This window comes from Ochotona curzoniae, unplaced genomic scaffold (assembly GCF_017591425.1).
Source record: "Ochotona curzoniae isolate NIBS_2020 unplaced genomic scaffold, NIBS_Ocur_1.0 contig_2723, whole genome shotgun sequence".
Lineage (NCBI taxonomy): Eukaryota > Metazoa > Chordata > Mammalia > Lagomorpha > Ochotonidae > Ochotona > Ochotona curzoniae.
The window spans coordinates 21,369,075-21,441,163 of record NW_024465573.1 but is presented as its reverse complement, the minus strand read 5'-3'; the positions used below and the strand labels follow the sequence as shown (position 1 = coordinate 21,441,163).

The window sequence follows — 72,089 nt, the reverse complement described above, 5'->3', positions numbered from 1 at the left end:
ATAAATCTTTAAAAAAAATTTGGGAGTACCTGAGGATTGAATGAAAGTAATGCCTCAATATTAATTTTCTGAATCTAATGGCTATATTTTGGTTATATAGGAAAATGCCTGTATTACTGGAAAATGCACACACTGCCAACTTTCTCTCTACTATCTAAAGAACTAGAAAGTTCTTGATACCATACTGGGAACATTTCTGTAAACTTTAGATTACTCTAAGTTAGAAGAATAATAAATGAAAGAAGATGAAAAAGGTTTGTTATGTCTAGAAGTAGTTTAAGGCATATGAGGACCACGATAGTCAAATGGAAAAAAAGTTTTTTTGTCTTTTAAAGATGGTGAGAAACTCTTAACTCTCAAATTTTTCTAGGCAGAAAATGGCCTATAAAATTGGCGCATTCCTTATAGGAAGCTTCTCAAGGCAGTGTCTTGTGACTGAAGAGGAAAATAGGAAAGGAAACTGTTTTTTAAAAAAATGGCAAACCAAAAGAAAAACCTCCCAAGGCCAAGGTTAAGGAAATTGTGGGCAGAGAAAAGTGTTCAGGCTGAAAGCACACACAACGCCACCAGGGAGACTGAAGAGATCTCTGTGTCCTGTTCCACTCCTGTATGCAATGAGTTGGACACCTGCTGAGGCAGATAACCTGATTTTTCCATTTGGAAGTGTCCAACAAAGAGGAGTCTCATCTGCATATAAGATACGGACCATCTCACCTCACCAAGGACCTCTAATGATCAAAATAAAAAAATAATGGCAAGAAATTATAGCATTCAGTAAACAAAATGGGAAACCTGCATATTCCTGATACAAATTAAGAGGTTAATAACTGGAAAGTATAACAGCCAATGGCAAATACAACAATCCAAACATGACTTTTCATGATACTTTTTGATTGCAAGAGGAAAAAGCTTCACCAAAGTATGGTTTCACAAAAAAAAATTCTCTTACCAAAGGTTCCTGGAATTATAAAATCGTGGCGATTCAAGGGTGACAAGGGGATGGCAGAAGTGAAGTGTGTCACACTTTTGCAGAAGCAATGAAAAGTGCACTTGCTTTTTCCCCACTGTGGCGTCTGACATCAGGATGTGTGACCCAGAAATTACAGTTATAAGATGATAGATTTTCAGCCTAGGTCTTGAGAGTTAGCATGGAGTCGTAACCTAACAAAGCACACAAATTTAGTAAGAAGGTTGTGAGTTTTTAAAAATTATAACAGTAAGTTCCAAGGTTCATTGCATAGTATAACCTACACTGTTTAAATACTAACTCAAAGACAGGAAGCTAAGTGGTAGGAAGGTAGAGAATCTGAGTAATTAAGGAGTTCCAAGAGTAGAATTTCTATGGAACACTTACTACAATCTAGCAAAAAATAATAAAATACAGATTTCTCATTTTTACTTTTCAAAAATTTTTTTATTATTTTCCATGATACAATTTTAAAGACGTAGGCATTCTCCTCTTTCACTCCCCAATCCTCCCCACCATTTGCCTCCATATTAATACAGCAGTAAAATCCTTTACGAACAGAAGTTTAACACTCTGCATTCACATGGATCATATTCTAGGTATAGCCAAAGGAAGAAAATCTAGTATCATGCTATTGAGGTATATTAAGCTGTTTCACTGGGAGTCCTCCTTTTATTCAGGAGTAGAGATGTGTATTGCTAGGTATCTTCATTTCTTGATATGCTAATCTCCACTATAGAATTAATTTATGATAATAAATGTACATACTTGTTCCCCTATATATCTGCTTATTTTGTATTTTGCATGAATGTTGCCTTATATCAGAGGGGATATATAATATTTTTCCTTTTGGGATTGGCTTACTCACTGAGCATAGTTGAGATCATTTTGTTTCAAATGTTATTTTTTAATGGCTGAGTAGTATTCGATGGTGTAAATATACCGGAGTTTATGGATTTCCTGATAGAAACAACACCACCAATACAACAAGACTCAAAAAGAAACATAGGCCACAAACATGTACTCTTTTAATTCCTACCCCTTGAAATACTTAGATTCTTGCATCCTACTAATTCTTGGTGTTCAAATTCTATCTTCTTACCACTTCCGGCATTGGTAACAATCCTCAGATGGTTTGTCTTTCTGGATCAGATAGACCTGACTTCCTATAGTACCTAACTCCTGCAAGGTGTGCGAAGAGCTGTTTGCTTTTGATTTATTTAATATCCCAGACAGAAATCCTGACACAACTAGCAGAAATAAGGACACTACAATGTTGTCCATGAACATAACTGTTACTCTACCCTGGGATACTACTAAGTATCAAGGTTTCACTTCTGAAAGTAAAATATGGCTGTAAAAATTATACACTGAACTATGTACTAGAAGTCCACCACATTGAGATTTTGGTCCAAAGCCCAGTGGCCAACAGTTAAAATTGCTATTCAGGTAAAGCCAAGCCAAAGCTGAAAATAGCCTTCATAGGAAGAAGGTTGGAATGCCAAAGAAACTGTTACTTGTATGTAAACAAAATGCATACTTGTACAAATATGAAATCCATATTACCAAAATGTGCCTCATAGTTACAAGTTATCACAAATTTAGAAATGAAACCTTAAGCTTATCATCTTAAGGTAGGAGCAACAGTTGGTTAGCACAGTGAGCAGTTCCATGGTCACTTACACAGCACATCTGTAAAATTCAGTAACATTAAAGTTGGTGAAACAATAAGAAATTTAAAGACGTAATTTTTCTCTAAAGTTTTCTTCTTCTCTCCTACCCTAATAGACTTTATTATATCTAATTTCTGTAGTTTTCCTTCCTTGTAAAATTCACAGGTCACAAAATTGGCATTCATAAATCATACTTAGAAATTGCAAATAATTTCAAATATAAATATTTAATGAAAGAATCCTGAGTTAAATGGAATTACATAACTACTAGGGTAGGTGTTGTGGTGGATGGTTAAGCCTTCACTTGGGTCTCTGGAAAGTGCATCTTATTTTGAAATGTCAACCCAATTCCTGGCTCTTCTGCTGACAATCCACTTTCCCCTCTTATACAGCCTATGAGTCAGAAGATGATGGCTCAAGTTCTTAAAGCACTATCTCAGCATGAGTAGCCCAGGTGGGGCATTTGGAGAATGAGCCAGAGGATAGAAAATCTCTTTGTCTCTTTCTATGCTCTGCTTTTCACACAGGTGAAAATAACAATAAATGAAAATAAATAAAAACAGTTTTAAAGTATTTCATTTAATGTACACTGAATAATTTTGTAAGTATTGGAATGATGGCATAATAATATTTTTATTATTTTGCTTCATATTGTTATAAATACTTGCTGAGAAAATGATAACTTCCAGAAATTATTCAGTTAACAGTTTCTTTTAGTTTTGTGCTTTCATCTGTCATTATTTACTTAAAGTTTTTTTGTTTTGTACATGAAATGACCAATTTTCATAACAATCATTTAAGAATTGCATTGATGAATATGCTTTTACACACTTAACAGAGTGGAAATGTTCATGTGTTAAATATTATAAAGAGCTTTTCATCCTAAGCAACATCTAGAGAGCTCATGTATAAAAAGTAATAATGAATTTGAATAGCATGTAGTATTTGTGTGCCTTAAGGTGTTTCACTGATTAAACATCATTGTGAATCATTGGATAATGCCAGCATAACCGCACAAAGGTCAAAGTTACTAGAAGCTACGTGTTCAAGTATGTCTAGACCATGTTGATCTCCAAAGGTTAAGACTGGTGTAGCCAACTTTGAATGCCAATTCCTAAGATAGACTCAAAAATTGGTGTATTTCTAGTCTGTAGAAGAAATTTTAAAGATTAAATTATCTGGAATCAATAGAAAAAAGAAAGACAAACACCATGTTTACACTAGGCACTGCTTAATAAGGAAAGCAAATCTATACCCACTGAACAAATCAACTCATGTGTAAGATCAGATCAAGTGGGTGGGTGGGGGCCCACAAAGGTACAAGGAAACTAGGAAAGCAGAATTCAAGGACACTCAAGAAATAGTGGCGAAAATGTACCTTTTTCTAGCTTTGGTGAAGAAGATATTTGCTAACTAAGTGGAAATTTTAACTAAAACCTGTAACTAAAAAGTAGTTTAGACAGGAATGAAAACCAGGTGAGGAAAAAAAATCTCTTCCACTTCTCGTATTGATTCTCTTCTCAATTCTGCTAGTTATTGACTGTTCTGCCTTCAGGAAGGCACATAATGCACCTGAGTCCTTTTACCACCTGTACAAGGTTGGTAATAGTCTCTGCACTATTACATTTATAGAACGAAGCAATATTTTGTAAAATATAACACTCTACGCAAAATAGATTTTAAAGTGTCTTCTCAGGTAAATTCTTATTTACGTGTAAAGTTAATGACTCTTCATGTGTAAAGATTCAATAACTTCCTCTTGCCTTTTCAGTTTGTTTGATACTGTTTTGATGATTCTTAAATGTCGTACTATTAAAAATAGCAATAGATATTATTTTAAGTTTTACTTTTACACGAACTAAGTACAGAGTTAAGATTATTTTTAGCAGTCAACATAGTATGTGCAATCTACTGACATGATCAAATTCACAGATCTGCAAAGATTAATCTAGGTTTTGGTACATGATTACTTTGCTAAGATAATATTTGTAGTATAAAATACCAAGCCTTGCCTGATAACGTCTTAAAATCAATGTTGATTCATTTCCTTCTAAGTTTCTAAAATTAAAATGGTGACGATTTCCTTTAAAGTAGAAAATTAAAACTTTCTGTCTAAAATACTTTGCACTTAGATTGCTTAAATACTCATGACGAAGCCAGGACTTTTCCTACAACCAAAGCTGTGGCTCATTTGCATACCTCAAAGTTCTGAAAATTTGGTCTTTGTAGCTCTAAATACAATTAGCTGCACTCAGTTCAGTCAGGGTTGCAGGTCAGAAACAACAAAAGAATCCCGTGAGAACTGATTTTTTTCACATAAACATCCAAAATATTACTCACTAATCATGGGAGAATGAGTCATTCAAGAGAGACAATAAGACCAGAATAAGGGTTTTCTACTGCTATTCCACCATGAAAATTATGCATTTTGACAACTACCCACAGATGAAAATCTCTGAAGGAGTGGAGAATAAAACAGAGACACTCATTCTAGCACAACATTGAAGCCAAGATCACTGAATGGGCACATTAAAAATAGTAATAGTAGTTAGTTTCATTTTGTGCATGCTATCTCTTCTTCCCATAGAAGTACAATCTAGTGTGAAAACAGAGCTCTTAACCATGACTTCTGTGATATGGAAAGTGAGCTTCATGAGGGAGCACCCAGTGGCCCCAGTCCTGTGGAAAGCAGCTCAAGGGGTGAGCAGTTTGTTGCCTACATCCATAAGTATCCATGGGCTCTGCACCCATAAATTCAACCAACCATGAACTGAAAATTATTCAAAAGGACAACATGCCTTTACAGAATAATTTCAGACTTCTTTTTTTTTTTTTAAAGATTTATTTTTTTTATTATTTTTTCATTGGAAAGGCGGATATACAGAGAGAGGAGAGACAGAGAGGAAGATCTTCCGTCCGATGATTCACTCCCCAAGTGAGCGCAACGGGCCGATACTATGCCGATCCGAAGCCAGGAGCCTCTTCCGGGTCTCCCACGCGGGTGCAGGGTCCCAAAGCCTTGGGCCGTCCTCGACTGCTTTCCCAGGCCACAGGCAGGGAGCTGGAAGGGAAGCGGGGCTGCCGGGATTAGAACCGGCGCCCATATGGGATCCCGGGCGTGCTAGGCGAGGACCTTTAACCACTTGCGCCACCGCGCCGGGCCCCAGACTTCTTTTTAAATTTTTATTCCTGTAAACAATGTGATGTAATAATAGTCTACTTTGTATTTGGCATTATAGAAAATCTGGGGATGAGTAAAAGTGTTTGGGAGGATTTGCATGGGTTATATTCAAATATTAAGATACATTATGTAAGATTCTTGGTTATTCTACATTTTGACATCAATGCTATGGCCAGGGGTGGGGAGCAAGAACAAATTCCCTGTGCATGCCAAAGAATTTCAAATTCAGTTCTTGGCAATGGCTGAATGGTGAAAAGAGAATCCAATAACTTTATTTAACTGTTCCTTGTACTCCATCAGAAACCAACTCATAAACTGCTTGGTATATGTTACCTGAACATCCCTTTCAACTCACTCATGGTATCCCAAATGACCTCCCTTCACCAAACAGATTACCTCCTTATGACCTTGTGGACAGCAGGTGCATGCATCTCATTCAAACAGAAAGCTTGAGTCTAGACTGGCAAAGGCAACAAAAATTATCACTTAGGACACCACGTGGAAGAAAACAGGATGTCCAGCATACAGTCTCACTTTGTAGTATTGAAAAATGGCATACAGTCCTAATCTTAACAATTCTGCCTCAAGAAGAAGCAAGAAATACAGAATGTGCATTTATAGCAAAGGTGTAACAAAATCTTGGAAGACAGAGGTGTTTCTCTCCAAGCCAGTCAATAAAGACTAACAGATGACTGCTACTGTAATTATCTGAGGGAAAATAAAACAATAAGGGGCAGAGATAAAAAGGAAGGATAGGGAGAAGCAAGGTAGAAACAACATGCTTCTAAAGTCTATCATGAAAAATGAGAAATACAAAAAAGAAAAAAGTGAAATCTATTTATTTTATACAAAAAGTGAAATGACACAACTTTCTGTAAATGTAATAGCAGCAGTTTGAGATTTAAAGAAAAAATGGAAATGTGAAAAAAATGACATTATGAAAGGAGTATAGTAGTATTATACAAAACGTAAAAGAAATGAAGATCTATGAAGTAGTGGACAGAATAAAATTAGCTGTTTAAGGAATCTCAGTGAGCTACAATGGAACACAAGGAAACAACTCAATGAAGTGAAAAATAAATTAGTCAAACTAGAAGTTCAGCAGAGCTGGGACTCATAACAAAATATCAAATAGACATTCTAGAACTAAAGAACATAATGAATAAAATAGAAAATGAAAAAGAAACCAGCAGCAGTGGACGTGATCAAGAAAAAGAATCTGAACTCCACGTTGGATAATTAAAAATTATCCAGTTACAGGAAGAAAAACATGAAAATGACTAGTCAGAGGGCCCGGCGCGGTGGCGCAAGTGGTTAAAGGTCCTCGCCTTGCACGCCCGGGATCCCATATGGGTGCCGGTTCTAATCCCGGCAGCCCCGCTTCCCTTCCAGCTCCCTGCCTGTGGTCCGGGAAAGCAGTCCAGGACGGCCCAAAGCTTTGGGAACCTGCACCCGCATGTCCCAAGGCTTTGGGACTCTGCACCCGCGTGGGAGACCCGCAAGAGGCTCCTGGCTTCGGATCGGCATAGTATCGGCCCGTTGTGCTCACTTGGGGAGTGAATCATCGGATTGGAAGATCTTCCTCTCTGTCTCTCCTCTCTGTATATCCGCCTTTCCAATGAAAAAACAATAAAAATAAATCTTTAAAAAAAAAAAGAAAGAAAAAAAAAGAAAATGGCTAGTCAGAGAAGGGGAAAAACAGATGGTAAGTAGCAGACTATTGGGATTTATGAAACACTGTTAGGAGAGACCACATTTGCATTATACAGTTCCAGAAAAAGAGGAAAGGTCCATTGAGCTACTTAAAGAAATAACAGCTGAAGATATACTGAATACAATGAGAAATAAGGACATGAAAATATACAAAGCTCAAAGGAGTCTCCACTCTATGCACAGAGAACTTTACCAAAGAAATTGAATAAAATGGTCAAAAATCAAAAACATAAAGTGAATTTATAAAGCAGCAAGAGAAAAGAGGCTAGCTACATACAAAGGGGTTCTCCATTAACATAGCTGTGTTAAAGATTCCTTGGAGAAGGGAAGGGAAGGGCAGGGGGGAGGGAAGGGGGAAGGAGAGGGGCGAGGGGAGGGGGGAGGGGAGAGGATCTGGAAGAGAAGGGAGGGGAGGGGAAAGGGAGGGGAGGGGAAGGGAAGGAGAGGGGAAAGGAAGGGAAGGGGGAAGGGAGGGGAGAAGAGGGGAAGAGAGGGGAGGGGAAGGGAGAGGAGGGGAGGAGAAGGGAGGGAAGGGAGGGAAAGGGAGGGAAAGCAAAAGCAAGGGAAGAGGAGGGAAGGGAAAAGGAAGGAAAGGGGAGGGGAGGGAAGGGAGCGGAGGGAGGGGAGGGGAAGGGAAGAGGAAGAAAGGGGAGGGGAGGAGAAGAAAGGATAAAAAGAAAGGAGACACCATTAATGAATTATTAGAATTAACAAATTTAGAAAAGTGTAATGTGTAGAAACCAAATTATGAAAAAGAAATATCTTTTTGTACACCAACCACGGAATACTCCAATAAAAATAAGAAAATGATGGGAGACATGGGCAGGTATTTGGTATAGCGTTTAAGATGCTGCTTTGGAGGTGTGCCTCCTGTGTTAGGATACCTGAGTTCAAGTTTCAGCTCTCTTCCTTATTCCAGTTTCCTAATACAGCCCTGGACACAGAACAAATGGCTCAAGTGGTTGAGGTCCCTGCCACCCATGTGGGAGACCTGGGTTTAGTTCCTGACTGCTGATTTGGCCTGATCCAGTCCTGGGTGCTGTGGGTATTGAGCGAGTGAACCAGGAGATATATCTCTCTCTAGCCCTCTCTTTCTCTCTCTAACCAATGAGATATAAATGCTTTTGATTAAGAAAACAATTTTATTTTTTATGTCTTATCTAAAAATACTTTCAAATCTATTTTTATGAGCAAATAAAATATTTAGACACTGAGAAAGCAGTGATGAAAGAAATTAAAGTCAAGAAATGAATAGAAAAATATCTCATATTCATGAGTCAGAAGAATTAATTTATCTACCCTATCAAAAGTGACCTGCAGACTCATTGCAACCCTATCAAAATTCCAGTTGCATTTTTCAAAGAATAGAAAAGGCAACTATAAAATTCCTAAGGAACCCCAAAGATACTGAATAGCTAAAACATTCTAGAACATGAAGTACAGAACTGGAGACATGACAAATTATACAAAAGCTATAGTAAGTGAAATAGTATGGTGCAGACACAAAAACACATACACCAATAGAAAGGGAGAAAGTAGAGAAACAGTCCCTGGATATAAGGTCAATGGCATACGTTTTCAGTATAACCTTCAACAAAGGTGCTAAGAATACATGATAGATTCTGGACATTGGTTTGGCTGTCTTTTAAATGCTCTTATGTTAATGGTTCTCAGAATGTAGGGATGTAATCCATTTGTGGTGTTTACCAGCACGGGCTTTGGGAAGTGATTATGTTGTATTGAATTACTGGTTTGAGGCTCCCACGATTGGATCGTGGATCTCCTTTACACAGACATAGGTGATCCTTCTTGTCGTGTGACAGCCCATGCTGCCCTAGCACTCTGCCACCAAGGAGACTGTCAACAGATGTTAAATCAAGGAGTTCACATGATTTTTAGCTATGCACTTTCAAATGGCACCAAAACGAATCTCCTTTCTTCACAAGAATCTCCGTTAGCTGTACTGTTGTAGTGATAGAAAACCAACAGAATGTGCAGTGGAGAAAAGGTAATCCGTTCAATAAATGCTTCTGTGAAATTAATACTCACAATTTTAAAGATGTATTTATTTATTTTCATTGGAAAGTCAGACTTACAGAGTGAAAGAGAGACAGCGAGGAAGATCTTCCATCCGCTGGTTCACTCTCAAAGTAGCTAGAGCTAAGCTGATCCAAAGCCAGGATCCAGGAGCTTCTTTCGGGTCTCCCAATGGGTGCAGGGTCCTAAGGCTTTGGGCTGTCCTTTGACTGCTTTCCTAGGCCACAAGTAGGGAGCTGGATGAGAAGTGGGCAGCCAGGACATGAACTGACACCCGTATGGGATTCTGGCATGTGCAAGGCAAGAACTTTAGCACTAAGCTACCACAATAAGCCCTCATTATTCACAATACTTAAAAATTGGATCCTTATGTGCAAAGTCTGGTATTGAAAACTTAAGCATAAAGCAGAATGTTATAAATATCCTATAAGAAAACTGAGTAAAATCCACGATAACTGATCTTTGCAGTAATTTTTTTGCATATGACATAGAAAGCTCAATTAGAGAAAGTATACATGAATAACGGAACTGCAAAGGAACAGTATCAGCAAACCATATGTATAGTAAGGAGCTAATAAGCAAAATATGTAAGAATCATACAACTCCATAACAAAAAAAAATGACTATGACATGATCTTAAAATGAACAAAAGATGCAAGGAGGTCCTTCTCAAAAACACACGAGGATCCCCAGCGGTACAGGCAAAGGGGCACTGTATAATCACCAGCGGAAGGCAGAGCTAAACCATTTTACTTCATCGCCTTAGATCTGCTAGCATGGCCACTGTCAAGAGTTTGTAAGAACATCAAGTGTTTGACCTGGTGGTAAAGATACCAGTGTCCCACTCTGGCATGCCTGAGCTAGGGTCCTGGCTAATGCCAACCACGGGAGGCAACAGTGATAGCTTACGACCAGGATTGAGTTCTCAGCCTCAGTCCAGCCCAGCCACAGCCACTTGAGTCTCTCTCTCTCTCTCATCAAATATGTAGGGCACCCATAAAAACTTAAATTGAGCAAAAAGGAACAATTTGGGCTGCGCTTGATACCAATATTGTGTCATTGAAATAGCTACAGTCTTGAAAACTTGAGACTTAGTGAATTAAAAATATGTTATATTTGAAATTTTCTGAGATTATATCTTGACTCTCCTCACCACCACCCCCGCACACAAACAATGGTAATTACATTGAGTGGTAGCTATCCTATTTCAGTATATATCTCCATATGAAAACATCATGCAACATATCTTAAATACATACACATTTTCTATATAAGTGACACATAAAGGACAAAGAGTAATAGCAGTAAACAGTAAGAATAATTAACAGATTCTAATACAAACTTACCCATTCAAGGTGACAGCTCCTGTCATTGGTCAATGGTCTCCTTAAGCTTTGCCACGCCCTCTGCTGGTAAGGCAGCATCACTGCAAGCCGAGGGACTGCACCTCTGTAATGTTCTTCAGTGGCCTGCTTAAACTATCTCCCAGTAGGAAGTTGTTTCTGTTTCTAAATAGCTTAACTTCTACTTTTATGTAATGATTGGTGCACTGTGATTATCGTATTGCCAGCAGGCTTTGGTGTTTTACTATTTACAAGTTCTGTGATTTTTAAGAAAATATTGAAAGAGAACTTAGGAGACACACAAAATGAGAGAGCCCTTTACCACAAGTGAGTGTGAGTAGAATGTGCCAACCCACATCAGTAAGATCCTATCCCTTCCCCTAGTATAGTATTCAAGGGAAGGACAGCTTGGCAGGACAGCACTGGGAGGCTCTTACAGCAAGGTTAACGCGACGGTAACTGCTCTACAGGCGTGGGCACGTTCATTGTAGTCTGAGTTGAGATCTCACTTAGGCTCACCCTGAAGAAGTACCAGAGACTTACCTTCCCCCTGGCTCTTCTAAGAGAAGCAACGCAAACAGAGCCTGGAATCAAAAATGGGAAAAGCCCTGAGCTCTAGATAATTGACCTTAAAAGAGAAAGACCTAAATCTTAAGTCCTACACCAACCGCTATAGGTTAGAAAGGAATGGAAAAAAAGCCATAGCATCAGAGAAACAGGATCAGAATTTGGATGGCAGTCTTGGAGAGTTCCCACGCTTGCCCATAGAGGCAATCCACTGAGTGACAGGGCCCAGATGGCTGAGTCTGTCTAATGCTGAGGTATAGTATGGGAGATCGTATGTATTAAGTGTCTTAACAGTATCTTTTCTAGTTTTCATCTGTAACAGATTGCTTCTCCCAACTCATTTCTGAAACCATGTAAGAACAGAGACTGGTATCAGACTTTGCAGAAGTCTAAATCAATGGACATTGACAAGTGGGAGGCTAATAGTTACAACACAAACCACTTGGTCTGAATTTCCATTGTAAAAGAGCCAATCTTTTGACATCCATCTTTCTGACACTTTTGTTGCCGTCCTCCATTGGTTAAGAACTTGAGTGGGGAAATCAATGAAAATTCCTTAGTCATTTATTAGATCCTGTCAATCCCATACTGATTTCTAGGATTCACAGACCATAGATGTGTGTGATAAAGTGTTAGCAATTCAATACATGCAAGTCAGTGTTTTCTCATCCATAAAATAGGGGTCAAAGAAGAAACTGTTTCCAGGTAGAAAGACATGGCACAACACAAAGAACAGTACTTAGCAAAATGACTGATGCGTTCTGCGTACTTAAGAATGTCTTACTAACATTTTAATCTTTACTGGGAAAAAAATGTATTGCTCTGCTTTTGTTAAAACTAGTACTTTCCACACTGACATCTGTTAATCCCCCAAACCAATCCCTGACTGTTATCCACGGGAGACGCATTTCATGTACTATCTGAGTTTGCTGGAGATGGGTTTGGCCATTAGCTGCTGTCAATGGACATGGGATTGGGGAATTATCCATATCAGTGAAGATGAGTTTGGGACATTAGCTGGTATCAGTGCTAAAAGAAACGGTTTAAAAGAAAAACACAGTACTAAAATTCAAGGGCAAAGATCGAAATTGGACTATTGTCAGAACATAGGAAATAAAAGAAATCCAATTGTATAAAGGAAGAAACAAGTTTTACAATGTATGTGTGTGTTCTAAGAGAGAGTGCAAAAGTCAAGTGAATCAATACCTTGCAAATTGCTAGCACGCAGAGGTTGGCAGGTTATCACTTGCAGAGAGAGAGGAATAAGGGTTCGAAACACACTTCCCAGGAGCACCAAAAACAGGCACTGGGGGATCAGGGAGACTCACTTGGCTGAAGAACGAGGGGGCTGAGATAGAGATGTGAGTATCTGCCACAAAGGTGAATTTCCTGTTGGAGGTGATCACCCCAGCATCCGCTGCAAGTTGAAGCTGCAAGTTTCACATGATATTGAAAGAAAGCAATGGGCACTTGATGGTGATATCTCTACCTGAGATTCACCAATCCTTTGTACCAAGAAAACAATGCATGTGTGTGACCTCATCGCCCGCATACCTCATCTTCATGACAGACCTAGAACATGGATACAATTTGGCAAATGGGCAAACTACGTTCAGAGAGTCCAAGTGGTCTTCCCACATTCCCATAGCTGTTAGATTGTAGATATGGAATGCCAGTGCACTCATCTTGCTGCCATAAGACCATAGCTGAAAAAAAAGAAACCATTAATTTGAAATGGATTTGGGATACCCAATGGCAGAAAAGAAAAAATATATACCTTTAGAGGTATGCTTAGAGATTATGCTCTTGTGCAGGCAATTTGGAGTATTTTTAAATTTATTTTTTATATTCTTATTATTTTTATTGGAAAGATAGACACATAGAGAGGAGAAACAGAGAGGAAGCTCTTCTGTCTGTTGATTCACTCCCCAAGTGGCTGTAACATCCAAAGCTGAGCTGATCCGAAGCCAGGAGCCTGTACCTGGTCTCCCACGTAGGCGCAAGGTCCTAAGGCTTTGAGCCATCCTCCACTGCTTTCCCAGGCCACAAGCAGGGAACTGGAAGGGAAGCGGGTTTGCTGGAATTAGAACCAGCCCCCATATGGTATTCCGGAGTATTCAAGGCAAGGACCTTAACTGCTGGGCTACTGTGCAGGGCCCTTGAGTATGTTTTAATATAAAACCAAATACCCTGTTTTATGAAATGCTAAGCGAACCCTCAATCAGCACAAGGAGGAAAGATGTACAATGGTTATTAGCAACGCCTTATTATACATCATAGATGTGATCACTCCCCCTGGAGCATGTGTCCAAGTGAGGTTGGAAAGCATGCAGAGCACATTTACAAAGGTACACCTGACATATCCAGGATAGATGTAATTGTGAAACCAAGTGCCTTGGAAGCCATACCAGCTCTCATTATTTCCCACTGATGGGGACAGCTTGAAAGGTCAACAGTAAATAGGAAAGTGAATTATTAGCCACATACTTGGTCTTGGGAATAAGTCCTGGTTCTCTGAACCATGACCAATGGTAGAACAAAGAAAACTTGCAAAGAGATTAAAAAGGAAACTAAGCAGACATATAAAACATTATGTTTACACACCACGGAGAAAATAAGATTAAAATTCTTTGCCCTAAGAGTTGCTCACTACACAAATAAACAGCATTTGAAGTGCATCTAAGACAGGTCAATACACTATGCAGCAAAGTTTTTAAATGATAAGTAGTCGCCAAGTAAGTCCGTATCTTTTAGATCTAATGTAAGGAATGATTTTTCAAGCTAAATTCAAGCAATAATAATCAAAATTAGCAACATGCAGTAAACCTGAAATACTGTATTCATAGAAGTGGTATGGGTACTCCAAACTTCTACCGAGGTATTTTTAATTTCTTTTAATGCTCATTTATTTAATTCATTATTCTAATAAGAAATCATTAATTTTTAAATGTTCATTACAGAGGGGAAAGGATGGAGATTATAGGACTGCAGACTCCTGTGTCCCTCTGGTTGGGAGAGAAAGGGTCAGAGAGGGGAGGAGGGGTGAGAGCTGTGTCTGCAGTGGGGGAACAGAGTGCTTCTTGTTGTCCTCCAGGAATGGGATAGAAGTGGCCTCGTGGCACAGACTGTCTGCTGAGACTGTCTCAGGGGCCTGGAGGGAGAAGGGCAGTGGAGAAGGCTCTGCGGGTGTTGCGTGGTCATTGTGTCAGAGGTGACATATTCCACCTGTCTTCACAGGGGTTCTTCCTTCATTTTTTATCTTTAAAAAAAGTTATGTCAAATCTTAAAATAAAAAAATAACTCTGCAGTTCTCTAAAGTATGCCAACACATAGCAAAAAAAAAAAAAAAGGGAGGGAGATGAATTGAATACAAATTCCTGTCTCCATTTCTTGACCTTGACCTTGGTCCTTAGAAATGGCAGACTTTTTAAAATTAGAAATTAAAAATTAAAAAAGTGGGCCCGCACTGTAGCCTAGCGGCTGAAGTCCTTGCCTTGCATATCAGGGATCCCATATGAGTGCCAGCTCATGTGCTGACTGTCCCACTTCCCATCTAGCTCTCTGCTTGTGACCTGGCAAAACAGTCAAGGACGGCCCAACGCCTTGCGACCCTGCATCCATGTGGGAGACCCAAAAGAAGCTCCTGGTTCCTAGCTTCGGATCAGCTCAGCTCCAGCTGTTGCAGCTACTTGGAGAATGAACCAGTGGATGCAAGATCTGGAAGATCTTTCTGTCTCTCCTTCACTCTGTAAATCTGACACTTCAGTAAAAATTAAAAAAAAAAAAACTTAAAAAAATAAGACCACTTAGGAAAGGTGGAGGACTCAGATATATTTCAGATTAAAGGTGTGGAAACAGAGGGTCAGGAAGGATCCCTGACAAGCAGCCAGGTGCCCATCACAGCCTGTGTCTGCTTGGATCAGGGAGTAGCCACCTGAGCATTAACCCCCAAGCTATAATTATTACTATGGGTGCCAGTCAAAACATCTGGGGCTTACAACTTTCAGGAAGAGGCAGGAAACCTATGCCCCAAAGGCAGTGTTATCACATCTCTTTTTGAATTATATCTGCAATCTCTTGGGATGGGATTGTTCACTCCCTTATAAATAGCATGCATTAAAATAGGTTAGAGAAACTCTTAATATTGTACTGAGACAAGCTGGGGCTAGTCCTGTGGCACATCAGAGGAAGCTGCCACTTGTGATGCCAACATCCCATGTCAGAGTGCCAGTTTGAGTACCACTTCTTTTAATTCTGATCCAGCCTCCTGCTCAGGTGTCTAAGAAGTCAGCAGAAGACAGCCCAAGCATTTGGATCCCTGACACTCATGTAGGGTACTCAGATGGAATTCCTTGGTCATGACTTCAGCCCAACCCAGACATGGATGTCATGGCCATTTAGGGAGTGAACCAAGAATTGAAAGCACTCTCTCTCTCTCTTTCTTTCTTTCTCTTTCTCTCTCTCTCTCTCATATGCACACACAGTCTCTCTCTTTTTCCCTGTTACTCTTTCAAATAACTATTTTTAATTATACGAGAAACATTTAACATTTTGTTACACAAGAAACACCTAACAAAATACTGAATTCAACTAAGATGATTGCTAAAAGAACAGAGCAATTACTTCTGAAAGGACAAAGTAATGTTCTCTGAAAGATACAACAGAATATTATGCCCAATAATGAGAGCAGCTAAAAAATGAGGAGCTGAGAAATTTCATTACACAGCAGCTGTAAAGGCCCAGATGATGGACCTACAAGCCCATCAGTCTGAATCAACACAAGGATGACTGAATTAATCTTGAGATCCAAGTAAGGAATTCTCTCAGAATATAGGACAGAAGCCAGAGTGCGGGGTACGGAAGGAAAACGAACGGAAAATGAAAAATCAATTCAGTTGTTGAAACACAGTAGGCTAATCAGCAAGAGACTGGTTTTAGAAATTTGAAAAACACAGGAAGAATATTTGGTTTTACAGGTAACATGCTGGTTAAGATGTCAGGAAGGATACTCCCATCTCACTTCGGAGTGGTGGGTTCAATACTTGACTCTGATAGCTACAGTACTTGGGTCTCTGCCAACCACAGGTGAGTCCTGGATTTAGTTCTGGGCTTCTGGCTTCAGCCTGCTATACACACTTAGAGAGTGAGCCAACATATGGGAGCTCTCAACCTACATCTTTCTGTCACTCCAACAAACAAAATTAAAAGTTTCTGGGAACTGAAGAATGACCAGTCTTCAGACTGAACAGACACAATGAACCATGTTCAGGACAAATAAAAAAACACCAGGTCTAGGTCCCTAAAAATAAAACTCCACAGCTTTAGTGCCATGGGTTCCCAAGGCTCAAAGACAGAATCTGAGCTACTTAAGTGGAAATTTACTAGGCAGTTCTCTTGAGACACTGTTTGCGAACAGCAATGGAAACAGGTAGATAGATGGGGAAGGTGAATGGTACAGTTGTAGCAAAGGCCTTAGCTGATGTTACGGTGAGCCCTGACTTTTCTACAAAGCCCTGTAGAGATAAAGTTAGACTTTAATGAAATTCTGGGAAAGATGAAAATGTGCTATTAGAAATCAGATTATTTGCTGCAGGGTAGGGAATTGACTGCAAGAGAGACAAGGGGGTATTTTGACATTGGGAAGAATTGCCATATGTTAGGATTGTATAATTTTGACAAGATATATTTAAATCACAGCCTTTTGCTCAGTAAATGTTATTACATGTAGACCACACCTACATAATGTTTATCTGAGAAATCAGACGAGTTTTAAACATACAAATATAAGAATGTTGGTGGAGTAATCTAGAAGATTCATCACCCGGCGCGGTGGCGCAAGTGGTTAAATCCTCGCCTTGCACGCCCCAGGATCCCATATGGGCACTGGTTCTAATCCCGGCAGCCCCGCTTCCCTTCCAGCTCTTTGCCTGTGGCCCGGGAAAGCAGTCAAGGACAGCCCAAAGCTTTGGGACCCTGCACCCGTGTGGGAGACCTGGAAGAGGCTCCTGGCTTCGGATCGGCATAGTATCTGCCATTACGCTCACTTGGGGAGTGAATCATCGGACGGAAGATCTTCCTCTCTGTCTCTCCTCTCTGTATATCTGCCTTTCCAATAAAAAAAAAATAACAAAAAATAAATCAATCAATTGTAAGGCATTTTAGTAAGAGAGACAGTCAACAGTTATCCCAAAATGAGAATTATGCAGTTGGCTGAGGTTTCAAAATGCAAAGAAACCTGTGCATCTTTTGTCCAATTCTTCCCAGTGTTAACGTATTGACAAAACTTTAGTTTAGTTATACAACCGAGACATTGACTCCAGTCCCACCTCAATTGACTCAATTCTACATGCACATACTTACCTGTGTGTGCATCTGTCTAGTTCCATACAACTGTGTCCATGGGTAGGCACTGATTTTTATATCCGCTCCCACAACCACTAGTCCCTTCTCCATTTTAATGATTTTTTCCATTTCAGAAACGTTATACAGAGCCTGAAATATCTTAAGACTGGCTTTTCTGTCGCTCAGAATTGTTCTCTAGAGTTTTGTCAGAGTTGCTGTGTGCATTAATAATTTTTCACCTTTATTGTCAGGTAGAATTCTATAGTTTGGGTGTTCCACCATGTGTGTAGTCTGTTACTGACTGAATGGCTTGTGGATTTTTCAGTTTGGAGCATGGCCAATAAAGTTTCTCTGAAGTTTCATCAATAGGCTTTTGGGATCATGCAAACGTTCATGTTCTAGGGATAAATGCCGTAGCACACTGCTTGGTTACGCTGCCAAACTCTACTCCAGCTTGTGTCATTTTATATATCCATATGCCATATGGAAAGTGCCCAAGTTCTCCACACAGTCACCAGCATTTGTTGTTGTCCCTATTCTTTTAAATCTTTTATTTATTTATTGAGTGGGAGGGACAGGAGGGAGGGTTGAGGGAGAGAAGAGAGATTTCTTCTCTATTAGTTTAACCCTGAAATGGCTGGGACTGGGCCACGGTCAGAGTCAGAAGCTAAGAATGAAATGCACAGATGACAGGATTCCAGTTCCTTGAATGGTCACCACTGTTCCCAGTATATGCTTGGGCAGAAAACCACAGATGGGACCCAGAGCCCAGAACCTGAACCAACGTACCAGATATAAGAAGGCTCTTAACAACTAGACCCAACAGCTACACTCCCATTTTTTTTTTCCCTTTCTAAAAGATACATAGTGATATGTCACTGTGGCCTTAATTTGTATTTTCCTGATGACTTGCTGAATATCTGCTAATGTATTAGCCATCTGTGTGTCGTTTTGGAGAAATAGCTGTTCATGTCTCTGGTTATTCTCTAACAGCATTGCCTATTTTTTAACTGTTGAATTTTGAACTATCTCTCCCCATTCCAGATGTTGGTGCTCTGTTGGACATGTAGCTCTCAAACTCACAGTGAGCATCTTACCGTTTCATCCTCTTCATTGGTTAGTTCATAGATTTAATTTTGGTGAAATATGTTTTTTTCTTTAATTGTCATGCTTTTCACATTAAATCTAAAAGCTGTTTTCCTAGCTCTGAGTCCTGCAATTTTTCTATTTTTCTTTTTAATTTTAGAATTTTGTAACATGTGGTCAATATTGAGTTAATTTTTGTGCCACCTTCCAGGTGTGAAGTTCAAATCAAAATCTTTCTCTTCTTTCTCTTTCTTCCTCTATGTTTCTTTATTCTATTACTATCCAATTTATCCAGCACCATTTGTTCGTTTTCTGAAATGGCCATCATTTCTGTATGTAAATATTTGCTTACATCTGTAAAAAAATCACTTGGGTCTATTTGTATAAGTGTTTCTCTTGGTTATTTACTCTGCTTTGTTGCTTCATGCACGTCTCTCTTCAACCATCTTTTTCCACTGACTGGCTTTTGTAAGTAGAGATCTACTATAACATAACAAGCCTTTTTATTTACGTGTTGGGTAGTAAATAAAATTAATTCAAAAACCACAGGCAAGCACCCAGCGGCATGGCCTACCTGCTAAAGTCCTCACCTTGAACACTCCGGAATCCCATATCGGCATCGGTTCTAATCCTGGCAACTCCACTTCCCATCCAGCTCCCTGCTTGTGGCCTGGGAAAGCAGTCGAGGATGGCCCAAAGCTTTGGGACCCTGCACCTGTGTGGGAGGAAGTTCCTGGCTCCTGGCTTTGGATTGGTGCAGCACTGGCAGTGGCGCTCACTTGGGGAGTGAACCATTGGACGGAAGATCTTCCTTTCTATCTCTCCTCCTCTGTATATATATGCATATATATATATATGACTTTGTAATAAAAATAAATAAACCTTTAAAAAACCACAGGCAATAACATTCTTAATTCAAAGAAAAACATACGTTCATAGGCTCAAAAATTTCACAGTATGTGAGGCAGGATAAATTTGAATGAAGTCCTATCCACATTGTAGCCCAACCACCAAAACCTAAAGATGAAGAAAATGTCTTGGAAGTAGACATGAAAGACAGACAGGCATCTGATGTAAAAACGGAGTCAATGATAAGCTCACATTTTGGTAATAAAGGAGGCCGGGAAACAGAGGTGCATCGTTCTTCAAGTGCTCCAGGAAAACAACTGAGGGCCCAGAATTCTAAATGCTGCAAATCCAGAATTCTAGAATCTGCATTGCAGATACAGTGAGCTCAGATGCTTACTATCAGTGGATTCTCTCTGCAAGCAGTGTTTTGTTGTGGTTTCCACTAGCATGGTTTCTTTCTAATGTGATCTTGAGGCATGTCTGCCCACAGTGTCAGTAGGCCAGGGTAGCAGTTCCCAGGAGAGTCCAGCTAATAAGCAGGAAGCTATGTTCAGGTGTGTGCGTTTCAGAACAGACACAAAGAGGAGGTGAATGTGAGTCCTAAGAAAGAAAGGTATTAGTCACAGAGGTGCTGATGGCAGTTGACAGGAAGTCAAGAGCTTAACCAGCAGATGGGGAGTGAGAGAGTGAGCCAGTTTGTGGGAATCTGTGTTTGTTAAGGTCCATAGGCGCTATCGCTTTGGCTTTTCCAAGGGGGATACAGATTGCCTGGGTTAAAGAAAGCACATAGGAGGAGGAAACTTACCGATGTGACCCTGAAACTATTGGACTTTATTATGCTCGGCAGCTGTGGGTGTACTGGCTTGTTTTGAATAACAAGCAGGCTGTGTATCTAGCAACAGCACGGCAAGAGGAAAGTCGTAGCCAAAGCAAAGGTTATGGGATATGACTGGGAATTTCAACAACTTATAGCAGGCCTAAAAATAGAAGCTAATGCAGCAACTACATTGAACAAAGTGTGACGCTTGTGAACAAGCCTTCTGTTTTATTCTGTTGCCAGCACACGTTTAAAAGCTTCTGACCTCAAAGGGACTTTTGTGCCCCATAAAGATTAATATGGAAAATCTTAGTTGTCTCCTTTAAGTTCTTGATTGTTTGATACAATGACTTGCAGTAACGAAGCCTGGTAGGCTGAGTCTGAAGCAGGTAGTGTGAAAAACACCCTTTTTCAAACCCAGAGCACAGACAATGCTGCCTCTGGTTTCAGACACAAGCACACAGCATACATCTTAACACAAAGTGTTCTCTCTACTGCTACCGGAAAGCTGGCTCTGTGGTAGCACCCCAACGTCTTGTTGCTTTGTAAATCTTAGGAAATAATAGCTTCCGAAGGTAAAATTCCTTATAGGGTAAAATAAAGTCACAGAAGCATAATATTGCTCCTGTAAGTGCCTGTGTAAACAGTCTTCTCAGTAGGCATGAGCTAAAGCAGAGGATGGGAAAAGTACACAGAGGAAGCCCTGCAGAGTGGCTCCTAGGTAAACATAAGGAGCCCGCCCAGAGAGCCTGACAACTGCTGGAAGGACTGTTCTTAGCGAGCGATTGCGGTGGAGGATCGTTAAGATCCTACTTGTCCTAGCAAGAGACTCCGAGTCACTTACACAGGGCGAGAAGTAGAAAAAAGTCTTTATTTGATACAGTCCAATGCTATTTGGATTTCAAAACTCTATATAGCAAAGGACTGATCAAAAAAAAAAAAAGCTAATCTCACAATATCAGTTTTAAAAAAAGTGGACACTGGGGCACTGCACAATGATCCAATGGCTAAACCGTCATCTTACACATGCCAGGATCCCGTATGGGTGCCAGTTCATGTCCCAGCTGCTCCACTTTCCATCCAGCTCCTTGCTTATGGGCTAAAAAAGCAATACAGGCCAGCCCGAAGTCTTAGGGCCTGCACTCACATGGGAGACCCAGAGGAAGAACCTAGCTCCTGCCTCCAGGCTTCTGGCCCCATCTTTGAATCAGCACAACTCCAGCTATGTGGCCATTTGGATCATTCTGTCTCTCCTTCTCTCGCCAAATCTGATCCATCTTTACAACAAAAATTAAGAAATACTTTCTTTTAAAAATGAACATTTTGGTCTAGCAAGCTAAGATGCTCACGTTCTACACGTTCAAGTATGCACTTGGCTCCTAATTTTGGCTTTGTGTTACCAGGATACAGCAGTGATGGTTCAAGCGGTTGGGTCTCTGCCACCCATGCGGGAGACCTAAATGGAGCTCTCGGCTTCCCACTGAGGCTGGGCTCAGCCCCAGTCAGTGCAGAGATCTGGAAGTGAACCAGCAGATGAGAACACACTTTTACCGCCTCCACCCCACCTCTGTTAAGTAAATAAATAAATTAGCTGAGAGTATAGGGGAATACAGCCCTTGACACATAGGCTGCTAACTATCGCGTTGGTATGAGATGAAAATAAATAAATACTTTCACTGCTAGTATGCCAAGGCTCCTGGTGTTCACTGATCCTTATTGGATAAGCAGATAGAGACTTCTACTCTGCAATTCACATAGGAGTTGCAAAAAGGCTGTAACAGGGAGATTAGTTGTCTTGAGGGCCGGAGTAAGAAGGATTTGGTTAAGAAACTAAACTTGGGTTGTTGCATTACCTTCCACGTGACCCTGAGAAATTTACTTATCTCCTTGGAAATCCTGTCAAATGAGGATCCTTGTGTTCTCCACCTAGAGGAAATGATAATTGTTCTTATCCAATCAGTCTGGCTTTTTTTTTTTTCCCCTAGCAGAGACATAGGAAAGTTCTTAGCTTCAGCTATTTCTGTACTCTTGAAAGCACAACAAAGAAATTCCAAATATCACAAAGCAGTGATATTTAGAAATAACTTGAACCTGGATTCGAAGAGGGCTGTCAGCCTGAGATTTGGTGTAGATATTCTGTGAGTCCTCAGGGTGCCACTTTGCTGGGTTCTACATGCTCACCCATCATTTTGGTACTTGTGTTCATTCCAGTTGTAAAGCTACAAAGTGTTTTCTCACTACATTAGAGAATAGTTCCATTATTTGAAATCCACCTGTCCAGGCTGGCCGAGGTAAATCTCTCTTTATGGAAATAACCCAGGCTTGGAGTGACAGCTGTTATATGCTCAGAAGCAGTCACCACCACTTCTCTAATCTCATTTCCTAGTTTCACACACAAACTTTCCTCACCAGATCTTATAGTACAAATCTAATGCCAACAAATTTTCTTATTTTTCTTTTATCTCAAGATGTCTATTTTGTGTTGACTCTTGAAAATTGTTTTCACTGAATATAGAAATTTTTGCTATTGTTTTCCTTGCAATACCTTAAATGTATTGCACCATTAACTTCCATGTTTTTCTTTCAAAACATTAAATTATTTATTTATATTAGGTGAACAGATTGCATATACTACATATATACAGACTTAGGAAAAACAATGATACTTGGCATCCCTACCCTCCCTCTTCCTACCTTTTAAAATGTATATAATCACATTCTTCTGGCTTATTTTATAATCACAGACTTAACCGGTTAAAAAAATCAACAAGTAGTACATAGGGGAAAAAAGAGTCTGTTCTTCATTTGTATAGACAAGAGCTTTGAATAATAATCAAATAATTTCAAAATTTTGTCCATATGGATTATACTTTTTGTATTTTGCATGTAAGTTACCACAACTCAGGGTAAACATTATTATATTGTCCTTGGGGACTCTCATGTCACTTTAATGGTTTGCAGTTTCATCCATTTTGTTGCAGAAGACAGAATTACAGTCTTTTTATGGCTGACTAGTATTCCAACGGCTCATTTACTATATTTAAGCATATCTTCTAGAAATCTTTTTTTTCCTTCTCTCTCTCTCTCTTTTAATTTAATTTGTTTATTTTTATTGGAAAGGAGGGTATACAGAGAGAAGGAGAGACAGAGAAAGATCTTCAGTCCAATGGTTCACTCCCCAAGTGGCCGCAACAGCTGGAGCTGAGCCAATCCAAAGCCAGGAGCCAGGAACTTCCTCCAGGCCTCCCACACGGGTACAGGGTCCCAAAGCTTTGGGCCATCCTCGACTGCTTTCCCGGGCCACAAGCAGGGAGCTGGATGGGAGGCAGGTTTGCCGGGGTTAGAACCATCCCCCATATGGTATCCTGGCGTGCTCAAGGTGAGGACTTTAACCACTACGCTATCGTGCTGGGCCCCTCCTCTCTTTCTTTTAATATTTTCCCTCTACCTCTCTTGTCTTCGTCTTGTACTTCCTCTTTCCTAGCATTTCTATGTAAGTTTTAAATTGTCAGTAAAGTTTTCTTAAAATATTTATTGAATAACTCATGGACTAACTGTCTGGCTTAAGAAATAAAGCTTCACAAATAAAAATAAGCTTCCTGGTTACATTTCCAATACAATGCCTCGTCAACCCTTCAGGAGACTATTATTTCGCATTTTTACTATTTTGATACACCTTTCACTTTCCTACCCATGGCCACCAGCTTAATTTTATTCTTAGGCAACCTCACTCAGTGGTTAAAGACATTTTCTGGGGCCATGTGCTGTGCCACCTGCAGTGCTGGCATCTTATATGGGCACCAGTTGGAGGCCCGGCTGCTCCATTTCCTAGCCAGTGCTTATGCTGATACACCTGTGAAAGTAGCGGAAGATGGCCCATATCTTGAGCCTCTGCCACTCATGTAGGAGCCCCAGGAGAAGCTCCTGGCTCCTAACTTCAAATCAACCCGGCTCCATCCCATGTAGTAATTTGTGGAGTGAACCATGGCTGGAGGATCCCCTGTGAGGTTTTCTCAGAACATTAAACATAAGAGATCCTCAGCTTCTATCTTACAACCTCTTGTTTACAAGAAAGCATTAAGAATAACCTGTGAAACTCTTTAAGCATGCCAGAAGTCTGCAATAATCAGGGGAGATGGTGAACTCATAATTATTTATGTAGTTTCAAATAACTAAATAAATATTTTTTAAAGACACAGCTTCCAGACACAGACCTGTGTTAAAATCCTGACCCTGCTGTTTGCCATTAATACTATCCCAGTTTTCTCATCTGAAAAATGGAGTTATTTTAGTATTTATATCAGGGGTTATTATAGGAAACCCAAATAATAATGTTGATGCTAGAAACGTTATGCACAGCGCCTAACCTGTGCTGGGCTTCCAAAAGCTGTTAGGTGTCCTCATCATCTGACTCCGTGTTTCCACTCCCAACCATCTCTCATCAACTAACCGTTGTTTCTCTTCACCTCACCAATGCAGACAATAACGCAGCAACAGGTTCTGTCGTCTGCACAAACACTGAAGTATGCTTCTTTTCATTCCCATTTGATTCTCCTCTAAAGATCATTCACTGTGCCCGAGGCACATGCAGTCGCAAAGGCTGATTTAAGCATTCTTTTAAAACAAGAAATCCTGACAAGCTAAACCAGATGCTCTCACAGGAAACTCTCAAGTGCCTGAGAGCTCAGCCCACTGCTGTCTCACTTAGTCATGATTTCTCTTTCCACAATTTCACTTCCTTACAGTCAACTATGGTCTGAAAATACTAGAGGAAAATTCTAGGAAAACGCAATTCATAGGACACTTCAGTTATCATCATTGGAGACAGCCAGAATGTCATGTATGGGCTTAGTGTTAGTATCCTCCCACATTCCTATGTTGAAATCTCACTCTCAAGGTGGAGGTATTAACAGGGAAGAACTGTTTGGAAGTAATTAAGTCATTAGAGTGGAGGACTCATAAATGGGATTATTGTATTTATAAAAGAAATCTTGGGTCTGGCACGGCAGCCTAGTGGCTAAAGTCCCCACCTTGCATGCACTGGGATCCAATATGGGCACTGGTTTGTGTGCTGGCAGCTCCACTTCCCATCCTGCTCCCTACCTGTGGCTTGGGAAAGCAGTCAAAGATGTTCCAAAGCCTCGGGACCCTGCACAGCTTCTGGCCCCTGGCTTCCGATTGGGTCAGCTCTGGCTGCAATGGCAGATAACTGAAGTGTCCTACCTATCATCTATCCATCTATCTATCATTTGTATATCATCTATCACAAACACACAAATGCATCTCTGTGTGAATAATTGTTATAAATAATTGTGATCATTTTTTCCAGTGTTTAAAGTATCCTATCTTTAATCATTGAGAACCCCTTGAGATTCTTTAGATCCTTAATGTAACGGAAGCTAGCTTCTATCCCACAATGTCTTATCTATAAAAAAGAATAATCTGTGATACTCTTTATGGCTGCCAGAAGTCAGAAATAACAAGGAAAGAGGTGAACTCAGGATTACCTCCCAATGTACAAAGAAAAGTTTGTGTCATAGAAACTATGAAAAGGACAAACAGACATTGTAGGGATGCGGAGGATTTTGGTATAAGCTAATCAAAAGGTAACCATGAAATAACATCAGAACTATTTTCTCCAAGTCCTTGTAAATGCAGTTTAGGTTACAGTTCATTTCAATCTGGAGTTTAAAATTTATGATGATTTCCAGACATGACTCCAACAAAGAGAAGATGGAAAGTTGGTGGAAGGAAGGAATGAGGGAAGGAAACAATACAGGAAAAGAGAGGTTGTCTGTATTGTTTCTCCCCAGAATTCTCCGATGTGAGCACACCACATCCCTCCGTCACCCCCAACTCATTCTCACTGCCCCCTGAGAGTGCCCTTGTTCGTGTAAACTCCTGATTCACATCTGCATTTTGATATGGGCTTTGATTTAAGTTATATTTTTCTCACTAATTGTGTCAATAAGAAATATTTATTCTGCTTTTGTGCAATTAAAATATGAAGGGTTGCTTCATGATCCCCAGAATATCAGTGAATGTTTTGCTGATGGAGCCAGGAAATTCCCCTAAACCAATGTCAAAGTGTTTAACGGGGACAGCCGTTTCCTAGCCACAACCCAACTTTCAAGCAATAAAGCCACAAAGTTAAACTGCAGTGTTAGCTGTTTAATCATAAAACCAAAAATTAACTTTAGGATTTTCTGTATCAAACTGATGATAATAAATTTGGCGCTATTTAAACATATGGATTAAAGGTTAGAAATTATAGTATGCTCAAGGTTAGTATGAAGACTGGTAGCAATGCAAGAGTATTTATTTTCTCGCACTAGTTACTAACAGAGAATGAAGGTAAAAGTCTAACATAATCTTGTACTACAAGAAAAGAAGAAAAATTATTACACCATAATGTTTTGGTATCAACATATGCTATGACATAATGGTTACCTCTCATAGATCTTGCAGAAGATAAAATGTAAGGATTAAGAAGTTACATAAATGACTTGAGCATGGACATGGCTGTGAAATAAAGAACATTTCAGAGGTAGAAGTGAGACATTTGGGTTTGAAATCTTGCTTCACTACTCTAATTCAGACTTACAACTGCCTCTGCCTCTTTCAACTGTCGAGCATGAAATATCAGGAGAGTAGAAACATTTAGATACAGTGTATTTGGTAGATTAAAATGGGTGTCCTGACATATCATAGTGGCATTTTTATGATATGGCATGAGTCCTTGCCTTAAAATAATAATGCACAGCAGATGGAAACAAATGTTTGGAATTCTTGTAGACTTTGATGGCATGCATCCTGACAGCTTTAAATATTGAGTACTTATTTTTACTAAGTGCCTTAAATTCATCCTGTGAAGTAGACAGTATTATTAGCTATTATATAGATTGTAAAACTGAGATGCAGAGAAGTAATTTATCTTAGAGGTCTACTCATGGAAAAAGCTGGTTTCAAATTGAAGCTGTTCACAGCTAAGTATCTTAACCACTACGATAATCATGATGGCATGCATTATTGCCTGCTACATTCATCACTCATTCATTCATTCAATAGTTACATGTGGTTTCTAAGGCCATATTATCGAACCATGTGTTGCATAATCACACACACACACCAGTAGAACTTAGTTTCTCAAGTATGATCTATTGAATATATTTTCCTTTGAAGGATTTTCAGGATAACCTGCTCAAATTGTTCTTCCTCCAAGTTTGTCCTGTTCCAAAGCCCCTGACCAGTTTTCTGTAATATCAGGCTTGACCTGGAATCCAAACACTTCTGGCAATTCTCCAGCAGAAGGACCCGTGGGCACTCACCTGGTCCTGGCACACACAGAGACCTTTGGGGAGGATGAAAGAGGACAGAATAAGAAACCTCCTCTGGCCTGGCGCAGTAGCCTAGTGCTGAAGTCCTTGGCTTGCATGTGCCAGGATACCATATGGGTACCAGTTTACATCCCAGCTGCTCCACTTCCCATCCAGCTCCCTGTTTGTGGCCCTGGGAAAGCAGTCAAAGATGATCCAAAGCCTTGGGACCCTGCACCTGCATGGGAGACCCAGAAGCAGCTCCTGGCTTCTGACTTTTGGTTGGCTTGGCTCTGGTCCTTGCGGCCACTTAGGAAGTGAACCAGCAGATGGAAGGTCTTTCTGTCCCTCCTTCTCTTTGTACATCTGACCTTCAAAAAAAATAAATCTTCAAAGAAAGAAAGAAACCTTCTCAACCTTCATTAGTGCAGTGGAGGGAAAGTGGGAAGGCATGTACTGAGGTTGTACTAGTTCGTGTAGTGTGTTTATTTGTATTTACTCTTACTGTTCCCAAACTCTTCTCCCTGTGTGGGAAGTTAAAATATCTCAGATTTACAGAAGATAAACAAGCTGTAAGTGACTTATTGAAGGTCACTCACCTTGTTAAGTGGTAGAGATTCAGTTTAAATTTAGAATGTTTAACCAGATGATGATTACATTTCTTTGCACCATGGCGATGTCTCAAAATGCATGGCATCAAACGGTGCTGCGCTGGAGCTGATGGTGCACATCCCATCCATGTTCAGTGTTTCACTCTCAGTGATGACGTTGTTAGCTTGAAAGCAGTCCTGGAGGTAGGTATGTGCACCACAGAAGTGGTCAGATGTTACATATGCAAAGTTGATTGATAAGCATTAACCTGCACACTACTGGAATCCTGCAAAATGGAGGACAGATGTGGGATCTAGAACACAGGCCACCCTAAGCCTGCTTTGGGATGGAGCCAAGAAGTGTAGATTAAGAAGAGGCCCAGGGCCCAGCACGGTGGCCTAGCAGCTAAAGTCCTCACCTTGAACGTGCCAGGATCCCATATGGGCACCGGTTCTAATCCCGGCAGCCCCACCTCCCATCCAGCTCCCTGCTTGTGGCCTGGGAAAGCAGTGAAGGACAGCTCAAAGCCTTGGGACCCTGTACCCGTGTGGGAGACCCAGAAGAACTCCGGGCTCCTGGCTTCAGATCAGCTCAGCTCCAGCCATTTCAGTCACTTGGAGAGTGAATCATCAGACGGAAGATCTTTTCTCTGTCTCTCCTCCTCTCTCTCTATACATATATCTGACTTTGCAATAAAAACAAATCTTTTAAAAAAGAAGAAGAAGAGACCCAGGCAGGTAGTAATCGGGTATACTCATCTCAAAGCATTCTAAACACAGGCTCAGCAAAGTTTCTTCTAAAAGGCTGAGTGATAAATATATTAGGATTTCCAGACAATACATTCTTCTTTGTTTTGTTTTTTAAAACCAAGGTTTTTTTTTTTTTTTATCATTCTTAATTTTCAAGCTATATATGAAAGTAGGCTACAAGCTAGGTTTGGCCAGCACCCAGAGAGTCTGACACTGCACTGCAAATTTAACCCAAATACAGAGAGACAAAAATATTGATTGCCATTGCTTTTAGAGAACATGCTTCTTTTTTCAAATAAAAACTATTTTAGGAACTATTTTTACTTATGTGAAATTACTGCTATAGGGAGAAGGAGACACACACAAAGAATGCGGTAAGAGAGAATGGGAATCACTGTTTCATTTCCCAGATAACTGCAACAGTCAGGCTAAGTGGGTTAGGCCGAAGCCAGGAGCAAAGAGTTTCAATCAAATCTCTGATGCAGGTGTTGAGGACCTAAAAACTTAGTCCATCTTCCACTGCTTTTCTCCGATTTTAGCACAGAAAATGGAGTATCCAGGGCACGAACCCATGAAGCAGTGTCCAATGGGGAAGTTGCCCAAGGTTACAGGCAGCAGCTGTACCTGTGCGCCACACGCCAGTGCCAGGGAGTGCTTCTTTTCATGGGAAGAAATGCTTTCACCAACACTGAATACCACTTGCCCATGCCTTATGGGACACAATCACATGAAAATGTTAGACTACTTTGCTTTCTGAATGGGGCAGTTTTTATTTGGTTTAAGAGAATATATAGCTTTGGGTCAGAGCCAAATTGCTGAGACAATAGCAACAGAATTGAGCTTTTTCTGACTAACCACCATACTGGCTAAATACTTTGAAACTGGCACACAGCTATTTCTCCCTCAGTCTATCCCACATCCCTGCTTTCCTCCTCCTGGTATCACTAGTGTGTAGGAGATGGAATGGGTTTCACTGAGCACCAGAATCCATCCTTTCATAAAGTGTAGTAGAGGAAGGGGCATCAAGACTTAGTTTCACTGAATCCAAACTAGGGGAAAACAGAGCCCAGCTGCCAGAGGATCAGGTTGAAACTGAAGCTTTCACATGGGTTAGGGGTCACCTGCCTGGAGAGCCATCTCTTCCTCTGCCCTGGACAGTAGGTGATGGGGACTCAGCCAGGCAACAGGTTTTACTGAGAATGACGGCGAATACGAAATAAGAAATGAACATGCACTAAGTGGTGTGACCTCAGAGAATACAGAGCAAGGAAGACAGTTTGGAACATGATTTTTGAAGCAGCCCTAATGCCCAGAGCTAGGATGTATGTGCTATAATTGCATTGGGGGAGTAGACATTGCAGCTTACAAGAAAATCTGATATGATGGATTGGAAGTTAGGTCTGGTAGTCTGTGTTTTAATGTCTACACAAAGGTGGGTGTTGTGGCTCAGTGGATTAAGCCATTTCCTGGAGCACCCACATCCTATATTTAAGTGCTTATTCTTGTCTCTCCAACCTAGCTTCCTACTAATGTATCCTTGAGGCAAAAAATATATGGGTCAAGTTCTCGGGCACCTGGTATACACTTAGCAGACACAGATGGGATTCAGAGATCCTGACATATCCTTGGCTATTATGGTCATTTGAAGAGGGAACTAGCAAGTAGAATATACCTGTAGTCTAAATATGATTTTCCCACAGTTTCTCTGTATTCTTCATGATAGCTGTTTATTAAAAGCTGGTTCGTTGATCATAAGATCTGATCAGTCTGTTAAACTTGATTAATTCTCGTGTTTAGTTTACCTAGAGTAGTTTAGTCATCAGAAACACATTTTTACATCATTGTGGATTCCTCTTTGTGCTACATTTGCCATGTATTAATTTCTGTCATATAAGTTTATGTTTTCCCCATAAAATAAACAAAATGCTTAAGAGTGGATTATAAGATGTAAAAGTATTTCACATTAGTAATATAAATGCTTCAGCTCAGAATAATTTTTAATCATAAAAGAGAACTTCTTTTCAAATTATCTAGGAATATGATAATTTTGCCATTATGTAAAAAAGAATGTGTAAAAAAGAAATACAGCCATGATTCTCTGATAATTGAATTTTATTGGATCATTAATCTACCTGCTCCTTGAATATTTTTTAATAACATTGTCAAATGATATCTGCAGTGGAAGAAAAATGTTTCCATCTATACAACTTCATTCTGGCAATAAGATCTGTCCATAGGACCTAGTCTTGACAATGAAAATAGTCCCACTGACCACAGCTAGTGGTTCCAATGTGGACACTTGTCCCCAATGGGACCCTGGGAGTCTTCACTATGATTCTTATCTACATGAGGATGCTAGCAGAAGGTACTCTGACTCTGAGACCACACATCTCAAGGCTCATGCAACATTTCAGCTGCTGTAGAGCAATGCAGACCCAAAACACAGCTCAGAGAGAAGAGGCTGGACAATATGAAAGCACTCAGAGTCCACTTCCCCAAGCTTTCTACACTCTCTCTGCACTTTTAATTACACATGAGTATGCTGCTTCCCAGTCCTCCAACAGCTTCCTGGGGTGCATTTTTGTCACTCATGGAAAATCCTGTCTACTTCTGAGATTAAAGTTTACAAAATGTTTTGCAAATTTTTCAGAAAAAAAAGCGTTTACATTTTTATAAAGAATGAAGATGATATTGTCTTCTAGTGCAAACAGCAAATATTATCAATAAGACCAGAATATTAAGTTATCATTTGGCATTGCACACTTTATAGTGAAAAACAACAAAAAGGTACAACTGAAACCACTTGAAAAGGAGTTTATGAAGCCAACCACAAGCTAATGACACGTGGTTAATGTTAATTCAGAAGGAACTTCAGCCAACTTCCTGTATCAAATGATACTGTTAAAACATGACATTAATCACATACAACACAAATGAAATGAAGTGTGGTAGAACACATTAAGCTCTATAGTAGATTCTGGTATGCAGAATATGAGTGAGTTTTCTGCAGTTGAGCAGCATGGATAAGAGGTTGAAGCACTTGATGATGGGTTTTCGCAACAAGTAGTCATTGAAAATGTTGGAACAGTCTTCGTGTAAGGGGTTTTATAATCCGTAGTAGATTGGAAAGGAACTTTGGCATTACTCCTGTTACAACAGGAGCACACGTTTACTCAAAGCTCTGTTTTAATTCTAAACAATAGTCCTTCTAATGTCAACTCACTGTTGATGAAAACAAAGACTTTAAGTCATTTGTGGCTAATAAGCAACTGCTGTTATTTCATTTCACCAGATTTGATAAAGAAATGGCATACTGTTGATTTTTGTGTCTAAACCAATTTTCTATGAAACAGACAAATGGAATAGGCATTGGGCCTAACAGTTAACAAACCTTGTCCAATGCCTGCCCTTGGCTCCGGACCCCAGCTTTCCACTTACTGTACATCCTGGCAGGAAGCAAAGATGGCCCTGAGCAGTCAGAGAGGGCCTTGGGTTACATTCATGACTCCTGCCTCTATCCCCCGCTCAGTCTCAGATCTTACAGGTGTTTGGGAAGTGAAGCAGGACGAGAGGACTCTGTTTTCTTCTCTCTTCCTTCCTTTCCTTTTCTTCTCTATTTACTTCTCTTTCCTTTCCTTTCCTTTCCTTTCCTTTCCTTTCCTTTCCTTTCCTTTCCTTTCCTTTCCTTTCCTTTCCTTTCCTTTCCTTTCCTTTCCTCCCCTCCCCTCTCCTCTCCTCTCCTTTGCTTTCCTTTCTTTTCCTTTCCCTTTCTTTCCCCTCCTTTCCCTTCCCCTCCTTCCTTCCTCGATGAATTCCTCTGTTCATTTCTTCCTTTTCTTTCTCTCTCTTTCTTTCCTTCTTCCTTCCATCTATTCTTACTTTCTTTCTTCATTCTCTCTTCCCTTTGCTCTCTTGCTCTTTTCTCCCTTTCTCCCTGTCTCTGTCTCCATCTCTTCGCCTACAAATAAATATTTGTAAAAGAATGCACATAATATTGTGTTTTATGTTGTGTTGTTCTTGTTTGTTAGTTTGCTTTTATGGAGCAAGCTGCAAAGAACCACAACTGAAATGTACTACCTTAACTGTTGTTTAAGTGGACAATTCAACAGCCTTAAATACCTTCATGTTGCTGCTCCAGGCCTAGAGAACTTTCACACCCTACAACAATGAAACTCTATATCTACTGGGCACTGATTCTCTCTCCGCCCCCCGCCACCCTTGGTCATTACCTTTCTACATTGAGTTTCTATGATTTTTAGTACTAGGGGTGCTTCATGTGAATGGAATCATGTGTAATATGCGTCCTATTGTTGCCTGGCTTGTTTCATTCTTCTCTGCCTGTGGTAGAATTTCCTTTTTAAATACTGTACAATATCCCACTTTACATATATAGAATGCCTGCTTTATCCATTCACCTGATGGTTGATATTTGTTGTTTTTCTTTTTGTGTTTCTTTTTATGAAGCAATCTTCAATGTTTGAATTGCCATGAGATTTTGTATGATTTAAGTGCCTTTTTCTGAAAGAAAAGTACCTTTGAGATTTTGATAGGAATCTCATTTACTGAAGTAGACTAGTTTCAATATGACATTTTAGCAACATGCTGTGTTCCAACCTAAAAATGGGGCTTTCTGTTTGTGTATGTGTCTTTGACTCCTCTCAGCAATGTTTTACAACTTTCAGTACATGGGATTCCACTTGCTTCATTAATTGTGGCCTGGGAAAGCAATCAAGAATGACTCAAAGCCTTTGGACCCTGCACCCATGTGGGAGACCTGGAAGAGGCTCCTGGTTCTTGGCTTTGGATAGGTTCAGCTCTGGCCTTGTGGTGGCTTGGGGAGTGAACCATTGGACAGATCTTCCTCTCTGTCGGTCCTCCTTTCTGTACATCTCACATTCTAATCAAAATAAATCTTTTTAAAAATGAGCTTATATGTTCTAATATAATACAACCCTCATACAAAATATAAAATAAATAGATATATATTGGTAAACAAGTGTATACATATATTCTCATAGGTGAACTGTATAATGGAGTCTAACAGACTGGAACGTGAAGATAAATTGTAGTGTACATCTCTTCTGAATAAAGTGAGAACCCTCAATGAAACAGTTACATATTCCTTGACAGTATGATACTAGATTTTCTACTTTTGCCTATACTTACAATACCAAGGCACATTTAAATAACAGAATGTTAAATTTGTAACTATACTAAACAACTATACTACTGTGGCAATGTGGGGGAAAAGGTGACAAGAGGAAAAAGATGAGAGAAGAGGAGGAGATATAGGGAGGGAGGAATCCCTGTATCTATAAAATCGTATCATGGAAGATAATAATAAAAACTTTTAAAGAAACTTTAAAACTTAGATTTTACATATAAAGAGCCCTTCTATGGTTCATCTGGTTTGTCCCATTTTGTGTATCAATAATGTAGCTAATATCGGCAGTAACCTGAGGTTAACACTTCAAAGGCAAAACACCAGAAGCTAGTTGGATTCCAGCATTTCTTCAAAATAATGAGCACAAACAAGTAGCTTTAAAGTCTAGAGCTTGACATTTATCAGCATTTTATTTCTTTTTATTCACCACAAAACTGACAAAGTATCAGTGTTCTTATTGTTAAAAGATGTTCAAACACTACCACAAATGTAAAACATATCCCTAGAGAAGCAAGCAGGCAAACACTACTGCATACCTCTGTCCACATTTGCCAGCTGAACACTTGAAATACGACTGGTGCAACCAAAGTGCTGATTTTTAATTTAATTTAAATAACCACTTGTGAGTAATAGCTATTATATTGTACTGCCCAACTCCAGAACAATAGAAGTAATAGAGTCTCATTATTCTGGGCCTTTTTTTATTACATTTAAATTAGAGCACTCAATTTCTTGAGCAGAAAAAAATGGAATAGAAGGCATGTTGTAAAGTAATATAGACAAACCTCAGTGCTTATGAAGAGTGATGGTAAGACAATTAGAAACTATATCAGATAAGAACTAAATGGGAGGAATTGGAGGAGGCTTGGGTGGAAAAATGATAACTCATTTAACTAATTAGCAGCTTAATGATTGAAAGCATAATTAGATTTATTTTAGAGGCTTAGGAGAAGAATTCGAACTGATGGGTAGCTGTATACAGGGAGGAACTGATGATCTGACTTGAGAGTCAGCAGTCCAAAATCAGTCTCGGCAGGCTACAGATCAGGGTACCAGCTGGGCATCCTTCCCACACAGAGAGCGAACTACTCCATTCTGCTTCCTCACCATACCTCCCTTCTGGTTCTGGCTTCCCTGCCTCCGTCTTAGTTTTGTTAGTGTAAAGTGCACAAATTTCATGTATTTCCTAAGTGCATTTCTAAGAATATAGCAATAATTCTTCCTTTCCTCCCTTATTTATCCTTTCTTCCATCTTTTTATTTTAATGTTTGCAGTGACACACTTTCAAGTTACTCTAGTACCATACGCTTATTGCCCTACTATGTATAATGTTCAACAAACAAAAAGCTGAAAGACCACTGTTCTGCAGGGATATGGATAAGGCTATAAATCATAATCAAATTTCAAGGTGTCAATTCCACTTTTAAATGTTCAGGGTTTATTCTCTCTCTCTCTCTCTCTCTCTCTCTCTCTCTCTCTCTATATATATATATATATATATATATATACACACACACATATATATGAGCTACCACAAATCAGAAAAACATATGGTATTTGTCTTATTATGGTTTAGCTTATTTCAAGAAGCAGCATTTTAACACTTCAGATCTACAGTTCATATAAATGAAAATGGTAGGTACTATTATAACGGGAAAATGATTTTGAGGAAAATGTAGGAATCCTCTTACACAGGATTCCAGATCAAACTTTTAGGGGCAGGAGGAATCAAAGTGTCAGGGTCCACATGTTGTCAACACAAAGGTGATTTCTCCCAAAGAGCTTAGTTTCTTTAACTGTGATCTGTGACTGTTACTGGAATCAGAGAACCAAGCAGTTTTCCTAAGCATGGATGCATCCTAAGCAAGAGCCCATCAAGCAGTATCTATTCTTTAAATCACATTTTCTTTAAACACGTGTGGCCATCAACCGTATGTTTAAATGCTCAGTATTGCTATCAGGAAAGTGTCATTCAAAATCCCAATAAGATACCTCTTCATCCTTGCTAGGATAGCTACTATCATGGAGACAAAAAGCAAAATAGGCTGATGAGAATGTGGAGAAAGGATAACTCATACACTGTTGGTTGTTTCCCAGGTGATTGCAGGGGCTCAAACACTTAAGCCCTTCTCTATCGCCTCCCCAGGCACATTAGCAGGGAGGTGGGTGAGAAGTGGAGCTGAACTGGATCCAGTTTCCATATGAGATGCTGGTGCGGCAGGCAGAGATAACTTGCTAGGCAGCACTAGCCCGTATAGATACAACTCTAAGAACAAAATAATCCCTCCATTTTTCCTCTCTCTAGCCCCATCCTCCTTTCTTCTCCTTTTCTTTCTTTTTTTTCTCTGTAGTTTTGAGTAACAGCGTCTAGTTTACATTGTATTAAAAAGACTTAGTACTTCACTGAATAAGAAGTTTAACAAGTAAAAAGTAGAAATACCCTAGTTTGTGGGTAGTACAGACAACACCTATAAATAGTCCTTGAATGGAAAAACGTTCATTTCACCCATATACAGTAGATTTTAGTGTTAACAAAGACCATTAAAACAATATCAGTCTAACACTCTTAACCATTGACTTGACTCACAGTTTTCCAGAACCATATTTTCAGCAATACCAATACAAACATTTCTTTGGTTTTTTTTTTCATTGCATGTTCTCCCCCATATGTGAAGCTAAAATGAAAGAAGGCAGAAGGCAGGGAGAGAGGGAAGAATGGAAGGAGGAAGGCAGGAAGAAAGGAAGGGAGGGAAGGAGGAGAAAGGGAAAAAAACATGGATTTTTCTTTTAAAAAAAGATGATCAAATAATATGTAGTCACACATCAAAGCATTTATACCAAAGACATGAAACAGTTTACAAGTTGTTTAATTTACCATGTTGATTTCAACACTGTTCAAAATGGCCAATAGATGAAATCTACTAAGTTGTCCATAAACAGACAAATGGATAAAAGAAACGTGGTGTGTATATATGCATACAATGTAATAATGTATAACAAACAGTTCATGTTCTCCTTTACACATAGGAGCTGAAAAAACAGACATTCTATCTTAACACAGAATATTAACTACTAGAGATTGGGAGGGTTTGGCAGGTCTAACGGAGTTGGATATGAATACTAAATTGGAATTTGATCAAGAGGAAAAGCTACTATAATACACAGCACAATGAAAGACTATAACAAAAACCTAGCATAGATTATATGGAACAAATAGAAGAAAGAAGCTTCAACTTCCAATCAAAGTGGTGTCAAGGAAAGGGAAATGCTGATTATCCCATTTAGACCAGCACACATTGCATATATGCACTGAAATATCATACCATATCACATCAGTGGATACACTTACTGATAACACAATGCTTAAAAACATGCATCCGGACTGTAAGACTTTTTAAATACTTGTTTTATTTGAAAGGCAGAATGAGGGAGAAAAGGCAAGTCAGTGTGTATATGTGTGTGTGGGTGGGGGGAAGAGATGGCTGGGGTTGGACCAAGTCAAGTCGGTAGCTTGTGACTCTATCTGGGTTTCTTGCATAGATTGGCAGGGGAACAGGTACTTGACCATTTTCCACTGCTGTCCCAGGCACACTAATAGGAAGTTGGAATAAAAATGGAGTAGCCAGAATGCCAACCAGTGCTTCTGTGAGGTGACAGATATTATGTAGTCACTTAATGCACTATGCAATAATATCAGCCTCAAGGGCTTTCATTTCTTAATTATGAATGACAGCTTGCTATTCAGATATGCTCCATAGTGGACATATATCTTTCATTTTTGCTTTTTCTTCATAGCAGTCAAAAGGTAAAAGTAACAAATACCCTGTCAACAGACGAATGGATAAACAAAAAATATAGTTTATATGTTATACAAAATGTTACTCAGTATTAAGAGGATAGTCTGACACATCTTACAACATGAATGAAACTTTAAGGCAATATTCTATGGTCCAGATAGAAAGGAGCAAATGTTACAATTTCATTTGTATAAGCTACCTAGAACAGTCAGATTTCTAAAGGAAGAAGCTATGATAGTGGCTGGTAGGGACTGGAAGAGGGGAGAATGGGGAGCTACTGTTTAAAATGTGCAAAGCTTCTATTAAGGATGATGGAAAAGTTCTAGAGATGGATTGCAGTGATGGTTCCACAACATTACCAATGTGCACAATGCCACTGAATTATACACTTAAAATGGTTTACATGGAAACAACACTACCTTTTAAAATTCAGCAAATGTAGTTTAAGAACATACCAATTTGACTTCCAATCACATAATCAGGTGGATGGAGTCTATTGGTGCAATATGCAACTGTCATGTCCCAGGCATCAATAATACCCACATTGAGATCCACAAAAACATCCCTCATGACAAGGTTCTGAATATAACCATGAAAGTCACTGAACATCTCTGTATTTGGGTGGAGCTCTCTGGTGTTCTCAGTTTTAACGATCACTTTGGTGTCTGGGCTTCTTAAGAACAGGCGTTGAATGGCCTTTTTAATATTGATGGCTCTGCGGATGAAAATCTCAATGGGAAAAGGTCTGAAGTGTTGGCCAAGGGTAATGACAATAACCGTGTCTTTGTCTCCTGCTACTCGGTCAATTTCTCGCGGGATATAGTTTTCATCTTTCACCGAGAAAAGATTTTGGGTTACAAATGGATAGCTGTGCTTTTTCCACTGTATCAAAATATGTCTTTCAATGTCCAAAAGAACATGTGTTTCAAAAATCCCAGTTTTGTCGCGATCAAAATTTCTTAAGGCTGATGGAAAACAAATCAATATATATTTTAAGAACAAGAAAAGGACATCATTTTAAAATTTGTATCATATCTGCAGAAATCTTACCAAGATTGTTTATCACTGAAGCACCAATGCAAGGTAGAGAATTTCACCAGATGAATTAAATACATAGCAATTTTTTTGAATTTTTATCATAATATATGAAGAGGGAAAAAAGATTTACAAAGGGAAAAAAGAAATCTAACATTTTATTAAAAGCTCAAAACACAAGTTTTACAGATTAAAAAAATAATAAAGTTGAGATCAGAAGGCAAAAGCAAAGTATTCTAATGATAATTAAAAAAAAAAACACTTAGAAGCCAAGCACAATCTAAAATAGCAACAAAATACATACTTGTCACAACTTTCTTAAAGTAGTATATCCACTGACGCAGTGTTGAATCTCCCATGAGGTAGATGTGTTTTCTTTCCAAGCAGTCATTTATATTTTTAATTTTACTGAATTTGATCTGCTTGCAAAATGCCGTGTTCCACTTTCCTTTCAGAGCATAACCACTAGGGAAAGGGCTCCTCATTCCAATCTGACATTTCTCTTCCATGTTCTCACTCTCTGGCAATGAAAACACCCCCAGGTAGTCATTAGTTTTTGCAACACTTTTTTCACTGATGTCTTTCTGTTATTTTTTTTTCTTCAGCCTACTCTTTGTCTCTTTCTGCCTTTCTGTCTTCCATGAATATTTGTTTAATAAGATCATATCAAAAAATGAACTAACAGTGCTCACTGAGTTTTTTTTTTTTTTTTGCTTGTTTTGTTTTTTTGACCAGGGACTAGTTTTCTCTGTGTAATCACAACATCTCACAGGGTTCCACCTTGTCCCCAAGGCCCCATAACTGTGAGACATCTGGTTACAGGCAGAAGGACATGTGTGGCCATGGATTAATAGGGCTCAGTAACCCAGCTCAATGCTACACCTGTGACATGGGGCTTGTAATACCATGAATTCCCCACCCCTGCTTCAAACCACTTAATCTATAAAAGAAGCTTGAACATTTACAGAATCAGTGTCGGAGGCTGGGTACCAGTAAGACCTTCACATTCTTATAAACTTAATTGGTGTGTCTAGAACTAAACAGAATACTGTCAGTGTGTTCTGACAACTGCAGAGGGAAAAGGTAGGATCATGACTTCCTTGTTGCAAACATTCTATCATTAAAAGGGCCTAAGCAGTATTCACTGACTCTTGACAGAGTTTGCACTCAGATGAGATTCTGAGGCCTTTTTTTTAAGCATCTACCTGCATTGTTTAGATTTGGGGTACATGTTTAAAAAAAACATGCATTTATTTATATTCAATTATGTCAAGTTAGTAAGTGGCTCCAAAAAATTTAAGTTTGGTACTTTTTAAGAAACTGCCTGACTTTACTACAAAGTACTATCCAAGCAAGAGGGAAACAAAAGGTAAGTTGAATTCAAGTGAGCTCAAGAATCCCAGAACTCTCTTTGAGGTACAAATTGGGCATAGATTAAGGTTGTTGTGCCAAAGAAGGGATCTTTTTCAGAGGTTGTAAACTCCAGGTCAGGGTTCAAGATTAATTTATACCAGTGTTTTCCACAGGGTTTAGAAAAGTGCTTTCCATTTAGTAGGTCCTCACATTTACTCAAGGCATTAAAAGGGGCAGTGGGTTAATGTATGCTCTTTGATTGTTGTCATGGAAGGCGTTCACTTTACTGAAGTTCACTTAATTCCTAGGTAACAGAAACATCACTTTCCTGGTGAGGATGACTTTGCATTGACCAATAAAGTTCATATGATAAAACTGAAAGAATCAACAAAAATTGCTAGCTCATAAAATTTTAAGTGGGACACTTTGGCTAAAGAGGGATTGATATCCACCAAAGTAAGTTCCTAACCCTGACCCTGGGCAGGTCAGCAGAGACATTCTCACCTGGAATCAGCACCCACTTACAGCACTGGGGGGCAAATAAATATGAGGTTGAAATACAAATATCCTATACAGTTGAAAGTAGGTGGCTAAAGTTAATGGTTTGCTTAGCCTTTTATATCTGATCACATGAAAACCGCTTTCAATTGATATGAAAATAATTTTCGAGATTAAAGTTCCTTCATTTAAACCCAAGGTAGTTGATATCATATGTCCCAGGAAATGAGAGGTCAAATGCCTAATATAGAACAAAAATCCTTGAAGTAATAATGAACTTTAGACAAGTAAATCTGGAAAGTGAATCAACAGATGGAAGATATGTGGGGGGGTGGATTTACCCTTGAAATACACTGTTTTATGAAATGGATAGTATGTAGACACAGTAGATAACAGCACACAGACTTACTGTTACATGATAAGACCTTGATGGAAGTAAAGTTCTTCATCATTTCAACTCCAACATTAGATCTTCAAGAAAAGGGAAAATAAATGAGCTCAATCCTTGTCCAAATAATAATGTACAAGTAAATAACTGCTTTTTGAACTGCATTTAACAATCTGTAAATGATTTGTTTTTCATTATTTTGATATGTTAAGATATTCTGGGAAGGTAAATAAACTAGAATTCATGAAAACTAATCTCCTGGTAAAGACAAGGCATCTGCAGATCCAGAAAGCATCATTCACCTCTCTGTGCAGTCCATCAAATCTTGTCCATTCATCATCAATCTATGCTCGCTTTAATTTAACATTCTGAGTGATTTTCTCCCGCAATCCACTTTGTCTTTGTACCTATAGGAAAGCTTGTCCAGTAAGTATGCATCACAATTATCTGAAATACTTGTTACAATTCAGTTTGCCAAGCTTCATCAAAAGACTAACAGGATTCAATAGTTCTAGGATAGGATTATAGCATTTTGGTTTCTAACAAGCTCCTGTCTGCAGCTCCAGGAATAGTGCAGTGAGAACCCTGTCCTAAGTAATCACACTATCATCTTGATGCTCCCTTTGCTTTATCCCACCTTTCTGCAATCTGTGCTTTCTGCTTTATTCCCGTATACGAAATCTTTCCATGACATCATCAACCTACATGATAAAAACCAAATCTTCTGTAAGTCAAACCTCGCCAGCGTCACCTTCCTGACTGAATAACCTTCACAAGACTCCAGAAGTAATTTCCTGCAGCCTATTACCTCCATGAGCATAGGAATCAAGTCAAGACTACCTCAAGAAGGAGCCAAACGTGGCCAATAACGAACATGGAAATAGACACAGGTGGTCCCTGGAGTTTAAGATAAAAGACTTCTCTCTACATCGCCATGGTCATCTTTTCTTTTCTTACTAATAAATGATTTTTTTTTGGAAAAGTCCAGTGTAGAATTAGATATACCCAAAGCCCTGTCTCATCAAAACACTTGAATTGGATTTGAACTTAAATTTCCAGAATAATATGTTATCCAGTCTCATTTTCTAAACATACATCAGAAAATTGATGTGTTATGTATCAGTAGTTGCCAAATTCTGGAATTAAAGTTTCTTAAATTTGTCCAGAAAACAAGCTTTGGGAAATATTGAATGTTCTATCCCAACTGTGAAGAAACTTATTTACTGATTTTCCCAGATTGTGATTCAATTATACGTCACTAAAGAATAAGTAGCAGACATTGTGCTAGACCTCTTAGGCCCAAAGGTACCCTCAAATTCTTCCTATAATATGAAGTTGGCTTCAAAGCTCCAAGTTTCCCTTAACTCCAGTATGTCCTTGCCTCAGTTCCTACCCCTCTAGAGAAGGCTATTTCCCCCACAATTCACCTGGCTGTTGCATTAATTTCATGAAGTCTACTATTCAGGACAGGTCATACTTGACTATCCTTTAAAATGGCATCAATTACATTCAAACCCCCTACCACAATGTCTTCCTGTTGCAGACCTATCTTTGTATGTGTTTGTTACCTTTCTGTCCTCTTAGAATACTAATTCCCAACACTAAGAGCTGCTTGGAATATAGAAGGTGCTGACTATTTATAAATTAGTTGAATGAACTGTGAAAAAAAAAAAAACAAATACCATTACTGTTCCACCGGGCTTATCACTTAGCAGAGGATATAAAAAATAAATTGGAAATTTAATGATGTAGTTAATGGTTATGTTGGGGGAAGAACAAAATTCAGTGGAGAAATATAAAACCAGCACTTCACACAGTGATATGGAATACTTCCTGGAGTAAATGATGTCTCAACCAAGGTTTGGGAAGTACCAGAATTAAGAGAGATCATGGTTCATTAGTGGAGTGAAACAAGTTCAATTTGACTAACAGAGAGCAAACTGCGCAAAGGTGAGGCAAGAGGCTAAAGATTTAGACAATTCCATACAATCATAAAGGAATTCAAAATTGACCCTTTCAGCCACAGGCTTGTGTTAAGGGTTGTAAACCGGAAAACTTAAAGAGAAAGGAAGAAAATGTGGAAAAAGAGAAAGAAAGAGTTTGAGAGAGACAGAGACAGAGAGAGAAAGAAAGAAGGAAGGAAGGAAAGAAAGGAAGGAAGGAAGGAAGGAAGGAAGGAAGGAAGGAAGGAAGGAAAGAAGAGAAAGAAAGAAAGAAAGAAAGAAAGAAAGAAAGAAAGAAAGAAAGAAAGAAAGAAAGAAAGAAAGAAAGAAAGAAAGAAGATTTGAAGACATAAAGGATAAAGTTTTAGAAAAATTCTTTAGGCACTTTGTGCGTCTGGAATGGAATAAACAGGACTGAGGGCAGGGAAATCAGCTCTAAATGATTTGTAATAATCTAAATGAATGATAATAGTTTATACCAAGTTAGAAGCAACAGTAGAAATTCGGGAGAGAGTTGGGAGGTATACCTTATAGGATTTGATGACTTGTTAGATGTAAAAGGGACTGAATAATGATACCATTTATTACTTTTATTTTTCGCAATGCATCTGTCAGTATATGGAGGATTATTATTCTATGGAACACATTATAGGAAATACTATCCTACCTTAAAAAGTACTTATCCTGTAAGTATTACAGACTATAAAAAACTACAGGTGTACACTGCAAAGAGTTTCACTAGTTACATATTTTAGCAGATATTTCTAAAAGTGATTTTTATCGAGCTCCGTCAACATATTAATAACTGAAAAGACTGAACGATGGATTCCAGCAACATCAGTTGATGTGATAAGAAAGTGTGATTGGGAAAATATGTGAGGACACCTTAGAAGTTTCATAGTAGGCAAATGTTTGTCCCGGAAGCTAGCAAGTCAAAGTGGGACATCCACATCCTGCGTCAGAGTGCCTTGGAGCTGCTCCCGATTACAACATCTTGCTGTTGCGGATTTTCACAGGCACCTGTGATGACTCAAGTACTTGAGTTTCTGTCACTCAGCTGAAAGATCTGGACTAACTTCCTAGCTCAAGGCTTAGGTCCTGACTCAGTCTGAGTTATTGCAGGCACTGAGGAAGAGAGTGAACTGGTGAACAGGATTTCTCTCTCTTTCCCCTCTCTCCTTAGACCCTCTCAAACATAAAGCTAAAACCTAACTATTAAGTACATTGAAAATGGAACCAATAGTATAGCTTATGTAGGTACAAGTTTTCCATGATATGTATAAAAGGTATATTAAAAGGAAACTATGCATAGATTTCAAGAAGTTTTTACAACAAAATAAACTCATGTCTTTAATTCCACTTATGAATTTTTGAAGTGCCTTCAGCCTGCTTCTCTGTCTCTAGGATTGTGCTTGAGGGGTCTGCTTACTTGTTGAAAAGGCTCCATTCTTCCTTGGTAAGATAGGAAATAGCTCTGTTTCTGGTCTTCATGTGGGTCAGGGCCTCACAGGGAACATGTTGAGGCCTCTCACAGTAGAAGGCTTCTTGGTCACGAACATCCAGGTACTGGCAGAATTCTTTGCTTGTGTTTAAGGTCAGGCCACATTCAGAGGAGACCTGAGAGGTGCCATTAGCAAATTGGCCCATGAAGACCACTCTGTCATAGCCTTGGTTCCTTGCCCGCCAGAGAGCTGCTGCCCCTTCACTGGGGTGGATGAGGAGCACAGAAAGAGAGACCTGGCCTTCCCAGAACAGAGTGAAGCTGACAAGGTAGGTGCCATTGTTGAAGTCGGTCACCTTTCCTGAAGCTCCTGCCTTCAGGGCCGGGGAGGACATCCTGGCCCTCAGGAAATCCCCACCGTATTCCTTCCTGTGATCCAAGTGGTCCTTCATCTCCAGCAGGATGTGCAGCTGGTCCCCTGTGCAGTATGAGTCTTGAGGGTTGAGGATGGTGGCTGTGCTGTGTGTGGCACTGGTGGTAGTGCTCACGTTGGTGAACGGTCTCGATGGAATCAGCCGATCTAATTTCCCTAAAATTTCTTTAACTTTCACCTCGGTCTCTGATGCTGGAACCACTGGATTCAGTAGTGTTTCAGAGTATAAATATTTACTGAAAAAACTCCAGTGGTTTAAGGGGACAGGATTTCTCAAGCTGAAGAACTGAAAAATTGAAGAGAAAAACAATGTGTTAACAGCAAACAAGAAGACTTATACAAATTGTTACAGTTCATTTCACATCTCAGTTTGATGACAATTATGCAGTTGATAAATAAACACCATTTTATTCATCTAAGCAGTGAAGTCACTAGAGGAAAGGGTACCACCAATTTAAAATCTGCTTGTGTCCCAGAAATTTCCCAAGTTATATTCTCAAGTCAATGAACTTTTAACAGCAGACTAAAATGAAATGAAGCAAAGGTTGGAAACCAACCCTGTTGGTTAATTCATTAACCTTTATTTTTTTTTTTACTGATTAAACTACTGTTTGAGGTTGAATAGAAAATCTGGAAGTCCAAATATATGAATACTATTTCTTTTGTCATTAGCTATTGTGAAGATTCCTTCTATTACAAGATATTTGGTTATGACAAAACAATTTACATAAACTCATGTATGTCATCTTTAATAAGTAGATAATAACACCAGTAGAAGACTCATACAAATCTTAATGATTTTAGACAGCTGCATGCTCACCCAGAGAAAGATGTTGACCTCAGATAACTCTTGACTAAATGTCTCTCACAAAACTCATCAATTCAAATAATTTAGGAGAAAATAAAGAACATTTGGGTTAGCACAGTGGCATAGTAAGCGAATCCTCTGCCTGTGGCACTGACATCCTATATGGCATTAGTTTATATCCTGAACACTTCCCTTGTGGTAGGGACCCATGCTAATGAACTGGGGTAGCAACTGAAGATTACTCAAGTCCTTGGGTGTTTGCACCCACTTGGGAGACCCAGAAGAGGCTCTTGTCTCCTGGTCTTGGATTTGCTCAGTTCCAGCTGTTGTGACCATTTGGAAAGAGAACCAGTGTATGGAAGGTCTCTGTCTCTCCTCTCTGTAAATCTGCCTTTTAAATGAAAATGAACAAATATTTAAAAAATAAAATACAGAATGTTGTCAGTAAGACAACTTGGAAATTGGACAGGTTGGAAATGAAGTCGTTCTCTGAGTTTGAATTCAGGGGTAAGAGAGAGTGGGGAGAGTTCTGTTCACTCAACAAATGCCCACAACAGCTAGAGCCGGGCCAATTTGAGAGCCAGGAACTCAATCATGGTCTCCCACCTCAGTGGCAGGAGCCCAATCACTTGAGCAACACTTGCTGTCACCCAAGCTGTGATAACAGGAAGCTAGAGTCAGGAGCTGCGGCCAAGAAGTTAATTATTCAGGCTATAGGCATCTTAACCAGCATCTTAACTGCTAGGCTAAGACCTCACTCTCATTTTGAAATTCTAACTTGCAAAAATTTAAGATAATGAATCTGAATAAAATAACTAGTATAGTTATAACAGCTACTTCAACATCTTTGATCATATCTGTATTATCTCAGGGTTATTGAATATTGTCTATTCCTTTGCAAGACATAATTTTCTTGGTTCTTCACATATTGAATAATTTTGAATCTTATCCAAGATATCTTGCATATGATGTTGTTAGATTCTGAGTCTTGTTTAAACTACAGATAATGTTGATGACAAGCAAAACAAAACAGGCATTTGATTGAGTTAGTTTAAGGCCACACATTCCAATCAATTTCTATGGTGACAGGTCTGTTCAGTTCTCTTTCAATGTACTTTCAGAACTGGCAAGTCTGAGATCTGGGCATGGACTCATCCATGTTTCAATTGCAGAAGCCTGTCATCTGCTATGTTGGGTAAGATGGACACACACTGAACTCTGCCTTGAGCCAAGGGTTCATCTGCCTCTAAATTTTATCTTCTCTATAAGCTTTCCGATCATTTTTCCTTTCTCTGGAATCCCTACTTTCAGTGCTTCAGCCAGAAATATGAGACAGGAAGAAGGTTTCAAGCCTAAAAGAAAACATTACTATGTTCCCTAGATTTCCTATTGCATCTTAGATCAGATAGAAATATTTGAATCAGACCTTGACAAAGGTATGACAAAGATACTTTACAATGTGTAGAACACATTGGGTTCTACACATCAAAGGAAAATGCTGTTTAGATTGGATTTAGTGCATAATAAAGCCTTCAAACTTCAGCAGAAATAGAATAAAAAGGGAAAAATGAAACCTTTTTGTTTGGAAGTAATTATTTTTTCTCATGCAGTTGTCAGAGATAACAGAGAAGGCTAATGTGCCCATTACCATCATCATCCAATGATAACATCTTAAAAATTGTAGTGCTACATCAAAACCAGCACACTGATGAGAAGCCAAGCTACAGGATACTTCCCTTATGCCGTGCACTTTCAGCCACACCTGCTTTCCTCTGCCTCATTTCCTATAAGCCCCAGCAGCCATTATCTATTCTCCATTTCTCTAATTTTGTCATGCCAAGAAAATAATGTGATCAAATCACACACCATATGGACCATACATTCTATCAAGAAAAATAAAACTATGTAACAGACTCTTAAAATTAGCTATGGAAGAGCAAAATTCTCTCTATTTCATAGTAGCAGTATCAAGGGCAAAGTCGGCATTTAATGCTCAATTTCACTCTTATCCCATTTGCCTCATTCTTTAAGCCTATTCCATACAGATACATTCAAACACACACACACACACATACACAGAGGATTGCTACAATCTAAATAGTTTCATATATATCAAATGTTCATATATTCCAGAAAACCCTAAGAACTTACACTCTCTATGATAGAGCAGACTAGCTGCTACAAGTTGTCACATAATCTTCCTCTGCTCTATCAGTTTTTAATCCATCAGTTTCTTTCACTCACTTGCTCAGGTTTTCGAGGAATTGACCTGTACTCTTTTTTACCACTAAACAACCTGATTTCCTTCAGGTAAACATCAATGCTTATGCAGGTAATTCCTCCAATACCAGGATCTCTGTTTTTGAAACTCCTCATCACCAAAAACCTATAAAACTAGTTATCTGGCTACAAACTTATCACCTCTTCAGCTTAAGTGCACCCATACTTTTCTAATCTACTTCCTACTTTTTTGTGTTAGCATCTTTCAATAATACTTAAGTATCTTCAATATTAACAAAGATGTTGTTGTGACTCTTGTTATCCAGGTCCCCATTAATTACCATCCTTTCACCTAACCCTCACTTCTTTCAATCAAATGTATACAGGTCTCATCTATCCTTCTTTTTACTTTCTCTCTTAGCACTCATTCTCAAGCAAGTGCTTGGTTTGTTGTTGTTGTTGTTGTTGTTGCTTATTTGTTTTGTTTTTCAGAATCAACATCCTTTAGTTGTTTGAAACACAGGGCAACACACACAGACACACACACATATGCAGAGAGTGAGAGCGGCTGAATCTGGGCCAGGCTGAAGCCAGGAAACTAAAAAAAATATAGGTGGTAAGGGTCCAAGCTAGTACATTGTGCTTACAAGTTGCATTAACAGGAAGTTGGATTAGGAGTGAAATAGTCTGGACTCGAAGAGCTACTTTATGGGATGAGGTGTCCCAGGTGGAAGCTTAATCAACTAAGCTATGCTTTATTTAGATTCAGATCTACATATTTAGTAGTGTATTAAAGAACCATCTCTATTTGCATGACCTCAAAGGATGTTTTGTTTTGTTTTAAAATATTTTTATTTTTAATTCTGAATTATGTGGCACAATTTCATATAGGCTGGGATTTCCCCCCCAAACTCCCACCCCTCAACAAATTTTCCTCATTTTACTATGATAGTGTAGTCTTTCATAAGGAATCATAATTCTATTAGTCTCTTATTTAAGTGTACCCCACCATTATTGGTACAGACAATGTCAGGCAGCCCAGCATCCCATTGTCTACACACATCCAACAGTTTCAATGGGAATCCATCTTTCATCTGAAAGCAGGGATGCATGTTCCATTATTCCCCCACATCTGCATATGATAGACCCCAGTACTCCATCACTATACATTTCCATAATTGAAAGTATGAAACCAGGTCAACAACTGGTATGAGTTAGAACAACCACCACCACCACCACAACAACAACAAATTATAGTGCCATGAAAAAATGTGCCACTTAGACTATTTCTGTGTAAATTTACTTTTTGTTCTCCAAAAGTACTTTCATACTCTGATATACTCACATATTCAATGAAAAGTATCACAGCCTCTGAATCTATGCAATTCTAGAACGTAATTACTGTTTAATGTCAGCATTTCATCTCCCATAGTGAGCTACAGTTGCTGTCAATTCTACCTAAAATTCATTGATTTTATTCACTCTAATTAATGCTTAGTATCACGTTCCAGTTAGCATCAGCATTCAGGAAGATCACAGCATAGTCTTTCTGTAATTATTTATCAGCTATTTGTTAAACACCTGTCAGACACTTTTCTTGACACTTTGGATATAGTAACAAATAATTTTTAAAAATTGTCCTCCTATAGTTTACTTTATGGTAGCTTAAGATAGACAACACTCAACGATCATAATAAGTCAGTAAATTTTAGCAGGGATTGAAAAAAAATTAAGGTAAGCAGGAGGGGCACAAATAGGTTGGCAGGGGGGACTGCCTATAGAATTAGATAGAGCAAACATTTGAGGGAAGTAAGAGTGTGAGTTTTGTGAAAGCCTGGAGGAAAAACACGTACGAAAAAACAGCAGTAAAAGAATGTCTTGAGACCATGGAATCTGTGTCCTTTATCTAAATATGCCAGCATAAAACATTTTGCCAAGGGATTTCACCTAAAGCAAACCAAAGGTAAATGGGGTGCCATAATCAAATTTTCCTTTTAGAAATAAAATTTAAAATTTTTAAAAATAGCCATGATATTTTATGTATCTATACCCCTTGTGCATGTACCAATCTACTCAGAAAAAGTTTGTTGAATCAGTGACTAAAACTGAATGAGACTTAACGCAGGGGAATAAATTAGAATATTATTTTAGCACTTTAGATGAAAAATAATAAAGAACTAAACTTCAAAGCAGAAAAATGGGAATATAGAAAAAAAAGACAGGAGCAAGCAATGCAGTGAAGTGGGTACAGCTGCCACCAGCCATGCCAGTATCCAATATGGGTACCAATTTGAATCCCAGCTATTCCACTGTCAATACAGCTCCCTGGCAATATGCCTGGGAAAGCAGCAGAAGATGGTTCAAGTGTTTTGGCCCCTGCACCCACATATGAGACTGAGAATGAGCTCCTGGATCCTAGCTCCTAGCTCCTGGCTCCTGGCTCCTAGCTCCTGGCTTCAGCATGGCCCAGCCCCAGTCATTGTAGCCATTTGGTAAATGAAACAGCAAACAGAAGATCTTTCTCTCTTACTCTCAAACATCTTTTAAAAAAACCAAAATATTTAAGAGATATTTACAAGGCCCATTTTGTTTTAAATTTTATTTATTTATTTGGAAAGCACTTATAAATAGGGAGGGAGGTCTTCTGTCTGCTGCTTTACTCCGTAAATGGCCACGATGACTGGAGTTGGGCTAGTATAAAGCTAGGCACTCCTTCCAGGTCTCCTACATGAGCACAGGTGCCCTAGCATGTGGGCCATCTTCTGCTGCCTTTCAAAGGCCATTAGTATGGAGCTAAATTGGAAACAGAGCAATCCATATACGATGCTGGAACCACCAGCAGAAGCTTAATCTGTTACACCATAGTGCTGACCCCCAAAAAGACACAGTTGCTGAGAGCTAGTAGACAGAGTTTTTTGCTTGTTTGACTACATTGGCTGCATTCAACCATAATCAAGATAGGAGAGATAAGACAAAGAGCAGGAAATTTCTTTCCATTAGGTCTTATAGCTTTGCTTTGTTTTGTTCTGTTTTGCCAGTAGAAAACAGTGTGAGATATGGTAGATTCAGTGTGTACTTTTTAAAATGTCTTGCACATCATTTTTTTGATAGACAGGAGAAAACGAGAAGAGAGTGAGGCGAAAAGAGAGCTCTCATCTGCTACATTCCCCAAATGCCCACATCAGCTGGACAGAAGAACTGGACTCAAGAACCCAATCCATGGCCTAGCGGCATGGCCTAGCAACTAAAGTCCTCGTCTTGAACACGCCACGGGGATACATATGAGCACTGGTTCTAATCCCAGCAGTCCCACTTCCCATCCAGCTCCCTGCTTGTTGCCTGGGAAAGCAGTCGAGGACAGCCCAAAACCTTGGGTCCCTGCACCCACATGGGAGTCCTAGAGCAAGTTCCTGGCTCCTGGCTCTGGATTGGCACAGCACCGGCCATTGCGGTCACTTGGGGAGTGAATCATCCATCGGACGGAAGATCTTTCTCTCTATCTCTCTCCTCCTCTGTATATATGAATTTGTAACAAAAATAAATAAATCTTAAAAAAAAAAAACAAAAAAACACAAGAACCCAATCCAGGTCTGTCATCTGACTGGCAGGGACCCAACTTCTTGAGTCATCACCGGCTGCCTCCTGGGATCTACATTAGAAGGAAGCTCGAATCGTGAACCAAAGATGGGATTCAAACCCAGGTACTCCAGTATGAGATTCAGGTATCTTAGCTAGATCAAAGCTCCCATCCCCCACCCCGGATTGTGAGCATGTGTGTGTATGTCCTACATTTGTGAGAGATCTAGGTGGAAATATCCAATGGAAAGCACGTATAAAATAGAGGGTCTCAAAAGAGGCTTCAGCTCTGGGATTCAGCATTCTAAGAACCAATTGGGCAGCTTGTCAATGCACCGTAGGTTCAACTCCAAAGATTTCAGTAACTCTGGAGAAGGGCTCAGGAATCCACATTGTTCACAGGTATAGACATGGACAGTCCTCCAAACTTTAGAAAACAGTAGTACCGGTAGCAAAAGGAAACTAGGAGTATGGATAAAGTCATGTCAATGTGTAAGAGAAGAAGTTCAAACAAGCAAATCAAAGGGATTCAGAATTTATAGCAAGGACCCAGGAATAGAAACTTCCTAGCTATGATCTGACATCTCTTTTATAAAATTCATATTATATTTAAATAACCTACACATGTGTTTCTTCTTAGTTGAAGCTGGGAGATGAAGATGTCCTGGGTGAAAATGAGATTACTCAAATGGTTGGATTCCAATGGAGAAGAAGGGCTTCACATGGCTAAGCTAAGGAGCTTGATCTTTGTACTCTCATTAGTGAGATACCATCGTAAAAGTTTTTTATCAGGAAGATGATGAAAGCAAAACTTTTGACAGATTATTTTTATAGACAGAGAAATGAGAAACAGGTTCAGTTAAGACCACAAAATGAGAAAAATCCAAGAAACGTTAGTTTAGACCGCACATAAGTTATAAAAATGTCATGTGTTAGGTAAAGCACCAAAGTAGAGATTCATTTGGCATGTCAGAGGAGGAAGGGTTTTGAAACAAGGTGGTCAGCCATTGCAAGAAATACAGAGATGGCCACAATCCACCTGCCTCTCAGAAGAGCAGTAATGGTGTAGATGTTGTCCAGAAGAGTAAGGCGGAACAAAGAACCATCTCAAGTGTATTTCAACTTTGATTTCTTGCCTTCATGAGGGAGTTTCACAGTGAAGTCACTGTGACCTTATGTGAAATTTACACAAGGAAACAATTCCTACCTTTATGTGGTCTTTTGAAGCAAAGTGAATGACCCAGAAAACTAACACAAACGCTGACAACATCAGTGACTTGCGAACCATGACATTCGGGAAAAAGGTGAGTATCCTGCACGAGAGAATAGGAGAAAGAATCACAGGGGAAAACAAATAGACATTGTACTATCCTGGGCATGGTGGTGCCTCCACAGCAATCTCTGGAACAGCCTGAGAGTCTCCAGGACTTCCACAAAGTTCCCTGCTGTAGAATAAGAAGCGGAAGCCGCTCCCCAGGCAGAGATCAGAACCAGCTGTAGAATTCCCTGGCTTCTGATTGTCAGGTTAATTCGTCATTTTGGTGGTCACATCAGACCTCGGAGGACAGTGTGGACAGCAATTTGGGGCACTGTTTATCCAACTGTATGTTTCTTATTTAATGGTACCTTCTGCTAAATCCTGATTTTTAAATCTTTCAAATGCACACATGCACATCCGTGAGCTGGCCAATACCCCTTTTCTGGAATCTCTGCCCCTGGAGGCTTCATGATAAAATCCCCATGAAATTTTTTTGGGCCACGTGTTTCCATCTCTAGTTTTTAATCTCCTCATGCCATAGTTGTTAGGAAACAGTGCACAAAAAGTCCAAGAGCAGTAGTCTTTTAAAAAGTTCCATAATTTTTCTTAAAATATATATATATACTTGAGAAAAACACAACAAAATGTTTTTTTTAAAAAAAACATAACATTTTTGGTTGCTCAATATTTTAGTTTTGTGCTTCTTCTGTTTTTTTCTTACTTTGCTTATTTTATGTATATAAAGTTAGCAATTTCAGACATTTGGGTTTTTTCAGTTCAATTTTTTATTAATGTGACAGTTGTACATTTTTATGCTACAACATGAGATATTTCGGCACAAATGTTGTATCAATTGACTAAATCAGGCAGTTATCTTTTATATTTTCCTTATCTTTTCTTTGTGTTGGGAGACTGTAAGTTTCTCCCTCCAGTTCTTTACATGTGTACAATACGTGACTTGGGACTACAATTGCTCACTGTGCTGTGGAGCACTGGAGCTTGTTAATTAAATCCACCTCTGCTCTCACTGCCCTCTCCACCTCTAAGAAGCACTTTTAAGTTCAAACGGACATTTTTTTAGCTTTTGTATGTGAGAAAAGAACATGCAGTACTTGTCTGTTTGTGTCTGGCTTAGTTCTTAAACATATTTGACAATCCCCAAAGTATGTGTGTTAAGAATCAAATTATGGTAGTATTTCTCCTATTTATTAGGGATGTAGAGTGAAAAAACACATCAAATCCCAATTCAGGACATGTGAACATACACACAAACAATAATTTTCTTCTAAAACAGTGGATGTCCTCATTGCACATCATGCACTTTGCTTTTTTTTTTTTCTAGTAATTCCACTCTATTTCATCCTGCTGCATTTCACTTTCAATGTATATTTAATGCCCAAATAAGATGACTTGACCACCCTCCCCAGAGGGCTGCAATAGGTCATTTGCCAAGCACCACTGGTCTGTAATTCACCTCCCACCCACCTCTGCCATTGCAGCCTACCAGTAAACATTGGAAGGCACCGAACCTGTAGATGCATGTCTTCCCCATCATCTTCTCACAAGCTCTCAAAAATGAATTACAGTTGCACAGTCTCCTCGGATAAGATAGTCTTGGCCTCGATTTCAGGTTGGAGTTTTCCAATAAGCTTCATTGATCAGCAACTAAATGCTATTCAGAGTAGCAGTTGAAGTTACAGCTCAGCTTTTCAGTGATCTGTTCCTGCTTGCTCCGCACAGCCTAAAGAAAGTGGCAGGAGGAAGCTCCAACGCTTGTTTTCAGAGATTAGACCATTAGTTGCAGGGCAAGGTCAACCTTTGAATGAAGCATTATATATTTATGTATGAGTTACATACTTCCTCTGATTATGTTTGACTCTCATGTGCAACTAATCACCTCTATGTGAGCAATAAAGGTGTCTGGAAAATTGGAAAGAAGAAAAACAGAAGCCCTGGTCCTCAGTTCCTGAACACCTGAAAACTGATTTAACTGCTTCCTTTAAATATTTGGAGTGGTTTCTTTTTTAAACTGCTCCCTTATTCTAAGCCACTGCATACAGCAAGCACTCCAGACATGAGAATTTAAATTAACTGTCAGGCTGTAAGAGGAATAATCTCAGGGCTAAATCCCATCGCAAATTTACATATGGAACAAGGAAAGAGAATAAAGGGGCAAATTCTGCTTTGTAGACAGAATGACACTAATGGTGGCAAGTGGCCACGCACTGCTCCGCAGGAAGCTCTATATATTATAGGACAGATGAATGATTGATAATCACTAAGTTTAGATAGTGTAATTATATTATAGACTTACCTTTTAGATATATATGCATGTGTGTCTGGGAGTGTAGCTAAAAGCACATTACGTTCGTTTGCATATGTTCCAGTCCCTCCAGGTAACATGCCCATATAACTGCATGATCCAGGGACTGTGATCACAGAATGTTGGTGATTGGCTCCGAGTTTCTGCTACATCACTATAACATTAAGATAGGAGGCAGGGTTTCATTTGTTTCAAATTTTATGGAGATATAGTTGGAAATAACATTGTACATGTTTTTTACACACCATGAATGCATTGTGGATAGTTACTATAGCCAGGTGGTTTAGATATCATCACTTCACATTTTCATACAGTTTACAGATATGGCAAGAACATGGAAGATCCACTCCTTAGCACTGCATTCTTGCCAACCATAGGCACCACGACGTACAGTAAATCTCCAGAACTTATTCATCCTAAGAGAAACTTGGCACTTGCCAACCTATGTCTCCCTGTTCTCCCCTCTCCTCCCAGCCCTACAACTGCCATTCTACTCTACTTCTATGAATTTGACTTTCAAAGATTCCACAAATAAGCAGGATCACATTGTGCTTTACTTTCTGTGCTTTGTTCATTCAGTCTACATGTGTTAAAGGTTCATTCATGTTGCTATAAATGGCAGAATTTCCTTTTTTGTATAAGACTGAGCAACATACACACATGCATATATAAATGTTTCAAAAAGCTGATAGAAAGAAGGAATTAAAAGATAAGTTTATGTTGGTGTAAAAATTTGAATTATAGCATATAATTTTTTAGAAACATGGAAATAAATATTTTAAAAAATATGCATAGATCCTTTATCCTTTGATCTGGTCACTTTCCCTCCTTTACTACCATGACTAATGCTGCAGTGAGAATAGAGAGGTCTTCAATTTCATATATACCTGGTAGTGGAATTGTTGGATTATGTGATCTATTTTTTTTATTTTTGGGGAATGTCCATATAATTTTTGTGGAACATGAACGTAGTGCTTTTTGATGAAAGACTTAGCTTAAACATAAGACATAGGTCAATTGCTCAGTTTCCTTTGCAAACTGCACTATTTGGTATTTTTAAACCTTCCCTCATTCTGCAATCTTAATGTCATTTACATGGCTCCTATCTTTCCCCTGTCCTAGATCTGCCCACAACACTCATGCCTGTTATTCATCCCGCACACTGCCATTAGTGCCATATCAGGTTGATACTGCACCACTGAGAAGCTAAGGGAAGGGCTTCTGGATGCCAGGGATAACAGGAACTGGATATCTGAGGGAGATTCCACTGAACTCAAGACCAGACAACAACAAAGAACTTTCTGTTTCCCTCATTTCTGAGTCTATCATTTGATACCTAGGTGATCTCCGGTAGACTTGTTTGTTTGGTTTTTTTTTAAGATTTTATTTATTTATTGGAAAGCCAGATATACAGAGAGGAGAAGAGACAGAGAGGAAGATCTTCCATCCAATGATTCACTCCCCAAGGGACCGCAACAGCCGGTGCTATGCCGATCCGAAGCCAGGAGCCAGGAACATCTTCCGGGTATCCCACACGGGTGCAGGGTCCCAAAGCTTGGGCCGTCCTCGACTGCTTTCCCAGGCCACAAGCAGGGAGCTGGAAGGGAAGTAGAGCTGCCAGGATAAGAACCGGTGCCCATATGGGATCCTGGAGCGTGCAAGGTGAGGACTTTAGCCACTAGGCCAAGCCACTGGGCCCTAGACTTGTTTCTAACAGTATTTTATCTTGGATGTACTAATTTACACTCTCAGCAAAAGTGTGCAAGAATTAATGTATTCCCCATTCATACCAACACTTATCTTTTTTCTTTATCTAGTAACCTTTATAACACATTTAAAATAGTCTCACTGTGTCTTTTAAAATACTTTCTTTTTTTCCTGTTGTTGTTGTTGAAAAGGCAGAATCACACAGAAAGGAGAGACAGAGAGATCTTCCATCCACTGGTTCACTCCCCAAATGGCTACAACTTTTAGAGAGGTTGGTTCAAAGCCAGGATCTATGGGTTTCTTCCGGGTCTCCCATGTGGGTGCAGGAGCCCAAGGATTCGGACTCTCCTCTGTTGCCTTTTGCAGGCCATCAGCAGGCAGCTGGGTTGGAAGTGAAGTCACCAGGACTTGAACCAGTACCCATTTGAGATACCAGCACTACTGGTGGAGGCTTCGTCTGCCATACCATGGTGCTGGCTCACTCGTGGTGTTTTAATTTGATTTCCCAGGTGTTTAGTGATGTTGAGCATTTTTTTCATATATCAGCCACTTGTATGTCTTCTTTCAATAAGCATTCATTCATGCTCTTTGCCCATTTTCTAGATTATTTCTCTTACCACTGACTTGAGTTTCTTATGTATATTTGGAGTGTTAGTCTCATCATAAGAATGCTTTACATCTTTTATCATTTTATAGAAATCTTTTAAAAGACACAGTGAGACTACTTTAAATGTGTTATAAAGGTTACTAGATAAGAGAAAAGATAAGTGTTGGCATGAATGGGAAATACATTACTTCACTGTGTTAATGATCTCTTACAGTATGTAGATTTTTAATTTGAAGCAATCTTATTTTTATTGGCTGTGCTTTTTAGGATCATAACCAAAAAAATTTGGTGACTAGATCAATATCAACAAGATGTTTTTTCGTGTTTTTCTCTTGTAGGGTAGTAGCTCAAGTATTATCTTTAAGCTTCTTTCTATTTTGGAGCTGATTTTTATACACAGTGGAGATGGGATCTTCTTAAACAACAGCTTGAGTCTCTGAGTGGTATCACACAAGTAGATACTGTCATTGCTAGTGTCAGAAATGGACTGTCTTCCAGAGTCTCCTTTCCTGGAGCTTCGGAAGTCCAGACTATTGTTGTAGTATGATGGATCCAGACACTGTGGCCCGAGACCTTGATCAGCCCAATGGGTTCCGTGCTTCATGAAGGAACTCCAGCCTGTGAGGAGGGTCCTTAACATCTTCTCTGGATGTATGTATCTCCAGATACAGTCATGCCTTCCATTACATCTATGAGAAAAGTGATACAGGCAAGAACATGTCAGTTTGAATTGTAAGGCATTAGAGATGGTTTTCCCTCAATCAGAGTTTTCCCTTTCCGGTCAGAAATACAGTTACATTATGGGGCATACATACTACTAACTCCTTCTCCAGGGTAAGTTCAGTAGCTTCTGAAATCAGGAGGGTGACTGGGGCTACTGCTTGGAAGCAGGCTGGTCATCCCTTAGACACTAATTCAAGTTCCAAGGATATCCTGCAGGTTGTTTGAATTGGCCTCTCAGTTGAGTTAGTGCTGCTAAAGCCAGCCGTCTTTTTTTTCAGTTGCAAGGAGATTAAAGATATTTTTTCCCATGGAGCAGCTTAGGGCAGGGTACTCAAGTAGGGCCCATATAAGTTGGGTGAAAGCTCATTGGAACTCTCTTCTATACCAGAATATGAGTCTGGCCACCTGGTAACTTATATTGGTTTGTATAGGGGTGAGATAGTTCTCCATATCCAGAGATTCAAAGCCAACAAAACCTTGTTAAGTCCAGGAAACTTTTCAAGCTGTTTAAGAGTCGTAGGAGGCAGGAAGTAGCTATAAGCTTAATTCTATTCTCTGCCAGTGCCCACTTTCCTTTGTACAAGGTTAATCCTAGATATTTTATGGAAGGTAGGCAAAGTTTGGCTCTGGATCTTGACATTTTTATAGCCCTTGTTAACTAAAAATTGGAAAAGAGCTCTTGAGAATTTTAGTTCTTGAGAACTAAAAATTGGAAAGGAGCCCTCTTGAGAATTCTCCTCTCTGAGCACATAGGACGCTATTGTCTACACACTGTGGAACACTTATTCCAGGATACAAGAACTCTAACAGGCCTTTAGACATGACTTTTCAAAACAAATGTGAACTGTTCCTAAACCTCTAAGGCAATATAGTCCAAATCGTGTAAGGAGTGAACTGAGGGGTCCTCAAAAGCACACAGAAATTGAGAATCAGGATGTAGAAGAATGCAGAAAGCATCCTCTATATCTAAAACTGTGAAAAGACACTCATTCCTTTGACTTAAGAGGGAAAAATAGGGATTAGAAAAAAATAAGATGTGTGAGTACTACTACAGTCTCATTAATGAGATGAAAGTCATGTACCAGTTTTCTTTCTCCATTTGGCTGTTGGGTCCTAAAATTGAGGTGCTGCAGAGACTACTGCATGATTTCCAAAGCCCTTTCTGACTCTCAGGCTTTAATAGATGCTGGCTCTGGAGGAGGAGCCAGGCTTTTAATATCAGCTTGAGCTGACTGAGCAGCCATAGCCTGACCACTTATTCCCTGAGTACTCCAAACTTCAGGATTGATGTCTATCTCTATCCAAAAGGGGTATAAAATCTCCACAAGTTCTGTAAGAATCGTGGTCTTAACCTAGACCAGGGAGTCACTACCTAATAAAGATACTGGGCTTTCTGGTATAACCAAAATCAAGTGTGCAAATATTATATAATTCTACACATATTTGAAAGGTAAGAAAAAACATTTAACCTGAGACATTTTTGCAACACCTTTTACAGCCACCGGATGAGAGGAGAGGAGAGGAAGGCAGAATAGAAAAACATGTTTTAATGTCTAAATGGGAAAGTATGTATCATTACTCTATCATAAAAACTACTAGAACCATCCAGAAGAACAGAAAGTTAGCAGGGGGAATCACAGTCCCGGACCTATGGATATACTATAGAGCAGTGGTTATCAAAATAGCCTGGTACTGGCACAGATAGAGAGGAAGATCAATGGAACAGAATAGAAATACCAGAAGGGAACCCACACAGATACAGCCAAATAATCTTTCACAAAAAGACCAATGACAGTCCAGGCAAATGGGAAGGTCTCTTCAGTAAATGTTGTTGGGACAACTGGTTGATAGCCTGCAGAAACAAAAAGATAGACCCGCATCTATCACCATACACTAAGACCAAATCAACATGGATAAAAGACCTAAACCTACATCCAGAAACCTTCAAACTCTTGGAAGAAAATGTTAGAAATACCCTGCAAGATCTAGGAGTAGGTCCTGACTTTCTAAGAAGGACACCAAAAGCAATAGCAGTTGAGAACAGAATAAACAAATGCGACCTCATCAAACTAAGAAGCTTCTGTACAGCAAGGGAAACAATCAGCAAAGTAAAAAAACAACCCACAGAATGGGAAAAGATCTTTGTGCACTACATAGGCCACAGAGGGCTAATCTCCAGAATATACAAAGAACTCCAGAACAACCAAAATACCAAAACAAACTAGCCACTCAAGAAATGGGCATGGGAAATGGGCAAACATTTCACAAAAGAACAAACCCAAATGGCAAACAAACATGAAAAAATGCTCCAGTTCCCTGGCAATAAGGGAAATTCAAATTAAGACATAGATGAGGTACCACCTAACACCAGTAAGAATGGCCCACATAAACAAGAACACCAACGACGCTTGCTGGCGAGGATGTGGGGAAAAGAGAACCCTACTCCATTGCTGGTGGGGCTGCAGGTTGGTACAACCTCTATGGCAATCAGTATGGAGAACACTCAAACAACTTAAAATCTGCATACCATATGACCCAGCAACAACACTCCTAGGAATATATCCAAAACACCTGTTTCACGAGAAACCAACATACACCCGTATGTTCATAGCAGCACAATCAATAATTGCAAAAACTTGGAAGCAACCAAAATGCCCATCAACAGAAGATTGGATAAAAAAGCTATGGTTCATCTACTCCATGGAATACTACTCAGCTATTAAAAAAAAAAAAAAAAAAGCAGTTCTTTGTGGCCAAATGGGCCCAACTGGAAACTATAATGCTAAGAGAAATGAGCCAATCTCAAAGGCTAGATATCACATGTTGGCCTTAATTTAAGAATTTAAGATGAAATGATGTCAATATGAAAAATAGTACCTGTAAAATGTAATTTTTTAAAACTTTATTTTACTTTAACATATGTGTTACTCAATACTATGTCCACTAATTCCATAATGTTGTGGATTGTTGCTAATGTTATGTTGGGGCTTTTGATTGGTCAGGATGACACTCTGCCGGCTCTACTTTCGGACTAGAGATAGTCTCCACAAGAAGTCGTTGAACTTACCTGGACAATAAGATGCTGGGCCCTATGCTTCACATAAACTTACAATGAAAGAACCCCAACTGAACTTGAACTGTGGCAATGCAACAAGGTGGAGGAATCTACTATGGGGGGAGGAGTGAGGGAGGGGTAGGGGGAATCCCAGTACCTACAACTGTGTCATATAATACAATGTAATAATAATAAGAAGAAGAAAAAAAACTACATGGAGCACCTAGGTACTAATCTGATGTAACATCAGAGTCTGCATAGAGGGCCTTGGGTCCCTTCAGTACTATGTGGGGGCTCTGTTGGAAATGCCTGACCATGAAGTTCTTGGTCTTCATGGTCAGCTAAACCACCCATGATCTCCTTTTACAAATGGGGCATGGCTCTGGGGCTAATGTGCCCATGCAGTGCCACCAGAAGCATATTTCTCCTTTTGTACTTTTATTCCCGTTTTTGGGTCCTCTTACTCTTATAAGACTGTCATGGCCACCTTTCAAAGATCATCTAGGATACCTTCTATGGTTTTTTGACATTTTATCATAATGTCTGGAGCAGACTAGATCAGGGATTTCTCCTTTAGAATTATCTTTCAGTCCAGCACAATAGCGTAATGGTTAAGATCCTCCCCTTGAACATGCTGGGATCCCATATGAGCACCGGTTCTAATTCCGGAAGCCCCACTTCCCATCCAGCTCCCTGCTTGTGGCCTGAGAAAGCAGTCGAGGATGGCCAAGACTCTGGGATCCTGCACCCGCGTGGGAGACCCGGAGGAGACTCCTGGCTTCAGATCGGTGTTAGCATCGACCGTTGTGGTCTCTTGGGGAGTGAAACATCGGAGGGAAGATCTTCCTCTCTAGCTCTCCTCTTTGTATATCTGCCTTTCCAATAAATAAATGAATCTTTTTAAAAAATTTTTTTCCTTGACATCTTTCAAAGGATGAAACTCAAATGACTAACAGATATGAAAAACTGCTCAGGATCACTAGGCATCAAGAAAATGCAAATAAGACTGCAGCAAAATTTCACTTCATTCCAGTTAGAACGGCTGTCATTTGAAAGTAAAAAACAAAAACGCTGATGAGAATGTGGGGAAAATGGTGGAAAGGTGAATACATGCACCCATTTTGGAAGACAATATAGAGATTCCTCAAAAACCTGAAAAAAGATCTAGTTGCTGTGGTTCTGGAGGGGTTACACCTGCCACGATATTTTAGTCAGTCCAAAAAGCCTTGTAGAATTCTAGGTTGTTATTTAATGCAAAGAGAGCCTGCACATGGGGGACCTCAGCCCACTTTCTGCTTTATGACAAAAGAGATCTAGTTGGAGAATGGAACTGTAGTTAATAGTTTCCTCCAGGGCCAACTTTCTTTGTTCTCTGATTTATAACCAGGTCAGACAATAATGCAGAAAAAGATAGGACATTTTTTTCTGTAAGCCTGGGGAGTCATAGATTTCTCCGTATCTGAAGATGAATCACAAAGGGGTTCCTCTTGTAGATGGTTTGTTTTCTGATATCTGGAACACGAGGATAAAAGCAGAAGCATCTCTCAGCTGCCTGTGGTGTCAGGACATGCGCTGAATCCCAAAGGAAAGGGAGGAAGATTCCAGCGGCACTGTCATATATAACCCAGCCTCACTCAGCCCTCCTAGCCTGTAACCTGGGAGATAGATTTTCCAGAACAACATGCACTGGGAGAGTGCTAGAATTGGAACTCCTCCATCGTGAAATCATATATTATTACTGCTTTGACTCCATACATGTTAAGAAGCAGTTGTCCTACAACTCCTATTCTTGAGGAGGTATATATATACCTTCATGGCAAAAACTTGAAGAAATGTGTTTCAAACTACCATCTGGAGAGAGGGTCCCTGTTCTGACCACCTCTTGGGCTGATGACTCAGAAGGTGAATAAAGGAGCACATTGGGGGAATGAAAGTTCTCTTCCATGACCTACCTCTGAGATAGGCAATATCTAGAAATAACCTGATGGGTGTGTACCTAAAAAAAGGAGTGACTTCAGAAAAGAGGGACGCCAGAGGATACCAAGAAACATTCCAGGAAACCTATATCCACATGTCCAGATTGCAAATAGTTCTATGCCAAAAGAGATGTCTAGATGGAAAAGACTACCTATATCTGAAAAAAGATATCTGAAATCTCATCCCAAACCAACTGGATGCTTAGGGAAATAACAATTAGGAATTCTAGTTGGTGAAAAATGAAGACATCTTGAAGGACAAGAGTATCCAAAGATTACAGTGTAGTGAGGCAAGCAGAAATAGAGACATGGTCTTTTAGTCTTTTTCCCTAGGCTTTGTCCCTTGATGGCTTTGTAAAATTAATATAGAAATATTCCTTCTTATTCAATTATTTTGAAGAGTTGGATAAGATTGATATTAATTATTCTTTAATATTTTGTCGAGTTCACAAGAGAGGTTAGTAGGTTTTGGGCTTTGGTTGGGGGATTTTATTTAATTACTATTTCAATCTGTTTTTGTGGTGTTATTGATTGTTCATATTTTCTCTTCGTATTTGAGTTTCCATGGGTTGTATGTTTCCAAAATGTTATCCATTTCTTTGAAGTTATTCATAGTTGTAGAATTGACCATAACAATCTCTATAACTCTTCATATTTCTGTTATAATATCCTCCTTTTCAATGATAATTTTATTAACATGAGTTTTCTATTTTTTTCTTGTTTTCAGCAAAAGGTTTGTCAACTGGTTATCTTTTCATCAAGAACCTTTATTTCATTAACCTCACCAACATGAGTGTCCAATCTGGGGACAGTGCGAATGAACATTTGTTCCAGCTTGGAACATTAGCAACCCACTCCTGATATTTTTTTCTATTTGCAAGGATATTAATTATTTTTTGAGAAAGCACCTCATCTGTTGTGTTTCTTCCAGTACAAGAAGGCTTGGCTTGGTCTAGCGTTAACTGTATACGGTAGGCAAGTTTTTCTGATTCTGGGATTTTGTACAAAAAGACCACCTTGCTACAGATAAATGCCTTACTCACCAATTTCAGCTTTTTAAAACAAGCAGTCATGAATGTGAGGGGGTGGTTCTCTGCGAGGACTAATTTTAGGTGTTGTTTGAGTAGATCAAGGAACCTACAGAACTGGTGAAGCATACTTGTTGGGCTGTTTCCAGGGAAGGCTAGTAGGGGAGTCAGGGCATTGCATGGGGAGCCATCATCTAATCAGCTGGGGACCCACACGGGGCAAAAGAAGAGAAGGAAATTCTCTCTTCCTCTGCCTCTCCCTCTCCTTCTTCTCCCACCCCACAAACTGATTCTTCTTCTTTTCCTGCTCTTGAACATCATAATTTCAGGATACCCAGCCTTTGGACTCTAGGACTTGCACCAGGTACTCAGTCCTATAACTTGGGACCAAAGTTACCCCATCAGATTCCCTTGTTCTGAGGCTTTCACACTTGGATTGAGCCACACTAGCAGTGTCTAAGGTGAAAATCCAGGGTGAGGCATGTCTATGCTAAGTGAACTCTATTTTTACAAATATACTTTTGTGGGACATCACAACCACCTATCTACACAGTCAGCTCTCTATGTTCATTTTAAAGAACTAATAAGATCTACACAAGCTGGTTCAACCAATTCTGGACAGAAAGTAATAAAATAAATAAATAATTTTGTGTATGTATTGAACATGTGCAGAACTTTTTCTTCTCACTCTTCCCTTAACCAATGCAAGTATTATTTACATAATAATGTTGTCATTGTTTTGGATTTTGCAAGTAACCTAGAGGTGATTAGAGGATTGTACCTATTGTACAACAAACAGTGCATGTGGCATTCTATGATGGCACTGAGCTTTCACGGATTTTTCTACCTATGAGGAATCCTAGAACCAAGCACCCTTAAGATACCAAGAAACAACTTAGGATCATTCATTTTGTTGCAAGTAACAAAATTCCATTTATTCCAATTACATTTTAAAAATCCATTCATCTAAGGATTCATTCCATATATTATCTGTGGTGACTAATACCATGATGGCCAGGAGTTCAGATATCGATCCAGCCTACTGATTTCAACTCCCTTGAGTCTATCCCCAGCAACAGAATTGCTGGTTTGTGCACACATATGTGAATGTGGATATGGCAGTGTGTGTCTTACACCTTCTATCCACTGAAGAAACACCACTGAGACATTCCTCATTCCTCAAATTATTTAGAACTCAACCTGGGGAAGTGCAAATACTGAGTAGAACCGCATTAAAAGGTGAACAACTTCATTAGTGCTCTGTGTATACCAACAGTTGCACATGAACTCTTCATTTATCTTCTCATTTAATTCTTACAAACTTGGAGGGTTAAACAGTACTACACAGAATAAGGGAAACTGGAAAAGTGAAATAATTTTTCTCTGCCTTATAGTCTCTAGGTTTGTGTCTACGCTGAGAAGAAGGAAAGCATGCATACTTTAGGCCTTGGGCCAAGTCTGGTCCGAGCTCTGTGGCCTTTTAAATGAATGTCTTTGGAGCATAGCCATGACTATTTGCTTACAAATTGACTATGACTGCTTTGAGCCCACAAGGATGGAGCTGGGAAAGTCTAACAGAGATCACACAGTCCTCAAAGCCTGAATTATTTACTACCTGCCCCATGACCAGAAAGGCTTGCCAAGACCTGGTCCAAGCAGTCTGCCAAACAATTGGATTAGGAAGAGAAAAATTGTGAGTGGACTACTAGCAAAAAGGTGTTCGCAGTCACCAAGCAGGATAGTGATGTAGCAAGGGATTCCATCTAATGACAAATGATGGCATGTATCCCATGAGCGTAATAATCTAAAGCAGAAAAAGAGGAGAACCACTCATTTGAAGAGAGAAAGGACAATGAGAATTTAGTTGTCAGGTCAGTCATCCCCATGATTTTAAACACACACAGAATGAGAATGGCCTCTGGGATGGGGAGGAAGGTCATGAGTTTGAAACCAAACTCTCCTACAAAGTCATGAGTTAATTGACAGCATAGAAGGGAGGATAATGATAGGAATGAGAAGAGAGTGCTCTGAAAAGCAGGAGGAAGTTCATAAAGAAGGCAGATTTCATTGTGTAAAAGTAGCCCTGTTAATTATAACCTGTTTTCTACTGGCTCTTTGTCTCAGGGTGAAATACCTAATAATCTCTGTACCAGGTCATCATCACTCATAATTGTCTGTTGAACTACATGTCCTTTTATGTCACGAGGGATGTGAGTCTAAATTATTGCTAAAGGGAATACATAGAAAGACCTTTCAGAATTTTGAGGTTTCCTCATACCTCATTGATGCACTCCTAATGCTGGGAGAAAAATACAATGGTGCCAAAATGTGCCTCCTGTAACTGTTGGCTTAGATTTGAACTTAAACTCTAGCTTTTGGGGTTGCTCAGGTAAAGACAAAACCTAAATGCTATGGTAATTGCAAAGGATGTCCCATGATAACCCAGATGCAGCTTACTCCACACTCCATTGCAAGGTAGGGTTAGCCATGAGGCTGCTACAATCTTGCAGGAGAAGCTCTTTCACCGGGCCAGCTCTCTCTATAAAATTCACCATCCTGATTTCTAACGTCTCTTATTAATGGCTTTACTGTTCCTCTTTAGTGTCTGATACACAACATAGACCTATTTTCTCGGCGGAACCTGCAAGCTAGGCCTGTGGGTAACCTCGATAGAACCTCCAGATGCTAAGTTTCTGACACTTTCCTAATGATACCAGTGAAATCACACTATTCAGAAGCCCCATGGAGAACCGGATGTGTGTTGCTGCCAAGCCTGGCACTGACCCAGATCATTGTTTGGGTGCTTTGCAGTCCCAGTATGAGGTCTCCACCATTGGAGTTGGGACTCTGCCCAAAACGGTGCCGGCTCACTGGTTTAGCTGCCCTGCAGGGGTAAGGAAGGCTGGGATTCATACTCCACTGTCGCGTCCACGTGTCTTATTGTCCCGCAATAAGACACAGACGCGAGTGAAGCCTTCTGCGGTAAAGTTTATTGCGCGCACAAAGATGAGGAAGAGGAAGGGGGCCCCAACCCCGGCAGGCTTTCTACTCTTATGTGCTGACCGGCCCCGCCTCCGCCGATGATAGGTCGGCGTCATGATCACGCAGGGTCCTGGGCGACCGGATTCGTCAGTCCCCAGTGTTCACGTGCCGGCCACGCCGCAGCTCACTGAGCATGCCCTAGGCGCCTGCGCAGTACCGCGAAGGCTACGTGACTTCCACCACGCACGAAGGTGTGGCTTCTCCGGCCGGCGCCATTTTAGACACAGCATGTGGCCAGTGCATACAGATGCGGCTTGCAACACTCCACCTCTGTGCCTATCTACAGGGGATTTCTTGCTTTGTCCCAGCTAACATTCAATCACAAGATTGGCTGAACCCACGATTCTGTGACAGGAAACTTAACCACCACTCCTCACCTGTCTTCTAGAGTTCTGTGGTTGCCAGTGGGAAAGGTCCACTGTTCCACCTCTCTGCTCCTTCTGCTCCTTCCCATTGCCTTTGGGCCCCCAGCGATTTCTCCATCTGTCCACCTCTGTCACCCCGGATTGCCCTTAACCCACATCTCCCTCACTAACCCTTCCCTGTCAAAATCACCATGTCTTTACCCTGTTTTGCCATCTTGGATCCTTCTCTGGGCTCTTCAAAACAGAAATGTTAATTATTCAATACATGGTCTTTCAGGTCTAGCTTTTTTTGTTGTTGTTGTTCACTTAGCAGAATGTTTTTGAGATTTTATTAAGACAGAAGCATGAATTAATACTAGAATGCTGTTTCTCAGCTCATCAGTAGATGTGCACTCAGGTTATTTCCACTTAGGTGAGCCTTTGAATAATATTGCTATGAAAATTTACATACATATGGTTTCATTTATATTGCATATATACTTAAAGATGGAATTATACAATTTATGACAACTCTAACCTTCTGAGGAACTCCCAGAGTAGCATTTAATCTTCTGAAGAGCTACTACTTTCTTCCTAAGTGGTTATACCATTTTACATTATTATGAAAGTCCCAGTTTACCACGTCACCCAATCCTTAATTTACATTCCATATATTAGTGATATCAGACAGTATTTGTCTATCTGTACTAATTACACTTGGGCTGATATCCTCTAGGCTCATTCATGATAAAAATTCCTGTATCCCATTGTGTATATGTCATGTTTTTAACTTCATTCATTTGTTGATTAACACTTAGATTCTTTTCATTTCTTAGATGCTGTGATTAATGCTGTTGGGAACACAGGAATGTAGGTATTTCTTTGGTCTACTGACTGCAATTCCTTTGGGCATATTCCTGTAACAACATTGTTGTATTTGCAAAAATTTTAACTAATTAATGTCTTTATACAGGTCTATTCAGATTTGCTGTTTCTCTTTGCATCTTCTTTGTGTGCTTCTAGAAATTTATCTATTTGATCTGAATTAACTGATTGTTGGAATATAGATTTTTTTTGAAATATTCCCTTATAATCTTTTTTTATCTCTGAAAGTGAAGAGTAGATGTGATTAATCTTCCTAATTTTAGCAATTTCAGTTTTGTCTCTTTATCAGGGTCAGTTAAGCTGGCTTGTCCATTTTGTTCTCTTTTCAAAGAGATCCCTTTGGGTTTCATGAATTTTCTGTACTGCTTTTCTAGTCTCTGTTTTATCTATTTCAACTGTGATATCAGTACTTTAACCCTTTAGTTTGTTTCAAGTGTAGTTTAATCTTTTTATTCTACTGACTTCAGGTAAAAACTTAGAGTGTTGGGCCAGGCGCAATAGCTTAGTACTTGAATGTGCCAGGATCCCATATGGACACCAGTTCTAATCCCAGCAGCCCCACTTCCTATCCAGCTCCCTGCCTGTGACCTGAGAATGCAGTCGAGGACAGCCCAAAGCTTTGGGACCCTGCCCCGTGTGGGAAATCTAGAAGAAGTCCTGGCTTCGGATTGGCTCAGCACCAGCCATTGCAGTCCCTTGGGGAGTGAATCATCAGACTGAAGATCTTCCTCTCTGTCTCTCCCCCTCTCCATATATCTGACTTTCCAATAAAAATAAAATAAATCTTAAAAAAAAAGTTAGGGTATTGCCAGGAGATCATTCTTCCAATATGAGCATACACATCCAGAAATTTTCCTGTAAGCCATATTTACTCTCATCCCATAGCTTTAGCATATCATACCTCTGTTTTATTCACCTGAAAGTATTCTTCAATTTCCCATTTGATTTGTTTTTTGACAAGAATGTTATTTTGTAGCATGCTGTTTAGTTTTCAAAGATTTGTTAATCTTCCAAATCTAGTTTCATTACTGATGGTTAATTCCATTTCTTGTCATCAGAAAGCATACTTCATATGATTACAATGCATTTTATGTATTGAAACTTGTTTATGGCATTATATATGGTCTGTCTTGGAGAATGTTCTGTGTGTACTGCAGAAGTATGTGATTTTAGCGGTAGTTGTATAGAATGTTCTACAGATATTTGTGAGGTCTAGTTGGTTGTAATATTTACTTGTGTTTCCTTGTTGAATTCCCTGGTTTTTTTAATCTTTAAAGTGTGGTATTAAATTTTTCAACTATTACTGAGTTGCCTATTTCAATTATGTCTTTATTTCATACACTTTAGATCTCTTTGGTTAAATGCTTGAATTTCTTCTGTTGTTATTTCCATGATATGGAGGTCACTTTGTCATTAGAAAATGTATCTTTTTATCTGTGGTCACAGTATTTGCTTTAAAGTTCATTTTGTATAATATTAGAATGTCAGCATCAGCTTTTTTTATGTGTTTGAATAATGCACTTTTCCCACCCTTTCACTTTCAAACTGAATTTTTATGCACTACATAGGTGCATTTTGACATATAACCAATTTGTGAGTTTCTACCTTTTGATTGGATTGGTAGCCATCCACATTTAATGCTAATATTAAAATAATTCAGTTGTTTTGTTTTCAATGTGCCCTTTGTATTTTTGTCCCTCTGTTACTTTTCATAGTTGTCTTAATTTCTTTAAGGATATTCTCACTTTCTTTTTTTTATTTTTCAAAAAGAATTTCGGGCCCGGTGGTTTGGCCTATCGGCTTGGATCCATATGGGTGCTGGTTCTAATCCCAGAAGCCCCACTTCCCATTCAGCTCCCTGTGGCCTGAAAAAGCAGCAGGGTATGGCCCAAAGCCTTGGGACCCTGCACTCGTATGGGAGACCTGGAAGAAGTTCCTGGTTCCCGGCTTCAGATCGGCATAGCACCGGCTGTTGCGGTCCCTTGGGGAGTGAATCATTGGATGGAAGATCTTCCTCTCTGTCTTTCCTCCTCTCTGTATATCTGACTTTCCAATAAAAATAAAATAAATCTTAAAAAAACAAAAAAATTTCACTGGGACTAGCGTTGTGGTGCAATGGGTTAAGCCACCACTTGGGATCCCAATGTCCCATATCAGAGTTCTTGTTCCTGTCCTAGCTCCCACACTTCTGATCCAGCTCCCACACTTCTGATCCAGCTCCCTGCTTATATGCCTGAGAAAACAGCCTGAATTCCAGGCCCTTGGCTTTGAAGAATGAGCTGGTAAATGAAACCTCTCTCTCATTCTCTCTCTCTCTCTCTCTCTCTCTCTCTCTCTCTCTCTCTCTCCATCCTTTCTTCCCCCCATCATTTTTCTTCCAAAGAAGTACATAAATAAATTTTTCTACAAATAGTTTCATGATTTTCTCAGCAATAGCCATATACAGTAGATTCTCATGAGTCATTACCATTTCATTCTAATCGTGTGTGTGTGTGTGCATGTCCAAATTATTGCCTTGGGTAACTTGCTTCCAACTTTAAGAGCACTTCCAGAATGTCTTAGCCAGCTGTTGACAAGGATTGCATTCCTTATGTATTAGCAAAAGACCTCAGTGCTTCATCATACCAACCTCTCCTGAGTGAACTAATACAGCAGTTGGTATCTCCCCGAATCAAGCAATACAAGAGAGGAAGCAAGGAGGAGACCACCGAGAGAGCTCCTCCACTGCAAATTATGGGGAATTAGAGAACTATGAGACTTTTCCTTTGAAAAGAAGACCTCGGAACTGGTTTTAGGCTAGGTGTGAATGTTGTGAAGTTAAACATGTTACTGAACATCCAGAACGGTGGTAGAAAGAGGAATGAATCTACTACAAGGAAGCAAGAGAGTTTTGTTTCAAAATAAGCATGTGGAAGAAAATGTCAGGACCTGAATCGGAAATCAGAATAGCGATATCTTCTTGAAAGTCCTGGGAAGTCTGAAGAAGATACACTAGGGGAAAACAAGCCAAGTCCTGGAGGATTTCTCAAAGATGCTGGGTAGTGTGAAACACGGAGAGACATTGGAATTGGAAAGTAGCAGGTTCAAACCCAGACGCTGTCACAAACCAGTTCGCTCAGCTGTGAAACAAAAGTTGCAATAAATACACACAGATTTATCATGAAGATAATTTTTTTTGCCAGTATAGGTCCTAGTGCATTATAGGTGTCCAATAAACATTGCTGTTAATGAGTTAGAGCAGTGTGATGTTGGAA

The 72,089-nt window shown here is 39.5% G+C and overlaps 1 protein-coding gene across 1 annotated transcript; it reads right to left on the bottom strand.

Annotated features, from left to right (window-relative positions):
• Positions 1-38,621: 38,621 nt before the first annotated feature.
• Positions 38,622-54,639, bottom strand: LOC121153985 (NXPE family member 2-like). The gene is made up of 6 exons (XM_040976733.1): positions 54,631-54,639; positions 53,095-53,253; positions 44,839-45,569; positions 41,488-41,549; positions 39,532-39,747; positions 38,622-39,157 (listed from the first exon to the last, which is right to left on the bottom strand). Exons 1-6 carry the CDS (start codon positions 54,637-54,639, stop codon positions 38,622-38,624), a joined length of 1,713 nt encoding a protein of 570 aa, XP_040832667.1.
• Positions 54,640-72,089: the final 17,450 nt, after the last annotated feature.

What these genes read in the sequence shown, in the direction of transcription:
- LOC121153985 (XM_040976733.1), bottom strand. An exon ending in GAATGGAGCCTTTTCAACAA is followed by an intron (nt 41,550 to 44,838) that starts GTAAGCAGACCC and finishes CTTTTCTTGAAG; the next exon opens with ATCTAATGTTGGAGTTGAAA. An exon ending in CAAGGTCTTATCATGTAACA is followed by an intron (nt 39,748 to 41,487) that starts GTAAGTCTGTGT and finishes TTTCATTGCCAG; the next exon opens with AGAGTGAGAACATGGAAGAG.